This window comes from Asterias rubens, chromosome 6 (genome assembly GCF_902459465.1).
Source record: "Asterias rubens chromosome 6, eAstRub1.3, whole genome shotgun sequence".
In the NCBI taxonomy this organism is placed as follows: domain Eukaryota; kingdom Metazoa; phylum Echinodermata; class Asteroidea; order Forcipulatida; family Asteriidae; genus Asterias; species Asterias rubens.
This window is the reverse complement of record NC_047067.1, coordinates 10,306,826-10,378,914: the sequence shown is the minus strand read 5'-3', so window position 1 is coordinate 10,378,914 and position 72,089 is coordinate 10,306,826. Positions and strand designations below refer to the sequence as shown.

The 72,089-nt window shown below is 38.8% G+C and overlaps 2 protein-coding genes across 3 annotated transcripts in view; one reads left to right on the top strand and one right to left on the bottom strand.

The window, feature by feature from the left end:
- Nucleotides 1-22,306: 22,306 nt before the first annotated feature.
- On the bottom strand, nt 22,307-52,297 carry LOC117291574 (peptide-N(4)-(N-acetyl-beta-glucosaminyl)asparagine amidase-like). 2 transcript variants are annotated; one of them, XM_033773378.1, is made up of 12 exons: nt 52,185-52,297; nt 49,886-50,000; nt 49,003-49,134; nt 48,466-48,628; nt 46,470-46,704; nt 39,597-39,718; nt 38,854-38,999; nt 37,855-37,965; nt 35,745-35,966; nt 28,136-28,315; nt 25,636-25,822; nt 22,307-22,626 (listed from the first exon to the last, which is right to left on the bottom strand). In XM_033773378.1, the coding sequence occupies exons 1-12, from the start codon at nt 52,295-52,297 to the stop codon at nt 22,448-22,450; spliced, it is 1,905 nt and encodes a 634-aa protein (XP_033629269.1). In that variant the 3' UTR covers nt 22,307-22,447. The 2 variants fall into 2 exon arrangements, with proteins under 2 accessions (XP_033629269.1, XP_033629270.1); XM_033773379.1 differs by having other exon boundaries at nt 46,470-46,698.
- Nucleotides 52,298-54,905: 2,608 nt separating this feature from the next.
- Nucleotides 54,906-72,089, top strand: part of LOC117291949 — a 32,385-nt gene continuing 15,201 nt past the window's right edge. Inside the window, exon 1 of the mRNA XM_033773970.1 lies at nt 54,906-55,557. Coding sequence (XP_033629861.1) covers nt 55,488-55,557 — 70 coding nt within the window. The 5' untranslated portion in view covers nt 54,906-55,487. The remainder of the gene's footprint in view (nt 55,558-72,089) is intronic.

Here is a 72,089-nt window from a genome sequence, read left to right as displayed (position 1 = left end):
TTCAAACTTTCAGAAAGATAGGTTATTGCAGTGATGAATTCTGAGACCCAATTATTTAGCACCTTATAAGGGTTTACAAGGTGCTACGGCGCATTAAGCTGCCACAACCAGGAACACCGGGGCGAACCCCTTCTCTTTTCGATAAGTGCACTGGGTTCTTTTACATGCGTTACACAACACATGGGACCAACGGCTTTACGTCCCATCCGAAGGAAACCAGAATGGGGTTATGCGTCTCCAAGTTGATATCAATGAGAAATGGTATTGGTACCAGTCAATATACCGATCAACTATATATATTTCATTATATCCTAATTTTGATTTTTCCTTTCTTCTGGAACAGATGAAAAATGTTATGAGAATTTACAGGCTTTTTTAACGTGTTGATGATCGACTTTCGAGTCATTACAAAAAGACTATTTCACTGTTATGCTATACTGACCACAGTCATCAACTGTGGGTGATTGTGGTTTGTTTAATGGCATTGGACACAATGAGTAATTACTCAAAATAATTATATATTACCGTAAAACCGTACTTGGTATAACGAGCAACGGGACTTCGGGTATTAAGCCTTTCTTACATCAGGCATCTGAAAGCACACAAATTTAGACAACAAGGTTTTTTTTCTTTCAATATTTTTTTGAAACTTCGATGACCAATTGAGCCCAAATTTTCACAGATTTTCTATTTTGTGCATGTGTTGGGGTAACCCAAAAGGGGAATCTGGTTTTTGACAATTACCAAAAGTGTCAGGTGTTTTGAAACTAAAATTGAGATTAGTATAGATCAACATTCCTATAGTAATTGCAAAATTCATTCCAGCCCCAAAACAAAAAAAAACAAAATCAGCCTGAGACAGAAGTAGAATTTGAGTAATTGTGGAATTTCTTCTCGAAGTGGTCTGCATGAAGCTGATCAGCAAAGACCGCTACTAATTAATTATTTAAAACATACAAACATTTGCATATATGATGCAAAAAAATATCAAACTAGAGCAGATTTTGTCTTGCATCAGCAACCACTCCCTCTCCCCGGTTGAAGCGATCGTTTCAACCTGTCTTTGATTAGCAGGAACCGTTGCGTTCCCGTGAGAAATATACAAACATTTGCATATGATGCAAAAAAATATCAAACTAGAGCAGATTTTGTCTTGCATCAGCAACCACTCCCTCTCACCGGTTGAAGCGATCGTTTCAACCTGTCTTTGATTAGCAGGAACCGTTGCGTTCCCGTGAGAAATATCATTCAAGATTAAACAAGAAAAGGCTGTGGTTCTCACTCCCTATATGAGGCACTTATTGAGTTATTTGATTGTCAGTCTTGAGGGCTGACAAACTCATCACAAGTAAAATGGGAACAACACATTCATTATGTTGTTGAAGAACATGATTAAGACGCCATCATCATCGGACAAACCCCATTGACTTCGAGAAAGAAATTAGATGCAGATGGTCGTGGTTAAAATATTACGACAACGGTTCAAAACAACGCAGTAACCTGATCTGGTCGTAACCAAATTTCATGGAAGTTCTGCTATTTTCAGCTTAGGGAACCAGTAACAAATACATATTCAGCACGGTTATTTAGCTGTTAAGCCGGTTCTGCCAAGCAAGATGTTTCAGTGCACAGAGATTTTCTGCTAATATTTTTGAAACAGGGCCCGCTTCATGGCGACCATGGGCCCAATATTACAGAGCTGCTTAAGACAATAAAGTGGTTGCAAACAACCACAAGAAAATACTACACAGAAAAGGCTTACCTGTTGAATCACCATTTTGCATGTACAAAGTGTAACTGGTATAATGATAAAGTTTGCTTAGAAGAAAAATGTTGACCAATATTTTCTACTTATGATGCAGTTCATATAAATTGGGTCCAACTCTGAAGTACCGGTTAGTTCATTTGGGTCTACGTACAAGACATTGAGAAAGAATAAAACCAAATCGTGGTATCACCTTTTTGGAGTGGGGGAGGTCTTGAAATAAAACGTCATCAAACCTAAGAAACTGGAATTCGTCACTAGTAGACCCACTTACAATTATGGCAGTAAAGTTAGTTTGATATTGAAATTGGATATCCAATGTTTAGTATCGAAGTACATAGACATCCACTGTACAATCCTATGTGAACGTCCTATATCGATGTGGAAGGTAGACATTCACTGTACAAATCTATGTGAATGTCCATTGTCCAATACCGAAAACTGCATTTCGCTTTAAAAACATTTTGTGAATGCCCAGCCTCAAACTATAGGACAATGGAGCCAATAAGTTGAATGCGCGTCTCAACAGAGAGTTGGTAGCAAAAAATAAGTACCAAAATGATGAATTTGTTTCCAGTCTGGTTTGTCTACGGTAATAGGCTAAGTGATCGAAAATCAGAATAGTAAACTTTGCAGTTGGTGTGTGTCAAGTTATTTGCTTTGGTGCACCGTGCACTGCCCAAAGTTAGCCGCATATCATACCCTATACTCTTACTCATTATTGGTTCAATGTGTAAAGACACCTTCTTGCCGCTAACGGGGTTGGAAAGCAAATGCTATGCTACTTGAACTTAATTGATCCCCCAAACCACGTAAATGACTATATACACAATGACAAATACCTCAATATGGGCGGAGGTTCGATTGGGCGACCTACTCCTTTCAACCCACCCCCGAAGAACCGCTCCAAGCAAGCCACGAAACACTCCACTGCTATATACCGTGACGTATTGAGTCTACACCACTCTGGTCTCGACCGAGTGGTGCGCAAATAGCGAAACAGTCTCAGCTAAACTTCTTGAGAGAGGAAATCAGGGGGAAGAAATCACACACAAAATGTGTCAAAGAAAACAACGACTAATGGGTGGCTCGGCTGGCTCATAATCTGTGGACATGTCAAGCTCCATGCTTTTAGAATCCCCACGCCATGAGATGTAATGTTTGTACTTCGAAAGTGTGGAGTAGCATAACATAGAAATTATCAAAGATAACACAATTGTAGATATGTTTTAATGTATAGCTAATGCTATTTTAATTGGAGTTCAATAAAGTCAATAGCTGAAGTCACTCCCTGTTATTGACTATACTGAAACATAAGTATAGAAGTATGTAGCGTGAGGAGCGAGTTGGGAGAAGGTTGTTAAAACAATAAAGTAGTCCGTCCTTCCGTTGTTGAATATCTGCAAATATTGCAAACAATTTGATCTTCAAGTGTGGCGCTATGATGTGCTATTTGAAATGAGGTCGAGTAAAATCAATGGATGAAGTTACTTCTTTGGTACCATGTCAGCCATTAAAGGGAAGGTACACTATTGACAATTGTCAAAGACCAGTGTTCTCACTTGGTGCATCTCAACATATGCATTAAATAACAAACCTGTGAAAATTTGAGCTCAATTGGTCATCAGAGTTGGGAGAAAATTATGAAAGAAAACACACCCTTGATGGACGAATTTGTGTGCTTTCAGATAGGAATAAAAGACTTCTAGCTAGAAGTCTGTTATTATTTTAGTGCAAAAATTAACTCTATTTCAAAATGTATGCTACTTCAGAAGAGCCGTTTCCCACAATGTTTTATACTATCAACAGCTCTCCAATGCTCTTTACAAAGTCAGTTTTAAAGTTAATATTTATTTTGAGTAATTACCAAACGTGTATATACCTTCCCTTTAAACAGAAACACACAAAATGTGGGTTGAGGAGGGGATAGGATAGGTTGTAAAAACATCTAGCTTGCCCTTGGTTCTTTGAATATATATCGAATACACAACAAGCAATGACAACAGATTTGACCTTCTGTGCTATCTCAAATGAGGTTGAGTAAAAATCAAGGAGTTAAGTCACTTATCTGGTGCCCAGTCTGCCATTATACAGAAACACAGATCTGCGTTGTAGCATTGGGAGGGGGTGGGACAGGTGGTTTTTAAAATAATCAGGTTATCCTTTCCTTCCGTCTTTGGGTATAGAATAATATTGCATACATGGCAAAAATGTTGACCATGTGCTATTTTAAATAAGGTTGAGTAAAATCAATGGGTTTAAGTCACCCAGTCAGCCGTTATACAGAAACACACTTTTTGGTTGTAGCTTTTGGAGAGGGTGGGACAGGTGGCCGTTAAAACAATTAGGCTAGCCTGTACTTTTACGTCTCTCGATATAAAATAATACAGCTACACATTATTACAACAGTCTTGACCTTCTGTGCTGTTACGAATTGAGGTTGAGTAAAATCAATGGGTTGAGTCTCTCCTTTGGTGCCATTTAAAGGCAGTGGACACTATTGGTAATTGTCAAAGACTAGCCTCCACAGTTGGTGTATCTCAACATATGCATAAAATAACAAACCTGTGAAAAATTGAGCTCAATCGGTCATCGAACTTGCGAGATAACAATGAAAGAAAAAAACACCCTTGTCACACGAAGTTGTGTGCGTTTAGATGGTTGATTTCGAGACCTCAAGTTCTAAATCTGAGGTCTCGAAATCAAATTCATGGAAAATAACTTCTTTCTCGAAAACTATGGCACTTCAGAGGGAGCTGTTTCTCACAATGTTTTATACCATCAATCTCTCCCCATTACCCATCACCAAAAAAGATTTTATGTTAACAATTACTTTGAGTAATTACCAATAGTGTCCACTGCCTTTTGGTAATTACTCAAAATAATTATTAGCATAAAACCTTACTTGGTAACGAGTAAGGGGGAGCGGTTGGTAGTATAAAACACTCTGAGAAAGGCTCCCTCTGAAGGGGAGTATTTTTCGAGAAAGAAGTAATTTTCCACGAATTTCGTTTCGAGACCTCAGATTTAGAACTTGAGGTCTCTAAATCAAGCATCTGAAAGCACACAATTTCGTGTGACAATGGGTGTTTTTTCTTTCATTATCTCGCAACTTTGATGACCGATTGAGCTCAAATTTTCACAGGTTTGTTATTTTATGCATATGTTAAGATACAGCAAGTGAGAAGACTGGTCTTTGACAATTACCAATAGTTTCCAGTGTCTTTAACAGAAACGTACTGTGAGTTACGGAATGATAAGGGTCGGTTATATAGGCTGTTGTTAAAATAATCAGGTCAGCCTGTTCTCCAGACTTTGAATATTTAATAATAGTGCAAATTATGGCAACATGTGTGCTACTTCACTGAGTGAGGTTGAGTAAAATGGGTTAAGTCAATTCTTTGGTGCCCAATCAGGCATACAGAAACACACATTGTTGGCTGTAGGAGGGGGTGGGAAAGATTGTTGTTCAAAAATAATCTTCCCGTCTTTAAATATTTAATAATACTGCAAATATGGCAACAATTTTGACCTGTGCTATTTGAATTGAGGTTGCGTAAAATCAATGGGTGAAGTCACTTATTTGTCGATCAGCCATTAAATAGAAACACACATGTGGGTTGGAGGAGGGGGTGGGACAGGTTGCTGAGATAATAATCCAGCAGCGTGTCCGTGGTTCTCTGAACAAGATATAGATTAAAATTCAGTCCGTTTCTTCAACCGCCCTTTCGTCTTTCATCCTGTCCCCCTCTCAATTTCTCACTCGTTTGGCTCTTATTTGCTCTTTTTGTGCAAAGATGACCAAGGTCCCTTATATTTATTATATTCAACACCCGGCCACACGTCTATGGAAAAGCAATGTGTACTATGGTTAATTCAAAAATAACAAAAACCAATTTGTATTTTGTGTCGACCCTATACGCAATGCAAATCAATCGATTAGAGAAGTTCCTTGTTATCGAATAAGGAGGTAGGAAGTGATGCGCAAGAGCGTAAGGGGATACCATCTACACGACGATGGGGACCAGCTTATATACTATACGTATTAAAGATGAAATATAAGAAGTCAAAGGTGTTTAGCTTCATCAAAGATGGTTGTACAACAGAAGTTAGTTTCCGATAGTGCGTTGTCGTGGTGTTATCATAGCTTTTTTTCTGTGTGTTATGATAAGGTGTCCGTTGTGACTACCCCCTGAGATGTTCTTATTATTTTTTAGATTCTAAATAGTTTTGCAGATAACTATGTTCAATGTAGTCCTTAAACGACAACCTGAATGAAACAATTCCAGTTTAGAAACCATATCCAACTCTAAAGCCAACCCAGCTCTACACACTCTAAAACTGCACATAGAAGTTTTCCAAATGTAAGACTCTTTGACATGGGTGTAACCCAGAGAAGACGTAGTTCTGAAGAACAACATTATGTTAGAAAACCACTGAAAACAGTTCCTCTCTGTAAACCATACCTAACTCTATAAGCTAACTAGCTCTATTATAACCAACTCTAATACTACAAATGGAAGGTTTCCTAATGTAATGATGCAACTTAAACACTCTTTGACATGGATGCAAACCAGAGAAAGACGTGATTCTGAAGAACAATATATGTTAAACATAACCTCTTAACAGAACAATTTCCTTCTGTAAACCATACCTAACTCTATAAGCCAAGCTCTATTAAACCCACTCTAATACTGCAAACAAGTTTCCCTAATGTAAAATTTATGACTCTTTGACATGACAAACCCGAGGAAGACGTAGTCCTGACGAACAATATATGTTTAAAACATAACCATATAACGGACCAATTCCATTTTGTAAACCACACAACTCTATAAGCAAACACAATTATATTATTACCCACTCTATAGTTATACTGTATAAAGGTAAATTGTTGGTTTCCTAATGCAATGATGCAAATTGAAGACTCTTTGACATAGAAACCATAGGCGGACGTAAATCTAAAGAACAACTTATTTATAATTGAGTCATCGCATAAGGCTTCCGATTAATAATGACTTTACGAAATCAACAATCAGTGTTACAAATTCGATTCCAAGTGAAAACTTTTCCCTGCACAATGTCTGCTTGAAGATGATACCACATTGTAAACCGTGGTATACGCGTTTATTTCGGAGTGTGATACACCCATGCAATGTCCACGTGTGTAGATAAATATAAATGACCCATTAACTCAAACGCGGACCTAATCATTCGTCCCCGAGGACGAGCGAGCCGAACCACCTCACCTGTCATCTCGCAATTGTGTTAATAATCGGTCGATGGTGGAACGTGGGAAAGAGGGTGGAGGTGTGATTCACTTTTTAATTATTTCACAAATTGGGGTTATGAGGCCACTATATTGTCAACACGCGCTAGCTTACATGTACTTTAAGTGCATTACATGGTACAAGTGCCTTACATGCATGGTAAGTGCATTACATGGTGGAGTGTATGTATATCAGAGGATACGCAATTGCCATTTTAGGAAGAGTCTTTTCTCACCAATGCTTGGTTCATACAACGCGATGAAATGAGCGGTCGCTAGGTCGGCCTGAGATGGGATCTAAAATAACACCAGATCAATTAATTATTTTCCATAATCTGAAATATATTTTCACGCAATCTAGGGCTTGTGCCATCAAAAATTATTCAAACGTTTGGGCAAGTTTTGTGGAGCAACATACACAAAACGCACACAAATTGTGCCTGTAACAGAACAGCAAAATGTTGCCTAAAATTATCGAGGGAACCAGCAAAAGGGAAAAACACAGTGTTACCGGTTGTCTATACAACAGCAAATTACCGGCGGGTCAATTGATTTGTTTTTCTGTCATTTCCAACCTGTGTGACAATCAACACGAATTACCCATTGGTCAAGATAGCGCGATATTCACATTACTTATTGTGCTGTGGATGGGGCTTTTAATATCTTACGTCCAATCAAGTCAACAAAATGAAGATGAGTATATAGGAGCAGAGATAAAATGTAAATTTCTAGCTATAGTCAATCAGAGATGCAGTTCATGAACACGTGGATAACATTACGGTGTGATGTACAATAGTTAAAGCCTATATATAAAGCCGCCCGCCAATAGAAACCCGACTGAAGCTACACGTCACAAAGAGGAAATGAACGTGATTGGTGCAATAGCTGCTCGCTTGTTTCCGATTGGACAATGTCAGTGTGGCGGTGATTGCATGATAATCAGCAACTCTCGCGATTACAAAAGTGGTATAAACTGTATTCCCAGTCACAAGTTGATTGTCAAATTTCTTTTTCTTCAGAGCTCACAGCATCATCAGACCACCCACAACCACCAACACAATGTGCCACAAATTACTCGCCACTGCCGCCCTGCTCCTGGTTTTTACCGTATGGACGTGCAACGCAGTCAACTACTACAAACAGAGCAAGGACGCTGATACCTTTAGTCCGCCGTCAAGAAACGCTAGGCCCCCGACCCGTAACCAGGATCTCAGCAATGCTCTCTGGATACGGACGCGAGATGCACCGGTAGGGTCAGTCCGCTACAGGTCGCCGATGGACAGAAGGATGGTACCGGCATCGATGCTGTTCGACGATAAACAAGACAAGAGGGACTTTGCCACCGACTTATTTCAATCAAACGAAAGGTGAGTTATTATTTGAAGCTTTACATGTGTGGAGAATTAGAAATATAGGAAGAAACTATAAATAAATAGTAAACTTACTCTCATATTCGGTACCTTCTAGAGACCAAGGACCAAACAAACAAGGGAGAATAAAAGGACTCCGTAGGGAAATTCTAAAGACCGGGGTGCTCCACAAGAAATTTTGCGTTCAAAGTCTATTGGAAAATCTTAAGCACAGGGACAATTGAAAGAAAGAGGGATGCATAATTTCAGAATGCGTAAATCTCTTCTTTTGTGTGAGTGTTGGCGAGAAGAGCCGGTGTCGCATGCAATTATGTCCTCTATGCAATACTATCCGGAGGACATTATTGCATATGCAATAATGTTCGCCGAATGGTTTTGCATATGCAATCGTGTCCGCCCGGACGCTGCTGCATAATGCAATTGTGTCCGCCCGGACACATTTGCATATGCAGTTGTGTCCGCCCCGGGCAAAACCGTCCTTGCAGTAAATTAAACGCCCTTGGTTGACGGAACATGTTCGCCATTTTTTTTTACAAGCTATAAAGTGCATGTCATGAATGACAATAATATTCATGTTGCCAATACGTAGGTTCAGTGAGTGCTTGCACGCTCGCTTACGCGTGCACATACATGTACATGTCCACCGGACGTTTTTTGCATAGCCCCGGACACAATTGCATATGCAAAAGTGTCCGGAGCGGACAGTATTGCATGGCGGACACAATTGCATCTGACACCGGTTTGGTCTCGACGTTTCGACGCTCGTCTTCAGGAGAAAGGCGAGTTTACGAGATACCAGAATCTGCATGATCAGATAACATAGGGTAACCTAAACATTTTGATCGCGTTACTTGGCTCACTGAAGATCATCCATCCCGGGGATATTTTCAAGTCTTAAGGGGATTAATATTCGCTGACGTCTGTTGGTGTCATGGGTTTTAGGGATGAGCCACGGGGATTTCGCACTCCTTCCCTGGCTTTGCTTTGCTTACTGAGCTCAAATCATTGTGATTTCGATTATGGTTGAGTATCGGCAATTATCAAAAAAACTAAGGGATCTTAAAATGTTCTATTTTTGGGACTGGCACTACAATTCTGATGAGCAATATAATCTTTTAAATTCTGCCATTCGAACGGTCAAAAACAATCAGTACTTTTCTCAATAACCACAAAAAAGTTACACAATTAAGACATATGTTGGAGGCTTGCACAGACACCTTTTTAAAAATCTCATAAGGTTTTACCAAATTTCTGTCTTTTTGTGCTTTCACAACATTGGTTTGCGGTACGCCATTCACAGGAAAACCCTTTTTGTTCCTGTGGTTATAACTTCCACTGTTGTTAATTTTTTTTTTATATGGTGTGGTGGTTTATTGCATGGCCTATATAAAATTTCAATTTGTTTGTTGTGGATTAACTGTATTCTATTAGTGGTGGTTTGAGGTATTAAACAACAAGTAGGCATACCTTTTTGATTGTTAGTAAACCACTGTTGTTGTGGTTGTGGTTAACTCTATTCTTGGTTTGCGGTATTAAAAACAAAGTAGTAAAAATGTTTTTATCACACAACGTTGATTGCCAATTTTATGGTTGTGGTTAATTTACCGTACTCAAAGAGTGAGGTAATGTAAAAAAAAAAAAAAAAAGGGTTTCGCAAACGCTACTATAGATTGTATCCCACCATTTTAAATCCATCTTTCTTAGCAAGTTTAAAGATTTAAAAATCCCCAATCAACACTTCGTAGTAGACAATAAAAAGTTGTGTTTGTCCTACATCTTACCTATTTATAAAAACTTATACCGGGAAAATAATTGAGAAAATAAAACTAAATATATACATAGGGGGCCTAGTACCTATATAGGCCCTAAAAATAAGTCAAAATATTAATATTGTTCAATCCCAAAATTATTTGAAAAAACATTTACCAAGTCGGTTTCCCTTGGGGTTTAAAACTTGATACTGTAATAGTATTCATCATCATCACAATTGGTGCTAGTCGGGATTTATCCCCTCTCCCCATGGGACACGTACTATCACCTATGCAATACCAATAACTATCGGTCGCAATCGATGTGACCCTGAACACTGACACCTAGGACCTTTACTGCCGCTTAAACAATGCTACTGCGTTGAATATTTTCCAACCCCCCAAAACAAGTGCCCGAAATACAATGCAACTTTCAGAATGAATTTGAGACCATGTTACAGCTTTGATCTATCAGCATTGTTCAACTGGAATGTTGTGCTTTTCTTCTGCAGGATGAACAGATTTCGCAGGATCGCTGCTTTGCTACAAGAACAGGAGGACTTTTAAACAGCTGGTAGGTTGACCTTCTATTGTTATATTGAATGCTCTTTCTTTTGTGATGTTATACATACTGAGGTGCACAATTTTCGTGCTCGATAATGTGCCCCCAACCAATGTGTCTTTGTAATGCTATGTGAATCTCGGGAATTCTTAAAGGCAGTGGACACTACTGGTAATTACTCAAAATAATTATTAGTATAAATCCTCAGTACTTGGTAACGAGTAATGGGGAGAGGTTGATAGTATAAAACATTGTGAGAAATGGCTCCCTCTGAAGTAACGTAGTTTTCGAGAAAGAAATAATTTTCTACGAGTTTGATTTAGATACCTCAGAATTATATTTTGATTTGAGGTCTCGAAATCAAGCATCTTAAGGGTGTTTTTTTTCTGTCATTATTATCTCGCAACTTCGACGACCAAATGAGCTCAATTTTTCACAGGTTTGTTATTTTATGCATATGTTCAGATACACTAAAGTGAGAAGACTGGTCTTTGAAAATTACCAATAGTGTCCATGTCTTTAAGATAATTTGATGGTACCAGAGGCAAGGAGTGTGTTGAAGTATGGAAACATTTATTTCTCTGACACACATTTTTTTCTGGAATAGTATAAGGTTGCATAATGTCTGACCTGAGATACACCAACAGTTTAACAATGAGTTGAATACCATTGACAATTTGTCTCATCTTCGATATAAATCAAACACTGCGATAAAAATGCATGTCGGTCACTCTTAAAAGAGGGGATTGGAGCACTTTTATATCAGTTTTAAAGCAGCAATCATGGAGTGTGACAAAGCGAGAGTGACATTGTTTTTTTAAGATTTGCAAATAGTTCTGTGCACGCCCATGTTAGACTCCCCTTAGCAGTAGAACGGACACTGACGTCCTACCACATAAACACCAGGGCTCTTGCCGTGGAAAAGTTTCCGTATGGCGCCACCACTTTTTTATTCGATATGAACTAATATAGTATCTTATTTACCTCAATTAGATAACCCTTTTTGTAAAAATTTGTGAACAAGTGGTGGCGTCATACGGAAAGTTATCCGTGTGTTGTTTTACCGAATTAATTCCATCTACAACAGCACACAGAATGCCTATATTTGTATCTGTTTAGGTCCACCTGCGTCCTTGTTGTTAATACATTACATTTACAAAAACAAGCAATGAACGCACGCCGTAAATAATTTCATTTCACAATGTGCAATATTTACCGCGCTGTCAATGTCATTTAACACCTCCCACGTTCAAGTGCTCTTTGACAGCGGCAAAAAAAACCAGTGTTTTTGCTAGAATTGACAGAAATGTTTAAGGACTTACCTCGCGAGAGAAGGTGTTTCTGTTGGAACGACAATTCTTCACACATGTCCGGTCCGTGTGTAACAACATGGCGGAAAAACTGCTGTCTGGTAGAAGTACACACGCAGCCAACTCCTAAGAGTCGGACGCGCTGATTGGTTGATTCTAACCGTGCCAACTTTTCTCTCCTTTTTCTTATTCTTCACTTTGCAGACGACGTTTGGGCGTTTCGTTGTGATGCGTTCTCGGTGTAAAATTTCATCAAAGTTTTAGAAGAATCTTATTCAGTTTTCTCGGTTCATCGGTCATCAAAACAAGAACAATGGTGTACTATTCAAATATTTCAGATTTTTATGGTTTAGATGTCAGTAGTGATTATGTGCATTTCCTAAACAAGTTCTGTAAAGACACGGATCAGCATTCTGTTAAATTCATCCCAATTTCTGACAATCATCTTGTATTTTGGTGGGATGATATTAACCCAAAATCGGCATGCCTTAAATTATTATAAGTACGAGTCTTAAATTATTTTGTTATATATATATATGCGCTGAATCATCATCACTGTGGTTGAAAGATGTATATTTTAATTCAAGGTATAGCAAATCAGAGTATGTTAACATATTGAAGCTAATGCTGTTCCATGCCTTTATTGAGTAATATTGATATGTGGAATATAAAAGTAAAAATTAATGTTCTATGACAAAAAGGTTAAGTTTACCCTGTGGGGCACGGCTGTTAATATGAAACCTCCACACAACAAACTTTTAATAAGCACAACAAAATATTACTAAGCCGATATTCCTAAAAAGTGTATTGTTGCAAATAGTGATGTTTTTTGCTTGGCAAACAACTTTGCATAGCAGTATTTCTGGTAAATTGCTTTATGAAATTGGGCCACGGTCTCACGTCAACCAGCAGCTAGATTTTGCCATTGGTTGAATAGAATAACAATGGTTTGGACTATGTTCGGAAAGTTTAAATATCAACTCGGCCCAATTTCATAAAGCCTGTGTAAGCAAAGAAAAAAAAAATCAGCATTGAGCACTGAAAAATCTTGCTTAACAGAAACAGGTTAGAAGCTAAAGCTCCACGAAGTTTACATTGTTGCAACTGGTGCCCAATTATATTTTGCTATTAAGCAAAACAAAATTGCTAAGACTTGTTTTCTGCCGAACAGCTTTATGAAATTTGGCCCTGGAAGGAAGGTTTACTATATATACGCACTTTAAATAACAATAATTATTAGCATAAAAAAACAACTTGGTAACGAGAAATTGGGAGCTGTATTATAAAACATAGTGAAAAACGGCTCCCTCTGAAGTACATAGTTTTTGAGAAATTAATTACTAAAATAAGATTTGAATTGAATTCGATACCTCAGCTGAGGTCTCGAATTCAAGGCATCTGAAAGCACACAACTTCGTGTGGCATGGGTGTTTTTCTTTCATTATTAAATTTTCACAGGTTTGCGAAAGTGAGAAGACTGGTCTTTGACAATTACCTAACAGTGTCCAGTGTATTTAAGTGTTATTTCAGAATGTTCGAATACCCGCAGGGTGTTAATAAAGTCATTTCGTGTAATATAATAACCCACCTGGTGTGACTTTGCCATTTTTGTGAAAGCTCTCTCGTCCAAGGTATATATTTTGATTGGGATGGATATTTTCTGTGTGTTAAAGACAAAACTTGTAGGTGATAAATAAATGACTTGTTTGAAATAAAATATATAAAAAATTCCCCAAATTAACTGGAAACGGAAAGCCATTTGCAGCTTGTGGTTTGTTTTTAACACAGCCTTCAAAAACAGTCTGTGGCACGACTTGGGAAGTTCCCTAACGAAAAGCGTGTTTTTAGCCAAGTCCCGGATTTGTCAAGAGTGTAGATGCGGAAAATAAATATTAAACAATGTATTTTTATTAACAGCATCGAAGTCTCGATAATATATCAAAAATTAAACGAAATTCTGTCAACAAATGTCACATACAGGTTATCATTTTTAATTTCTAAATAATAAAATTACATCGTGTAGAAATACCACGAAATAAAATTCTTGATATTTTGTGTAAAGTGCCACATTCTGTCAGTGAATACTTTCAAACCCTGGTTCATTTCGTCGTCTTTATTTTGTTCATTCTGTGTGTATAAAGACTTAGAAAACAAGGGCTTCATTACTTTCGAATGAGTGTCCGAATTGGTGACAACAGCTAGATTTCCGCGTCATCGTGCATTGAGGTATATAGGACATCCTTATAGTAGCAACACCCTTAGGAACGGCCATAGTCGTAGCTGCAGCCGCTAACTCGGATACGGCCATCGGCTAAACGGCAGCAGGATATAGGTTTGCTTCTATGGAGGGTATCTATGCACCCCACCCCCCCCCCCCCCCAACCACACACACAACTATCCCTGGATTCTTCCAGTCTAACAATTCAGCCTCTCGCCATTCTGGTGATATTCAAGATGGCGTCCAAAATGGCTGCCAATAATTAAGGGAAAATCGTCACAATAATTTGTCAAATTGAAGAAAAAGTCAGTGGGATTTGTTTACGTCCAATTGGTATAATTAATTGCCGGTATTTTTTTATTGACAGTATAAAAAATACAAGATGGTGCTTTTTTGTCATTAAATATGGCGGGCAATGGCATCATGCGCAATCCAGCAGTGGTCAGCTGTTTTGACAAGGCCGCAATGGTAACTCGACCTTAATAAACGAGGAACTGCAAGATTTATCCATGCCAGATTCCTTTTCAAGTTGAAACAAAATCATAAAGCAGAATCGTACTACTGCGATTGGGAACGAGGTGGTTTGATGGCCAGTGCTCAATTGCATAGAGGTGCCCAAGCATAACTTATTGCTAGAAGATTTTCTTCATGAGCACAAGTAAAAAGGATGGTAAACTTACTCAGGGCCCGATTTCATGACTCTGCTTACCGCCGAGTTCTGTGCTTACGATCACCATCCCCCGTTTACGTGCAAGCGCCGAATTTTTGCCCTAGCCTTGTAAGCGTAGAATGCCTAGTTTTGCCCTAGCCTTGTAAGCGTAGAATGCCTAGTTTACGTTGAGTACGCAGGCGCAGAAGCCCAAATTCGCCGCTAACCCGTGAAATACGCTTGCCGTATATAAGCACAGAATTCCCTGCTTCCGTAAGCGGCGATTATGTGTTTACGGTAAAGCAGAGCCATGAAATTGGGCCCTGATATGCATTTTACTTTTTTACTGGTTTAGGCTCTGTGAGATTTGGCCCTGCTATAAAAAAGCAGTTTGTTAGTCGTTCCATATTCGTTGTCAATGTAATATGAAAAGTTGTGCCCCGATGGTACCATGGAGGAAGGAAATGATGGTACAAACTACACTTCTTCCCTGCTACCGCTACTGCCTTGCCAGTCCCCCATCAACCTCCCTTATATTGGCCAGTCGTCAAGCCGCCAAGAGCCTCTTAAGACGGTGATAAATTAAAAGCCGCTGAAACCCCTCAAGGAAAACTGTAAACCCCTAGAAAAAAAGTTCTTCTGGACTCCGTATCAACACTTCCCTTTAGTACCCACTCATCTTTCCTGGGGGTTGATTATAAACTAATAATTGAGACATCAAGGGATTGCAGCCTATTGGATTAGCCGCCAATTCGGCACGGTAGCTATTTTCCCGGCTGGAAGATTAGAACAAAATGTTCCCTTTTCAACTTTAGCAGTCACTGTTTAAGGGTTTGTCCTTCCCAAAGTGGTCCCTTCTGATCTTTTATTTGTTTTAAGGGTTGGGAAGATACATTGATAAGAGCGCATTCAACAAGGTTATTTCAACCCATTAAAATAACTTCTTGAAATGAAACTAATCATTTGGATAAATGGGGCAATTTTCGTAAAGAGGTGGAGTTTCATGGTGTGAATTTGTTCATGGCAATGTTTTTCACCTCATTTAGTTTGATGAATGAAATCCCTTGACTTGAGTAGAATCCCTAGCCTAATCTTGGATGGAATAACTCTCAACATATCAAATTCTGATTCAACCTTATACAATAACCAAATACATTTTGTATTGGGGTCCGACCCCAAAGATGTCGTTTTTAAAAGTTTATCGGGGCCGTAGCTATACTCCTGCCCCCTACCGTTCAACAACTCCCACCCGGTTTTATAATTCGCGTATGGTGTTTTATATTCAAAACCATCGCCCCATTTCATAAAGCCTGTAAGCATAAAAATCTGCTAAGCACATGAAAATCTTGCTTAGCAAAAACAAGTTACCAGCCAACATTCCCCAAAATTTACACTGTTTTAATATACAGCTGTTATGTGGTTGTCAAATTTCATAGCGCCTGTAAGCACAGAAACCTTCTAAGCACATGAACAATTTGCTTAACAAAAACAGGTTACCAGCCAACATTCCCCAAGTTTTACACTGTATTAATATACAGCTGTTTTGTGGTTCTGAGAAAATGCCCAATGTTTCAAGCAGTGTGCTTTGTTTGTCCCATTACAAATAGAGTACATTGATGATTGTAGGTATGGTGTTGGTTGAACTCAAAAACTAAAATTGCTTTCGTTAAAGGACTTTTTGTAACACAAAACACAATGTCCACAGGTTTACATCAAACTTACACCGTTTTAAGATGATAGTAGAAAGCGTACCTTTAAATATTAGTTGCTGAGGTGCTGTAGTTTTTGAGATACGAGTCAAACAATGTCATTGAAGTACGTTTTTACATTCTCAAATAAATTTCGTCTCATGATCCCTGAAACGAACATTATATTCATGACATTGTTTTACTCATTTCTTAAAAACTCTATCATCATTATCTTCAAACTGTGTGAGTTTAATGTAAATCTGCTGACACTGTTTTTTTTTTGTCCTACAAAAAGTACATAGACCCTTTAAAATAAAGCCAATGGTGAAGGGGAGGGGAGGGGGGGGGGGGCAAACATTACATTACATTAATGATTGAACATTTTCTTTGACATTGCCGACCGAGCGATACAAAGGCACGTGGCTTTGTCAGATAACTGCTTATTAAATCCGTGGCAGTCAAAACCAAAGTCCCATTTATTAATGGTGTTCCTTTTATAACTTTCCCCTGTATTCACTTAATACAAATCTGTATGAAAGTGTCATGTCAACGATGCATCAAAGAAAGTTAAAGGGAAGAGACGTTTTGCAATCACTCTTAAAAATTAATGGAAATAAAAACTATTTGGATAGAAGCCGATACAGCATGCAGCTATAAATGGTATAGAGCATTTTCAGAGACATTGCACTTCAAACAAATGGGTAATTATGAAATGACCGAAAATTTTTCTGCTTGTTTTTTTCTTTTCTGTTTTTTTTTTTTTTTTTTCGGGGGGGGGGGGTAGACTTATGGCTCATAATCTAAATTTTATTCAATGAATAAATATGATATGCTATTACCTACCGATGATCTTATTTCTCTTTCTTTTCCTGAGGGATGAGAGAGCGAAACATTAGAACTTAGGTAAAATTTCAGACAATTATTTTGTTTAACTAAAAAAGTATAGGCGCGGCGCGCAGGATGAGCCAGAGGAGAGAGAAACCTTTTTTGACCTTTCATCTATTGAAGTGCACCATACAAAAGGGCACTTAAAGCTTTCTGGTTTGAATGATAACATTTAAATTAAAAAATCCCAAAGTCTACCAACTCAAAAGATACACTTGTCTGTGGCAATAACACAAACATTGTATACTGACCTTACATATAGGCCTGTATTCAACAGGGCGCCCTACATAAGAGAACGTTATACCAAGCCTTTTGTTTTCAAAGTCGAAATTTCCCCCCTTTCACCTAAGCCAAGTCAACCAATTCCAAGTAATTAAGTCCCAAAAGATAACATTTATTTGTGGTAATAGGCCAAAACATCAACATCGCACACTAAATTTTACATTTGGGAAGCGTATAATGTGCTCAGAAATCCATTCAAACGGTGCCAGTCTAGGGAATTTGAAGGTGATAAAGCTAACCTGGGGTCTGGTCTGGGGAATCGGGGTTGGAAAACCTCGCCTGCGGGGTCGAACAATAAATAAGTCTCACATTGCAACGGAAGGACAGCAATTGTGGTATCAACTCGGTTTCTCATTCTTTGGACTCGAGGTTATCTCATGACGTCATATAGCCAAGCTTCCTTGCAGTGTAGGAGGATGGGGTGATACCCAATTACAAAAGAGTGGAAACCCACGATGTTTCAAGATAATTACTCACCATTATTGTTAGCATGGTATAAGGAGCAACGGAGAAGTATATAGTTTTTGAGAAAGGGGTAGGTTCTCACTCAAATGTTAAAAGACTTCAGACCTAAAGCCCTTTTTAGGGATCTGGGGTGGATTTCACAAAGAGTTAGGACTAGTCTTATCTCGAGTTAGGACCAGTTACTCGTCCTAACTTAGGACTATCCATGCAATTTGTATATCTCCTAGGACTAGGCTTAAGTTAGGACTAGTCCTAACTCTTTGTGAGATCGACCCCAGAAGGTACACGTGCAGCAATTGCGTTTTTCTTTCATTATTCCCTTGCAGCTTCGACGACCAATTAAATCCAAATGTTCTAAGATTTGGTTTTTGTCTGTATATGTTCAGGTACACCAAGTGACACTACAGGTCTTTGACCATTACCAAATAATGTGCCCAGCAGTTGCTTTGACATAAAAACCACAACATTTCGTGTCATTTATTTTTACTACGAAAGAGTGTATGATGTGGAGAGCGACTGTTTCTTTTGAAATAATCATTAATCATAGTTTAAAAGCCACGCGTCCGGACAAACTCAGATTCAATTTAAATACTGCTAAATACGCTTAGCCTAATTGAATGACTCGCTGATAACATCCATTAACCTAATTTTGAGACCATGTCACATTTTCCCGTAGCCCATCAACCAGTCAGTCAATATTGGTGGTTTTATTTGCACAGTATTCGTCGTTCACTATGGCCACTAATGAAGTATGGTACTGTTCCTATGTTATGTGAGGGTGTGCTTACATGAGGCAATTCACTATTAGGTACTTCACTACTTTGCCTGATGGAAGGATGCTTCCTCCACAATATTTCTTTGTTCTAGCTAGTAAATTACCAATAGAGGATTTCTTCATAAAAGGGAAAAAATAGAACAGCAATTGCGGAAACCAGTAAGGGCTCAGTCACACACGCCCTGATAACGAGAACGAAAACATACACGCCCTGATAATAAGAACGAAAACGAGAACGATGGCGAGAACGATAGCGAGAACGATAGCGAGAACGATTAAAATGAACGCCTTCGATTGGTTCAATAAGCGTGGGCGTATTCTGCGTAAAACAATTTAACCAATCGAGGGCGTGCATTTTTATGTTTCTCGTTTTGTTCTCATTATCGGGGCCTGTGTGCCCGGGTCTTTACTTTCATAAAAAAGGGTCTACTCTCAGGTACCTTACATTGGTGACAGAGGACAACCCAAACTAGGGAAACAATAATGTCTCCATGTGGACATTCTTCAAACACCAGGTTCTTCACAAAACTGTGTGTCAAAGGCTTACAACTTACATGGTATCTTATAACAATGGAACAATGCTACCACAAGGTTTTCTTGGTTCTAGTGAGTAGTGGCACCCCACAGGAGAACAATGGAAGTACCATACTGGAAGAATGGACCCCACAATGAAATGTTGTTGTTCAACCTGGGCCCCACAAGGGAAAACTAAAAAAAAAAGAGAAAAGAAAAGAGGAAATAATGGAACAACAATAGCAGGACTGGATCCATGGTTGTTTGTATGCGCGAGTACATACACATTCAAACTGGGGAGTTAATAACAAAAGGACAAAAGGTTCCACGGTTAGGGAGAGGTCCTAAGATGGAAACGAGTACAAACCTAATGGGAGCAGTTGTATAAATAAAAGAGGGTCTATAGGATGTCCACGGTTGTAGGCGTATACAAGCCTGAGCGTGTGGGTAAGCATACAAAGGGGGACCTGAGAACAAAAGAGGTCCACATGAGGCAGGGTTTTGAAAAACTCTGTGGACTCACCCATGTTCACACAAGGTTTTCATCAGTGATGAAGAATGGGATTTTGCGTTCACATGACCATCACACCACAGCCAAAAGACCTCATTTGGTACACAGCTTCATCTTCGCCGAGAAAAAAAAGCCTGCCAAATTGATTCGAATTGATCATCACTGTCTGTTTTTTACTTGAACGTTCGACCAGCTGACAAATTGTGTACACATTTGACATTGTACTGGTCTACGAGGCATCTTGAGGGAAACTGTGCGATCACATTCACACATCCTGGTAAATAAATGGTAACTCATTTCACAAGGTAAGATTGTCTCATACGAAGATACTACTACGAAAAATCCCGATTCATAAATCATCTACTCTGAGGTAGTTAGATGTTCGATAAGAATTAGCAAGACAAGTTGTTTCAGAAATACAAGACAAATGGTTTCAGAAATGCAGTATCAGAGTCCAGCTTCAGAAGACTATCAGAGCATACTGATCGAAACGTCAAGTTGAAACCAACGGTTCTTTTCAGAACCGCCCCCACCCCCACTCCCCAACTCATTTAGAGATAGTCATAACATGGCGTTACCGCATGGCGCCAACATTTCCATATCATATTCCCACCATGCAAAGTTTCAAATCCAACTCAGAAATAGCCTATCTCACTCACGGGGTGCACCACAGAAAAAGAGAAAACAGAGCATCGTCCTGATTAATAGTTTGTAGGCCCTCAAAATATCATACAGATAAAATATTTGAGAGCCAAATTAAAGGGATACAGTGTAAAAATCATGCTTAATTGTTTACCTGAGGGTTATTGACTTCCAACTGTTCAGGTGACACATGCCCAATGTTGTCCATTCCCTTTAATTTCAAGTAGACCTATTTATACAAATTTTTCAATGAAGGATTTTTCGTGATACAACATCCCAGAAAATAATTGACCGTCAACTGACCGCAGAGACACAGCAATCACAATTCTCAGTCCATGACGACCAATTCACATTAATCATGAACACAAACCACACAGCTTCAATTCCCACTATACAAAGGTCGTTCTGAATTGAAGGAAACAATTGCTGCAAAAAAAAAAATCATTTACAAAAGTTCATGTTAGCTAAAATAATTTGGACTTTCAATAAGAAACAATTTGTGAACTGCTATGGGTATGTGGTTTCATACTGTGTTTTTATTTTATTTGTTTATTTTTTTATTTTAACTTATTGCTATTTTATTGTTTAAACCCCATCCTCTTTTGGATTCTGGAAATGGTAGTTGGTTTTTCTTTGGATGGGAACTAAATATACTTATAAATTTGAAATTAATATATAACTTTATAATAATCATTACCCTCATTTATGAATTTTTAAATAATATACAACTATGATATTATCCTCATTAATATAAAAAAAGAAGGGAAAAAACTTAATTTTTAATTGTAATGAAAATGTTAGCTTCATCTTTGATATGATTTAAACTTGATTTATAATAAAAGCTAAATTTATGTGTTTGTGTTCGGCCAAAGTTTGGAGAAACATACCCTGAAGCCTACCACAGTGGTGTGACAACCTAGAACCAATTGTCCCATGGGTCACTCCTCAACCCCCTACCCCTTATACTGTTCATTCAATAAGTGGGACACAACTTTGAAGACCAATTGATCCTAAATTTGCGTATTAGTTGGTTAGTATGCATCAGAGTCCAGCATTCTCCAGAAGACGATCAGAGCATACTGATCGAAACGTCGAGTTAATCCAACGGTTCTTTTCAGAACCACCCCAACTCATTGAGAGATTGTTATTACATGGTGTTACCGCAAACTTTTCTATATAGTATGCATTTGTTGGTATAAACCAGGGGACTTGGTCCTAACTTAGGACTAGTCCTAGGAGATATAAAAAAGATATACAAAACTTATGGCTAGTCTTAATTTAGGACAGCCTTTCTCGGGATAAGACTAGTCTTAACCCTTTGTGAAATCCACCCCTGGTCTTTGACAAATTACCAACAATATACCCTGCCTTAAAAAATGGCTGCTGAAGAGTCTCTTTTATATTAAAAAAACCCTCAGAATCAAAATTTTGCTTTTCTGGATATGAAAATGACCTTAAAAAATTAACTGTCATTTTCACCACTGTCAAATTTCCTGTGGTTAATCAATGTAAAACATAAACAGGAAAAAGCCAAGAAAAGTCATTGAAAAACAGAAAATTTGAAAGAGTAAAGGCCGAGTCACACTGCAGCAATAACAAAAGCGATAATGATCACGACGCAAAGAGAACACATTCAATTGGTTGAATTGCTCCACACAGAATACGCACACGCTAATTCAACCAATAGAATATGATCTCTTTGCATGGTGATTGTTATCGTTTTCGTTATAGCTGCAGTTTGACTCTGGCTTTAAGCTTAAAACAATTCCATGACTGGCTCATGTATGTACAGCCCCTACTTAGCTTTTAGCCTTATCATAATGTCCAGAGGGTACCTGTCGTAATCTTCCAAGCCAATGCGGAAAATCTGAGCGTGCTGGTAGGCAACATCACCGGTTCCCCCCGTGAGATCGGCACTCAGGTTAACGGTGTCCTCGCCGGAAATCGGAGCGGTAATTGTTGTGAATTGGATTTCTGAGAGAGAGAGGAGAAGAAAAAAAAGGACAATCAGAAATGAAAAAAACAAACTCAGAACCATCAGTCTTCACAAGAGGGAAAAAAAAACAACGAATAAATTGTTAGGTTTTCATAGTGGAAAAGAACGGATAGGAAGTTTTGAGGCGATCTCTTAAGTGATAGGTAAACGTTTGCTTTTTCTGATCATTAGAAAATCAAGAGGGAATACGATGCATTTAAAACTGTCTGCACCCTTAAGGACTTCTTCAATTTGAATGTGGCGCTCCGGCTATATTTTTACATTTTAATATTTTGTATGTTGCTGTACATTTGGAATTTGAAATTCATGTATTTGTTATACTTGATGATTAAAACAATTCAATTCAATTCAACTCAATGGTCCATTAGGCTTGTGAATGAATGAATGAATGAATGGGGAGTTACTTATTCATGTTGTTGTCATTGCCTTTAAAGTAGCTGCCGGGGGTACGTTTTCAATGTGCATGCAAAAAATGACGCTAATACAGAACAGTTAACACTCCTTAGGTATGGCTTCTGACTGGCACCCCCGAACAAAGATATTGACAAAATAGGGACACTGCCAATATAGGGCTAGATAGCTCAGTTGGTTGAGCGCCGGCACGTTAATCCGGAGGTCGTTGGTTCGAATCCCACTCTAGTCAATTCTTTGTTCAACCCCAAAAATCATTTCAAAGTTTACCCAGTCAGTTTCCCTTGTGGTTTATATTGGTATTAACTTTCCCTCAATAAATGATTAAAGTGTAGCGTAGCAACTCTGTCCCTCCCCGATACTCCTCTGTCCCTGTTAAAACTATTTGTGACTTAAACAATCTTCTGCCTTAAAAAGCCAATTTGACTCGAAACTTGACATCAGTACCAAATACCGAGGGAGGTGTCTTAGGTAGTGCCATGTAAGAGCAAATTTTCCAAAGACACTTTAGTTTTTTTCCCCATTCCTCAATAAGAGGGAAGAAAAACCCCAGAAATGTTTGTACAAAACATCCCAGATAATACACAACTGGTATTATTATATAATCCTTGTTTATCTTGCAAACGTGCCCATTGTATTTTATAAAATAAAAAAAAGCTGAGTTATGGATGCCTTAAACTTAATAGGATGTGTAAAAGATCTATGTACTTTTTTTCAAACACTAAACACAATGTCCACAGATTTACACTAAACTTGCACAGTTCCAAGATAATGATAGTAGAAAGCTTTCCTTCAAATATTACTTAATGAGGTGCTGTAGTTTTTGAGAATTGAGTAAAAACATGTCACAAAAATAACTATCGTCTCAGTATGTAGAATGGAACTACCTATAAACCAGTTATCGTATGTTATGGTATAATATCATAACTGGTTAATAGATTTTTTCCTTGCTAAAATAATTTTTGTCTCACTGAAACAAAAATTATTTTGCGACTTGTTTAAGTCATTTCTCAAAACCTTTAGCACTTCAGTAAGTAATATTTGAAGGGAAGCTTTCTACAGTGTCATTATCTTCAAATTCAATCATTATCTTCAACAAGTTTAGAGTAAATCTGTGGACACTTAGAAAAAGTACCTGAATCCTTTAAATGATAGAAGGGCGACTGGTCTACATTCTTACACCACTAAGTTCTAGCAACCCTACATCTATGTTCCGAAATCCCCCCTCGTGATTCACACGCTAGAGTTAGGGTTAGGATTAGGATAAGGAACAGGAAAATACAGTAAAAGGTATCGAAACATATAGTGGTGTCGAAACAAAGGTGTGTAACCGATTAAATACCCAATGACATTTACACCTTTACGGGATAAGTATTTGGATTCTCCATTATGTAACACTTTCTCTTGCTTAAAGGTTGGAGTAAACTTCCCAACTCATACTTTCCATAAATATGTTAGCTTCGGTGGTGAAGTTTCTAATCTTCCTCTTGCTCTAAGTTGCACACACAACCTCAAGATCTTATCACACAGAGCAATTTTACCGACCAAGTGGGAGGCAATAAACTGCGTACCCAGCTTGCTTGTGTGTGGGAGCAAAGCCAATTTATGGTCCCCATTATAAGGTTCAGATTAGAGGTGTTTGAGTTACACTTGTGCTGATAAACCCTTATTTGCAAAAAGCCGTTATGTTGAAAATATCGTTTTCACCGCTAGAGGGAATTCTGATGGTTTTGAGACAGATACGTGTACATAAACCAAACTCGGCCGAGTAACCTTAAAATTAACTTTGTGAAAGTTCAAATTGTGAAGTCCATAGTAAAGTTTCAGAAGTCTTTGAACTTGTGTATGCCCTGACTGCAGCCATTGCTTCTAGACTTTTCATTTGCAGTTTCTAAAGACAATAGTGCCTTAAAAGCAAAACTGAATGACATTACGTGTCTTTTTAACCAGCGTACTGTGAGGGTCTAAGACATTCAAAATCACTCTGGTCAATTCAATGGCAATTTGTTTACACCGAATCACTTTTTTTGTTCAATTTATAAGGAAGTATTATACCTCATTGTGTAATATCTTGTTTTTTAATGTGGACTTTGAGTCTGATGAAAATGAGTAATGAAGATGTGCAAAATACAAATGAGTTTAAATCTGCGCTTAAAGGAACATTTCAGAATTGAGTTTTGCAAACGAAACAGTTGCTGGCAGTGTAAGCACTTTATGTAAACCACCATATACATAAACTGACAAACCTGTTGAAGTTTGAGATCGATCGGCCATCTAGGTCACAGGAGAATAGTGAAAAATCAATTACACAAATTTTGCATTGCATCGATGCCAAAATAAAAATGAATAAAGCGCTCACTGAGCGATAAACTCCAAACGCGAAGTTAGATTATTTATTTCTCATGAAATATCACATTTCAGACAGAAATATTTCAAGAGACGCTTTCTACTATCATCATCATTAGACCGTGTAAACTTTACAAAAATCTGTGATCTTCACGATTTTTGTTTCTTACCAATTCTGTAACATTCCTTTAAACCTATTGAAGCACTAAATGAATTTCTTCCCTACTCACCTTCATTGACTGGCAGCTCCTTTGGAGGTCTACCATCGGCAAACACCTTCCAGACGACTTTCCCATTTTGGTAAGTTTTGGCGGCAACAGCGATAGTGATACTCTCTACAACAAGTCCCGACTCCTTGAGGTCAAAACGCCAGGCAATGTGCCCAGGTGTATCCCCACTGTCTCGAGCAACATAAACCTGAGAAAGAATAAGAGCGAATTCAAGTTGAACTCTTGGTCCTTAAATCTTACAGCTACATGTGTGGTAAGATCAAGCAAAACATTTGTTGACTCAGATCATTTGCAATTTTCTTATTCATTTGAAAAATGGCATAATCTATGCTTTTCGCTGATAAAACCTCAAAAGTTGTGTAAGTAGAAACACCAAGAGATGTGAGAGAATGAAACAAAGATAAAGGGGTTTAAACGTGAATTGTTACATTTTAAATTTTCTTTCACTACTAATTTTAAACTCTGTATGCACTCACTTTCGTGTGAAGTGTAAATCAGGCTTTAATCAACCACAGCACGGAGCTATCCATGATCACAGTTATGGCAATCTTTAGCACCACAAATTGATAACATCATTGATAATATAAGACTATAGCACCATCACACAGCTGCACAATCTCTCTTGAACAATATCTTGTTTATGCTACGATTAATTGCTTACTGATGCTACGTCTGTTGAATCAATTTTTGCATCATCACCTTGTTTACACCCACTCATAGTCTCATAAATTTTAGAGGCGGTAAAATGCATCAGAGCATGACCCTTGATTCTCCATCACATTACACTTGTAACTGAGTCACCCGTAGCCGTTGTATTTCTTCCTCATTTCCTCCAAGCGACAGTCCGAAATGAATAAGTGGGCGAAATTTAGGCATGAAAACTAAATTTTTAAATCGGAAAGCTATGAGTTATTCCTAGGCTATGAAACATGTATAGGGCTAGGGGAAGTTCAATATCGTTTCATATTGACTATTATATCAATTTCTTCTTCGTCACCTTGCAATCACTGAATTCTGGTAAGTCGCATCTGGTCATCACCCCCCCCCCCCCCCCCCCCCCCTGCACAGGCTGCCATTGCAAAGGTCAAACGATAGAAACGTGACCATGCATACACGCCCAGTCCTGGGCCCAATTTCATAGTGCTGCTTAACTGTAGCAGAAAAATTTGCTTAAGCCTTAGCGTATTTCACAGGTTAGCAGAAAAATTGGGCGGCCAAATTGTGTGTTACCATGGATTTGCATTGTGACGTCATTTATTTTCATGCGATAAGCACCAGAAGGCTAGCATGCTTACGGTTAGCAGCGCTATGAAATAGAAATTGCACAGTAAGCACAAAATCGGCTGCTAAGCAGCGCTATGAAATTGGGCCCTGATACTTCATCGAGGCAACTGATGCGATTGCCTCCATGATCCCGTTATCATCTAGATGGTGCCTTTGGAATGCTACATTAAAAACTTACAATTTCCTCACAGGGTGCCTTTTACCGAGGAGAAAATGCCTTGGTGCCCTTGCCCTTTCAAAGACGAGGCATACAGGCCTGCACGCCATATAAACTACTGACCAATGGGAGATCTTCAGTTGACCTCAGAAAGAGTTCTGTTTGAGTTTCTAACATCTTAGGCAAAGCATATATTGATAATTTTATTGCTATATCAATTACCCCAGCATCAATCGCCCAAACTTACATTACTAAAATCCTACTCCTTGTTGTTGTTGTACAATTAGCATATAATAACAACTTTATTGCTACCTTTGCAGCAGCATCACCCATCCAAACTCACCTTAATCCAGTTCTCTTGGTTGTAGTACAAATATTGATAACTTTGTCGCTGTAATCATTACACCAGCATCAACCACCCAAACTTAAGTTACTCAAATCCTACTCCTTCTTGTTGTTGTACAATTAGCATATTTTTAATAACTTTATTGCTGCCTTTGCAGCAGCATCACCCACCCAAACTCACCTTAATCCAGTTCTCTTGGTTGTAGTACAAATATTGATAACTTTGTCGCTGTAATCATTACACCAGCATCAACCACCCAAACTTAAGTTACTCAAATCCTACTCCTTCTTGTTGTTGTACAATTAGCATATTTTTAATAACTTTATTGCTGCCTTTGCAGCAGCATCACCCACCCAAACTCACCTTAATCCAGTTCTCTTGGTTGTAGTACAAATATTGATAACTTTATTGCTGTATTAATTACACCACCATCAACTGGCCAACCATACATTACTCAAATCCTCCCATTCTTTGTGGCTCAAAATCAAAAATCATAATAAACATTGATAACTTTATTACCATACTTGCACCATCACCCGCTAAAGTTACTGTATAATAATCCTCCTCTTCTATAGTACAAAAACGCAAACATTGAAAGTGTTGTATCAATTGCTCCAGCAGTGCCACACGCCCACAATCACCTAATATTCAAACCCCGTATAGCATATCGACAACTTTTATTTTGAGTAAAATAATCAGTCGCCCACACTCACCATATTCCAGTCGTACTCCTCTTTGCGATAGATATTTTGGCTTTGATAAACACAAGTCCGATAATCCTTTGTCTGCTGGCTGTCACTGGATATGCGGATGTACTTATCGGAGGCGGGACAGTACTTGAGATGCAAGCACTTCTGGGACGTCTCCCCTGGAGTCAACTTGAAGACATAACCCTAGTGTTAAGAGAGAACGAGAGAGAGAGAGAGTAACAGGTTAAAGGTGCGACACTACATCAGTCATGATTTCCTTATGCATTGATGTCATCAAGCCACCATCATGGAGGTAAAACGATGATTTAACAATCACAATGCACAGGTTTGTATGCGCAGCGCCTGGTTAGGCAACCTTCTTTTTACCTCTATTTTAGGGCGCCCTGCTCTGAGATCTTGTGCATTACTGTCTATAGAACAAAGTGCCCTTTGTTTCAGAGTCATGGCCTTACTTTTGCAACGTCACAACCCGAGTTTTTGCCAACCGCGATTTGCAAACTATGGAAAGCCATAAATGCAAAACAAAAATGGATGGCCAGAGTTTGTAACAATGTCATACAACTATTCAAAAATATTTTGGAATTTGTTGGATACAAAGCAAAATCAGCATAGGAGGTATTTTTTTCATGGAAAGTTTGCAAATAAAATATTTAAATTTGGTTAACATGATGTTTTGCCAACATTCGGTTGTCCATGCCAACCAGCACGGCATTGTTTATCAACACTGGGAAGTTTAAAAAAAATGAGACTTAAGACAATCTGTGATATAACTCTGTTTGTGTCCATACCAGCCACCGCTGCTTACTCGCTGACAGTTAGTTTTGCGCATGTGGGAAATTGTTGACGAGCGCCCTCTTGAGTCAAAATCGTAAACAAAACATAGCCTTTCAACCGTTGAAAACGATCTGGGGTCATCGCGATTTTTGACCAATTAAAAGCCAAGATGGAAAACTAAACATGAATATGCAATGAAGTTAGTTGCGATGGTCGGATTTTGAGTCGAATTGATCCTTCAAAATCTACGTAATGTGAATTTTCTTGTTGAGAAATAGACCTCACACGTAAGAAATATATAACAACTGATGTTTTCCACTCAAAATTGAGAAAGCAAACCCTTTGAAAACAATTCCCTGTTTATTTTTGTAACACATGACGACGTTCTGGTGAAGAATTTTTATCAAGGGTAATGTACACAAGCATTGGGCAATTGCGCTTTTTGTGACGTGTGCACATTGTATAAACATTGTGCAGTGTATGCGTTTGTTAAGTTTGTATGTGAAACATGTAGGCCGCGTCAGAAAAACGTCGGTGGAATCCCACTGATTTTGATAATTCCAGAGAGGGTTTGCTGCTATATAAACGGAATAATTTGATAAAATAATAATTTTCCTCTACAACAAACATTGTTTTAATATCAGGGAAATTCAATTTTACTCACAACAGTCTAACAAAACTCATCGTTGACGTCATTCGGTCTCGCTGTTAAAGTCATAGAAACATGCACAAAACAGCGATGGGGTCACTGCTATGAATAATTCATCTCATGTTGGACTTTCTGAAAATCTCGCGCATGCGCAAAACTAATTGGCACTCGATGTAGAGCTCTGAACAGCGGTGCAGCGGTAATGTTAAAACTAATAAAGGTTTGATACAAGGTGAAAAAACTCAACAGAATTGATTACAAAAACCTACATTCAATTAAGGTTTTATTTTGTTATCCTTTTTAAAAGATCTTGAGACTGGTCTCGATCTCAGATGGACAGTGTTGGTCTCATTCATTGGTCTAAACTACATCACTCTTTTAAGAAAACGCTGACAATTTTAACTCCCACACAAAAACCCTGGAAAAAAATCCAGAAACTGTTGTGGTGTGTTTTTTGGAAGCTTAACCCACAATGGGTATTTTTGTGTGTAGGCTTGGAATAGAGTTGCCCTTCCATAACCTTTAAACATGAAGAATGTACACTAACCATGTTTGCATCACGACCTTTAGCAACCAAATGTTGATGCATCACTCACATCAATGTTTGAAGGGAGAATTATTCATTTTTATTTCAACCACTTGCAAAGTCATACCTCGTTATTTACTTATCGCAGCAACTATCGTTGTACAAACATCATTGATATTTATATAAACAAAAACCGGATCCCATTCAAGGATAACTGAAGTGCACGGTAAGATCTGTTGGGACTATTTTAAGAGATAATGTGACATCTTGGCGGAGACAAGTCCAGTTGGATCCACCCCTATGGCGTGTCATGGCCTAGCAGTAAAGAGCACCGAATTCAAGCTCTGGTGTTTCAGCAGAGTGTGGGTTCGAGTCCTGGTCGTGACACTTGTGTCCTTAAGCAAGACACATAACGATGATGGCTAATATAAAAGTTGGGGAGTTAGTGATTTCTGCTCAACCAGCCACGCTTCTGATGGATGATATCCAAGTCTACATCCAAATTTAAAGGGGGGTAACACTGTTTCAGCCCCAGGAGTTGGTGGCAATTACGGCCCCTGAAAGAATAGCCCACACCTTGAAGTGGCCTTCAGCAAGCCTTGTGTGTCTGGTGACTTGCATAAAACAAAATTTAAAAAATTAAATAAAAATAAAAAATATAATAAAAACCCTGCACCCACTAATTTCAATAGTTTCTGAATTAGCAATAGAGAAGCAAACTTTGTTACAATGCTGGTCAATATTTCACAAAAGGCAAGTTTCAATATGGGAGCTCAGTGATTATACAATTTTTAGCAAGATATCAATCTTTCAGAGAATTATGGAGTATAAAGTGTTGTGTGCTATGAACTAAGCATGCAGTATGTCACTATTTCCCACCAATCAGAAATCTATACACTATTAATATTTTACTCTGACTAGCAGACTAGAATACTTAATGGATGTTCACTTTAAAGGTGTTCCCTTTAAAGACACTGGACACTATTGGTAAGTGTCAAAATCCAGTCTTCTCACTTGGTGTATCTCAACCTATGCATGAATAACAAACCAGAAAATTTAAGGCTCAATCGGTCAACAAACTTGCAAGATAATAATAACCCCCCAAAAAAAAAACCTTGTCACATGAAGTTGTGTGCTTTCAGATGCTTGATTTCAGGACCTCAAAATCTAATTCTGAGGTTTCGAAATCAAATTCATTGAAAATTAATGTACTTCTTTCTCGAAAACTACATTTCTTCAGAAGGAGCCGTTTCTAACAATGTTTTATACTACCAACAGCTCTCCGTTACTCGTTACCATGTAAGGTTTCATGCTAATAATTATTTTTAGTAATTACCAATAGTGTCCAGTGCCTTTAGAGATGTTCCCTTTAAGAAACAGCCCCAGCTTGCAAGGATCTGAACACTATGGACAGGCGTTAAATTTTAGAAGGACATTTAGAAGGACACTGTGTACTGGACAGGCGATAGAAGGACATCGGTACTGACTGCTAACACCTTCAACTAACAAATGTTTCACTCGCAAGAGAGAAACATGTCATCTCTGAACGCCTCTAGCCACGTCAGGCCCACACAATTTTTTCCCCATTTATTTTTACTTTTTTTATGAATATTATTATTATATTATTTTATTTTATTTTTTACGAGGAGGGGCATACCAGGGCAAAAGAAATTCAAAGGCGGTGAGGGCTTGCTATTGAATTTCAGATATAAATTAATCAAAAACATGAAAGGCTATGCTGATATAAAAATGGTCAGGGTAATTGTTTGTATTATAAAAAGAACCAATTTATCTCTACTCTAAACTCAGTTTTGGTGTGGCTGTATCTGAGGTGTTCGAGTTTAACAAATATTGACACCAATCCGAAGCGATTATGTCCACGCAATAAGAATAATCCGTAATTTGAATAATTAATCTGGGAACTGACAGTAACAATCCTCATAGCTTACTTTACTTTACTTTATAGCAAAATGATGCTCAAAATGCTTTATACTATCTAATACTTTGTTCTAAGTTTTTATTTTCCATCAATTTAAAGAGTGATTACCAAAAGTACACCTTCCCTTTAAAGACCTCGGTTCCAACAGGTAGACATGCTCACATGCTTACAGGGATTTTCTTATTGCAAGGTACATATGTAGCCGACTGATGCACATTATTTGGCAATATGACACCACTGCTAAAAAGGTTATAAGAACATTTCAGAGCCTGTAATTTTCATCCAGCTTTCAAGAGATTTGAAGGTGACTTTTTAAGGTCCAACCTAAGTTCTGGTTTAGGCACCCCCCCCCTTTGGGTTAAAGTTAGGGATAGGCTTAAGGATGGGGTCAAGGTAAGGGTTAGGGTTTTGATACAGAAAAATACATTGGGGGTGTCAGAACATAGGTGTGTTAGAACTTGGTGTAACTGGTTCATCAAGGACCATGTATGTTATGATACATAGCCCCCACCCCCCCCCCCCCCCAACCCCTTGTGATTTACACACTATACTAGCTGGGTAAGGGTTAGGGGTGGGGTCAGGGTTAGGGTTGGGGTCGGGGTTCTGGTTTTGATACAAGAAAATACATTAGCAGTGTCAGAGCGAGCATAGGGGTGTTAAAACATGGTCTAACTGTGTCATCTATGGTTTCATCAAGCAAAGGCTGAAGCATGCATTAAAGGACACCCTCTACAGTTTGTGTTTGGAGGGCGTAATAACATTGCACTACCTCTGTGACATTTCTCAGCTCAAACCCAGACACTGCAGATTCGCCCATGTAGCTCCCTCGCTCAACAGTCTGATCATTCTGACGAAAACTGCGACTTTTCTTCACCCCTCCTGGTTGCTTGGTGGGCACTGCAATTGGACCGGTGTGCTGGTTCCCAGTAAATCGCCTCCTTTTTCCATAGAAAAGCTTAGATTTGGGCATTTTGTTGTTGTTGCTAAGAATTTGCTAAAATCGTGAGGACTTGGGTGAATTCCACTCAATTTCTACTCCAACAAAAGGCTACACACAGTGTCACCATAGAAAAAAGCACTATAACATTGGCACACTACCACTACTGCATGGGGTACACACACCATGGCTTCAGGCACATACACACCACATCAAACATAATATAACAGCAATGTGTGCATGACTGCATTGTTGTCATATACAGGAACCCACTGCACTGGGGTGGAGAGTGAGTTTCTTTGTTTACTGAACTTTGACACGAGGGCCAATGTAGGAAGTGAGAACCCCCTCTATTGACTCGAGTTATCATGAATAAATGGGCTTCTACCCACTAGCAATGAATGAGTTCAGGTAAAACTTTGTTTTCTTTCTGACTTTCATAAATCTTTTTCAGACTTTTTTCTCTAAATGAATTTTGACAGATGATACTATTTTAAAATGCAAAACACATACACACTTTCACAATAAGCCAGTGGTGCACAAAATACACACATGCAAAATTGTTTGTAAAAACCAAAATGAATATTGCTTTAATCCCAGATGTAAATTTAACATCTTCAAATCGTTTGCAGTACCCACTGCTAAAACATAGGATTCGAACTGCATCTAGCCACCGGGCAATCTCGATGGTCTAGGTGGTATGACACTGCTCTAGAATTGCAACGGTCATGGGTTCGAATCCCACCCGAGTAATATGCCTGTGATTTGTTTTTCACAGAACTCGGGGAAGTACTTAGTATACAGTGCTAACACACATCGGTGTATGTGGGTAAAAACCATAAATGATAATGCTTTATCCCCAATGCAAATTTAACATCTCTAATTCGTTTGCAGTACCCGCTGCTTTAACATAGCATTTGAACTGCATCTAGCCACCGGGCAATCTCGATGGTCTTGTTGGTTTGACACTGCTCTAGAATTGCAACACCACCTCTCAACTTGCCCCGTGGGCTACTAAAAACTGTGCAACCCACTTATTAAAAATGCTCATATTTCTTTTATTCAGATGTAAAAAATTAATTTTTTAAATGTATTTATAATTTATTTGTTAGTGTTTGAGTGTAACTTTGTTTGCCCATTATACTGGTTGTGATAAGCCACTTCGGAATTGCAGCTGCGCATGTATGTTACTGCTGACAACGCAATTTGTCTATCTCCAGTGACCAATTTGACAATACACTGCTGACAACGCAATTTGTCTATCTCCAGTGACCATTTGACAATACCCGATTGTCAAATGGTCACGGGAGATAGACAAATTGCGTTGTCAGCAGTAACAGACATGCGCAGCTGCAATTCCGAATAGGCTTATTGCTACCATTGTGCCCTAATGCATCAGAAATATTCATTTATGACAATACATGTTTAAAATCAGAATTCGTGTTTAAAATCAGGGCTACTAAAATTTCCCTGGGGGCAAGTTAAACCATAGTGAAACCAAGAGATTACTAGCTCGGTTGGCTACTTAAAAAAAAAAAAACTAAGAGCAAGGTTGATGTAGAGCATCATGATGATGAGTTCTTAATTGCTCTCCCCTTGGCTCTGTCCGAGCCTGTGATGAGATTCTTTCAGTTAATTGGACACCTAGTGAGCATTTATGGCACCACTGATGGGGTCATGAAAGGTGGTTGTACTAGAGTAAACCCAGTCATCTAATCACACTGGCATAGGCCGGATGCCTCGGTCTGGAAAGGGAAAGGGCACCAAGGCGGTTCTCTTCAGTGAAGGGCTTCGACTATGTGGAGATTGTAAAGCTCCATTGGAACATTTAGAGGGGCAGCAGAGGGGCATGGAGGCAATTGCCATGGGGAGATTGTAAAGCTCTATTGGGACATTTAGAGGGGCACCAAGGTAATGACAAGGGCCATGGAGGCAATTGCCCATGTCATCTCTTTGGAGCATTGTGCCTGCTGCCTACCCAATTTTACCTGTGACATCTCATCTTTACAAAAGATGGCCGAAATGGTTTATGACACTGGACACGATTTGAGATTTATTGAGAATTTTGAAAGTTTAGGCTTTTGGTCCCAAAACAAAACAAAATATATCATACCAGCATGGTCAAATTTTAAGATTTGGGGTCAAAAACATTCTGGTGATTTTATGGTTTTAAATGCTGTAGGACGGACTACTGAAGACATTTTAGGAGTGCAGACAGAATATAACAATAAGCAAAAGTTTGAGATGTATTGATAATTTTGAAAGTTTAGGTTTTGGGTCCAAAATAAAATAAATCTGCCATGGCGGCATGGTCAAATTTTCAGAATTGGGGTCAAAACAAATTCAGCGAGATGATGGGCATAAATGGTGTGGGGCGGACTACCGAAGACACTATCGATGCAGACAGGGTAAATAAGTTTGAGATTTATTGAGAATTTTGAAAAGATGGTTTTTGGTAAGCATATTGGGTTGTGCTAAGCTAACTTTTGTGATTAAGCAGCTCTGTGAAATTGGGCCCTGCCTACATGTATAAGAACCAAACTTTGCTAAGCACAAAAAACCTTTGCTAACAAAAAAAGGTTACCAGCCAGAACACCATACAGTTACCCTTGATGCAACTGGTACCACGATAATTCTTTGCTTAGCAAAGAAATTTGCTGAACAGAATTTTCTGCATAACGGCTTATATGAAACTGGGCACAGGAAACTAGCCATATCAGAGAGCCTGGGACACTGAGTGACTAAAAGAAAGATGTTTAGAAAATGCAAAAAAAATTGTTGTCTTACCTCAGATGCTGTTGCAGCCACGCCTTCCTCATTCGTCGGCAGTGTATCACCCCTTGTATCACCCCTTGTCTCTCCCCTGGCCAATCTCCACGCTATAGAGCCAGAGAGTCTACCCTGCTCCTCACCATTCCTGATGACTTTGGGCGAGAGGAACTCGGCTAGCTCTACGGCGGAGCGCTGTTCTAGAACAGCCCTACGAGATTCCATCAGGTTTCTTTGCCTCTGTTGGATGAGGAAAGCAGTTTGTAAATCTAGACCATCAGGAGAGCTATGAGTGATATTTGGCTGGCAGCAGATATGCGGGTGTTATTTGGCCAGACCAGAAGCATATTTGAGCTTCGGTACTCGGTTAAAAAGGTCTCCAAGGTCATATTGAGTTCTATGATGCACTTATTTCCAATAAATAAAGTCCACATGAAAGTGGGGAAAAGAGATAGAAGGTACTGGAAATTATGCTCATAACATCCATTTTGACGCAGGATTATTTTGTAAATCCCGATTCAAGGCGTTGTCAAGATTGAACAGGCTGCCACTTTGTTTATTATTGAATTCAGCTTGACGGGAGTTAAGTCCGAGATTCCAGCATACCATGGGAGGGGGGGGGGCACCCCCTGACAAAGTCACCCTCTTAGTCACCCCCCTGACAAAGTCACCCCCCTGACAAAGTCAACTCCTGACAAAGTTACCCCCTTACAAAGTCACCCCCTGACAAGGTCACCCCCTGAATAAGTCACCCCTTAGAAAGTCACCCCCTTACAAAGTTACCCCCATACAAAGTCCTCCCCTGACAAAGTCACCCCCTGACAAAGTCACCCCCTGACAAAGTCACCCACTTACAAAGTCACCCCCTTACAAATTCATCCCTGGCAAAGTCACCCCCTGACAAAGTCACCCCTTACAAAGTCACCCCCTTACAAAGTTACCCTCTTATTAAGTCACCCCCTTACAATGTCACCCCCTTACAAAGTAACCCCCCTTTCAAAGTCCCCCTCCCCCCACAATGTCCCCCCCCCCGACACAGTGGCCCCTTTACAAAGTCACCCTTTTACAAAGTCACCCCCTTACAAAGTCACCCCCTGACAAGGTCACCCCCTGACAAAGTCACCCCTTACAAAGTTACCCCCTTACCCTATGATGCACTTATTTCCAATAAATAAAGTCCACATGAAAGTGGGGAAAAGAGATAGAAGGTACTGGAAATTATGCTCATAACATCCATTTTGACGCAGGATTATTTTGTAAATCCCGATTCAAGGCGTTGTCAAGATTGAACAGGCTGCCACTTTGTTTATTATTGAATTCAGCTTGATGGGAGTTAAGTCCGAGATTCCAGCATACCATTGGAGGGGGGGGGGGGGGGGGGCACCCCCTGACAAAGTCACCCTCTTAGTCACCCCCCTGACAAAGTCACCCCCCCTGACAAAGTCAACTCCTGACAAAGTTACCCCCTTACAAAGTCACCCCCTGACAAGGTCACCCCCTGACAAAGTCACCCCTTACAAAGTCAACTCCTGACAAAGTTACCCCCTTACAAAGTCACCCCCTGACAAGGTCACCCCCTGACAAAGTCACCCCTTACAAAGTCCTCCCCTCACAAAGTCACCCCCTGACAAAGTCACCCCCTGACAAAGTCACCCCCTTACAAAGTCACCCCATTACAAATTCACCCCCTGGCAAAGTCACCCCCTGACAAAGTCACCCCCTTACAAAGTTACCCTCTTATTAAGTCACCCCCTTACAAAGTCACCCCCTTACAAAGTAACCCCCCTTACAAAGTCCCCCCTCCCCCCACAATGTCCCCCCCTGACACAGTGGCCCCTTTACAAAGTCACCCTTTTACAAAGTCACCCCCTTACAAAGTCACCCTCTCACAAAGTCACCCCCTTCCAAAGTCACCCCATTACAAAGTCACCCACTTACTAAGTCACCCCCTTACAGAGTTGCCCCCTGACAAAGTCACCCCCTGACAAAGTCGCCCCCCCTACAAAGTCACCCCCTTACAGAGTTGCATTACCCACCACCAAGCCAAGCCGGGCAACTCAGAGAAAAAATACCAGTAAAAATGACCAGTGGGATGGTACATGTGTAAGTGTGAATAAATTGTCCGTACCTCTCTGTTCATAGTGGTTATGATGTCCATCAGCCATTCCTCTCGGCACTCTTTCCTTCTTCCCAGGAGGTCTTTCGGATTAGCTGTATATCTCCAGCTCACATCAACAACCTGGACACAGAAATTGGACAGAGGTCGTCAAAGGTCAAGGGCAGGTCACTAGGGGCAATTTTAAAATGCAACTTGAAGGATACCATCAGGGCCTAATATCATGGCTCTGCTTACCATCAGCAAAGAATCAACGCTTACGGAAGCAGGATATTTCCGCACTTACGCCAAGAATATCTCACAGGTCAGCAGGGAATTTTTGCTTGTACTGGTGCGTTTTCCAAAGTACTAGACGTTCTTTGCTCTACACAGCTACATGTAGCACAGAAATTTGGCACTTGCACAGTAAGCTGAGAATGGTGATCGTAAGCAGAGCCATACAACTTGGCCCTGCACTGCGTGCACAAAGAGTACTTTAGCAACTCACGTTCTCTAAGGAAATAGTGAGAAAACTGAAATGCGAATAAATTTCTTTCTTTGGGATTGCTTGGGATTGGTTTTGTGTAAGTATTTCTACTTACATTTTGTCAATAATTCAAATCCGCGATGGCCCTATAAGCCAGGAAAATAGTGAGAAAACTGAAATGTGAATGAACTTCTTTCTTGGGTATTGTTTGCAACTGTTTGCCTGTTAGTGATTCTACTCATATTTCGTCAATAATTCAAATCTGCGATGGCCCTATAGCCGAAAGTCTACATACTTAAGCCTGGTTCATACTTCCTGCATATACAATTGCGACGTCACAACTCTGTTTTCGCAGTGATGTTTGCAAGAGAGTTGAGCACAACTGAACTGCTGCGAATGATTCATTGTGAACATATGACGGCAACATTTGAATCACATTTGCATTCGCAGGAAGTATGAACCGGGCTTTAGACTGCATGCCAAATCCTCCCCTATCTTTTGCACTACCAGACTTCTGTGCAAAATAATGTGCAAGGATGTTGTACCTCTTCATTGGAGAAAGCAATCAGGTAGGACAACTTCTTGGACCAGCCACGTTCATACAGTAGAGGCTTATCACAGACGTTCTCACACGGATCACAATGAAGCCATCTCTGCTGGGATTGAGAATATACCTCTGTCCAGACGTGATCTGAGATTTGAGTCAATACAAAGTACAGCAGTTGTAATTATCAACAATAACAAACAAATAAATGATTGATTTCAATCGATTGAGTTTGAGTTGCCTGTGTCCTTTAAGACACTGGACAATATTGGTAATTATTCAAAATAATTATTAGCATACAACCTTAATGGTAATGAATAATGGAGAGCTTTTAAAATGTGATTTTGAGACCTCAGAATTACATTTTGAGGTCTCGAAATCAAGCATCTGAAAGCATACAACTTGTGCATTTTTTCTTTCATTATTCTCTCGCAACTTCGACGACCAATTAAGCTAAAATTTTGTTGTTTTATGCATCTGTTGAGATACACCAACAGTGTCCAGTGTCTTTAAAAGCAAGAAACTTATAGAGCATTAGCATTTGGCCTACTGCTTCTCCCTTCAGATGGGACATAAAGCCGTGAGACCAGTTTGTTGTGTAATGCATGTAAAATAACCCAGTACTAGACGACTTCTTCTAGGTGAAATCATGATTTAAACCCAAAACCAATGATTGCAGGTCCTGCGGTCTAACCATTTGACCACTTGTCTTTGTTCAACCCCAACATTATTATTACCACGTACCTGTCCAGTCAACAATGTGCCTAGCCTCAAATCCAGCTGCTCGACAGCACAATGTGAAACAATTGGCCCATTCACCGCATCGTCCTTTCCTGGTCTCTAAAAGCTTGCCTGGATGGTTGTACCTATGGCGTGGAAAGTGAATAAAAACAGTTTTTAGAAAAGCATACGACTAAATCTTAATACTTTCCCGAGGTCTGTGAAAAAAATCCTTAGGCAATTTACTCGAACCCATGACCTTTTATACGTATACACTGCTTAAAGACACTGGACACTGTTGGTAATTGTCAAAGACCAGTCTTCTCACTTGGTGTATCTCAACATATGCATTAAATAACAAACCTGTGGAAATTTGAGCTCAATCGGTCATCGAAGTTGCGAGACAATAATGAAAGAAAAAACACCCTTGTCACACGAAGCTGTGTGCTTTCAGATGCTTGATTTCGATACCTCAAATTCTAAAGTCTCGAAATCAAATTCGTTGAAAACTACTTCTTTCTCAAAAACTACTCCACTTCTGAGGGAGCCGTTTCTCACAATGTTTTATACTACCAACCGCTCCCCCATTACCTGTACCAAGTAAGGTTTTATGCTAATGACTATTTTGAGTAATAAACAGTAGTGTCCAGTGCCTTTAATACACATCAATTTATACTACTGAAGACATTGTATCAGTGCAGACTGGGTAAATCAGCAAAAGTTTCAGAATTTTGTGAGTTTGCGTTTTTGGTCAAAAAAAAAAGAAAGTCTGTGATGCCAGCATGGGTCGATTTTTCAGATTTCGGGAGAATTTTTGTTGTTGTGATTTTATGCTTTCAAAAGATACAAAAGATACTACTGAAGACATGTTATCAGTGCAGACTGGGTATATAAGCGAAAGTTTGAGATTTTGATGAATTTTGTGTGTTTTGGTCAAAAATCCAAAAACATCTGTAATGCCGGCATGGGTCGATTTTTCAAAATTGGGGTAAACAAATTTTCGGTGATTTTATGCTTTCAAAAGATACAGAAGATACTACTGAAGACATTTTATCAGTGCGGACTGGGTAAATTAGCGAAAGTTTGAGATTTGTACAGAATTTTGTGAGTTTGTGTTTTTGGTCAAAAATCCCAAAAAAATCTGTGATGCCGGCATGGGTCGATTTTTTAGATTTGGGGAGAATTTTTGTTGTTGTGATTTTATGCTTTCGTAAGATACAGAAGATACTATTGAAGACTATTAATCAGTTCGGACTGGGTATATAAGTTTGAGATTTATTAAGAATTTTGTGAGTTTGTGTTTTTGGTCAAAAATCCAAAAAAATCTGTGATGCCGGCATGGGTCAATTTGTCAGATTTGGGGAAAACAAAAATCCGTTGATTTTATGCTTCCAAATGATACAGAAGATACTACTGAAGACATTTTATCAGTGCGGACTGCGTATATTAGCAAAAGTTTGAGATTTGTACAGAATTTTGTGAGTTTGTGTTTTTTGTCAAAAACCCCAAAAAAATCTGTGATGCCGGCATGGGTCGATTTTTCAGATTTGGGGTAAAAAAAATTTGTTGATTTTATGCTCCCAAAAGATACAGAAGGTACTACTGAAGACATTTTATCAGAGCAGACTGGGTATATTAGCAAAAGTTTGAGATCTTTAAAGAATTTTGTGAGTCTGTGTTTTTGGTCAAAAATCCAAACAAATCTGTGATCCCGGTATGGGTCGATTTTTCAGATTTAGGGTAAAAAAAATCATTGATTTTATGCTTTCAAAAGATACAGAAGGTGCTTCTGAAGACATTTTATCAGTGCGGACTGGGTAAATTAGCGAAAGTTTGAGATTTGTACAGAATTTTGTGAGTTTGTGTTTTTGGTCAAAAATCCCAAAAAAATCTGTGATGCCGGCATGGGTCGATTTTTTAGATTTGGGGAGAATTTTTGTTGTTGTGATTTAATGCTTTCGTAAGATACAGAAGATACTATTGAAGACTATTAATCAGTTCGGACTGGGTATATAAGTTTGAGATTTATTAAGAATTTTGTGAGTTTGTGTTTTTGGTCAAAAATCCAAAAAAATCTGTGATGCCGGCATGGGTCAATTTGTCAGATTTGGGGAAAACAAAAATCCGTTGATTTTATGCTTCCAAATGATACAGAAGATACTACTGAAGACATTTAATCAGTGCGGACTGGGTATATTAGCAAAAGTTTGAGATTTGTACAGAATTTTGTGAGTTTGTGTTTTTTGTCAAAAACCCCCAAAAAATCTGTGATGCCGGCATGGGTCGATTTTTCAGATTTGGGGTAAAAAAAATTTGTTGATTTTATGCTCCCAAAAGATACAGAAGGTACTACTGAAGACATTTTATCAGAGCAGACTGGGTATATTAGCAAAAGTTTGAGATCTTTAAAGAATTTTGTGAGTCTGTGTTTTTGGTCAAAAATCCAAACAAATCTGTGATCCCGGTATGGGTCGATTTTTGAGATTTAGGGTAAAAAAAATCATTGATTTTATGCTTTCAAAAGATACAGAAGGTGCTTCTGAAGACATTTTATCAGTGCGAACTGGGTATATTAGCGAAAATTTGAGATTTGTACAGAATTTTGTGAGTTTGTGTTTTTGGTCAAAAATCCCCAAAAATCTGTGATGCCGGCATGGGTCGATTTTTCAGATTTGGGGTGAAAAACAATGCTGTGATTTTATACTTCCCAATGATACAGAAGATACTACTGAAGACATTTTATCAGTGCGAACTGGGTATATTAGCGAAAGTTTGAGATTTGTACAGAATTTTGTGAGTTTATTGTCGATTTTTTGGGTCGATTTTTCAGATTTGGGGTAAAAATAAATTTGTTGATTTTATACTTCCAAATGATACAGAAGATACTACTGAAGACATTTTATCAGTTCAAACTATGTATATTAGCGAAAGTTTGAGATTTGTAAAGAATTTTGTGAGTTTGTGTTTTTGGTAAAAAAATCCCCAAAAATCTGTGATGCCGGCATGGGTTGATTTTTCAGATTTGGGGTGAAAAACAATTCTGTGATTTTATACTTCCCAATGATACAGACGATACTACTGAGACATTTTATCAGTGTGGACTGGGTATATTAGCGAAAGTTTGAGATTTGTACAGAATTTTGTAAGTTTGTGTTTTTGGTCAAAAATCCAAAAAAATCTGTGATGCCGGCATGGGTCGATTTTTCAGATTTGGGGTAATAAAAAAAATTGTGATTTTATACGTCCAAATGATACAGAAGATACTACTGAAGACATTTTATCAGTGCGAACTATGTATATTAGCGAAAGTTTGAGATTTGTACAGAATTTTGTGAGTTTGTGTTTTTGGTCAAATTTCCCAAAAAATCTGTGATGCCGGCATGGGTTGATTTTTCAGATTTGGGGTGAAAAAAAGTTTGGTGATTTTATACTTCCAAATGATACAGAAGATACTACTGAAGACATTTTATCAGTGCGAACTATGTATATTTGCGAAAGTTTGAGATTTGTTAAGAATTTTGTGAGTTTGTGTTTTTGGTCAAAAATCCAAAAAAAAATGTGATGCCGGCATGGGTTGATTTTTCAGATTTGGGGTAAAAAAAGAATTTGTTGATTTTATACTTCCAAATGATACAGAAGATACTAATGAAGACATTTTATCAGTGCGAACTATGTATATTAGCGAAAGTTTGAGATTTGTTAAGAATTTTGTGAGTTTGTTTTTTTGGTCAAAAATCCCCAAAAATCTGTGATGCCGGCATGGGTCGATTTTTCAGATTTGTGTTTTAAAAAAAATTCATTGATTTTATGCTTTCAAAAGATACAGAACTTACTACTGAAGACATTTTATCAGTGCAGACTGGGTATATTAGCGAAAGTTTGAGATTTGTACAAAATTTTGTCAGTTTGTGTTTTTGGTAAAAAATCCAAAAAATCTGTGATGCCGGCATGGGTAAATTTTTCAGATTTTGGGGTAAAAAAAAAATTGTTGATTTTATACTTCCAAATGAAACAGAAGATACTACTGAAGACATTTTATCAGTGCGAACTATGTATACTAGCGAAAGTTTGAGATTTGTTAAGAATTTTGTGAGTTTGTGCTTTTGGTCAAAAATCCAAAAAAATCTGTGATGCCGGCATGGGTCGATTTTTCAGATTTGGGGTAAAAAAAAATTTGTTGATTTTATACTTCCAAATGATACAGAAGGTACTACTGGAGACATTTTATCAGTGCGAACTATGTATACAATGTATTAGCGAAAGTTTGAGATTTGTACAGAATTTTGTGAGTCTGTGTTTTTGGTCAAAAATCCCAAAAAATCTGTGATGCCGGCATGGGTCGATTTTTCAGATTTGGGGTAAAAAAAATTTGTTGATTTTATGCTCCCAAAAGATACAGAAGGTACTACTGAAGACATTTTATCAGAGCAGACTGGGTATATTAGCAAAAGTTTGAGATCTTTAAAGAATTTTGTGAGTCTGTGTTTTTGGTCAAAAATCCCCAAAAATCTGTGATGCCGGCATGGGTCGATTTTTCAGATTTGGGGTAAAAAAAAATCGTTGATTTTATGCTTCCAGAAGATACAGAAGGTACTACTGAAGACATTTTATCAGTGCAGACTGGGTATATTAGCGAAAGTTTGAGATCTTTAAAGAATTTTGTGAGTTTGTGTTTTTGGTCAAAAATCCAAAAAAATCTGTGATGCCGGTGTGGCGGTTTCAGTCTTCCGCCGTGTTCAGTTTTCCGGGTGACGTAGTCGGTCATATCAGCACGTGTTCGAACGGTTTAAGCTTTCCGGCGTGTTCAGTTTTCCGGGTGACTTGTCAGATACCTCCGCGAGTACCCTGGCGAGTACTGTAGTTCTCGCAGCAGTGAACCCACATCGTTTATATTACGATTCTTTTCTGTGTAGTCACATAATCTCTTGCCCCATCTTTACATGTATTCATGGGTACAACTTCAGGCAGGTCACACTCTGCTTGCGTAAAAAAACAACTCATACGATCCACGCGTTTGCCGCTAGTTGTACTCGACTCGTGGACGCCGCCATGTTAGCTACCGGAGGGTAACGGATGACTCAATACGGCACTAAAATTGGACTACTTTCGCTTGCTGTGCGCAGGCATCGCATGACGTAATGCTACCGTATTTGGTCATTCGGAAAACTGAACACAGCGGAAAGTTGAAACCGCCACACCGGTATGGGTCGATTTTTCAGATTTGGGGTGAAAAAAAATTCTGTGATTTTATACTTCCAAATGATACAGAAGATACTACTGCAGATATTTGATCAGTGCGAACTATGTATAATCAAATGCATTTTTACACGGCATACCATCACAGTGAAATTACAAATGAATGATTTCTTTGGTTTAAATGACAAAAGGGGAGAGCAGGAACTGGGGGGCAACAACCAAGGAGGCAGCAACAGGGGTGGGGGGGGGCAACAACTCGAGTGGCAACAACCAGGGACGCAGCAACATGGGAGGCAGCAACTTGGGAGGCAACAACTTGGGAGGCAACAAAAGTGGAGGCATCAACAGGGGATGCAACAACTGGGGAGGTGTTTGCCTCCCCAGTTGTTGCCTCCACTGTTGTTGCCTCACCAGGCACGACTGGGGAGGCACCAGGTGAGGAGGTACATGAACCAGCGGTGGAGGCTACAATCAGGGAGGCAGCAACAGGGGTGTCGGGGCACCAACTTGGGTGGCAACAACCGGGGAGGTCAGAAACATGGGAGGCAACATCTGGGGCGGCAACAACTGACGTTATCAGGCATCGCATCAAATAGTGTGTCAAACGCCTGTTCTTCAACGTTTGCCATGGACACAGAGACAAACATACCGACATATAATCAACACATACATCAGCATCATGAAACCAGAATAATGTGCAAACCTTTTGCAGTCAATCTTCAGCCAAAGTCAGAATAAACCTTGATTTGCCACTTAACATGGCGGCAAAGAGTCACAAGAGTAGCGCAATCGAATGACCACACTCAACAGCTGATGATGCTTCAAAGTAACACGCATACAGGGTATACTTGCAGGCCCAAGTTTGGAACAGCAATGTAGAAATGCAACCTAATGGTCGGGGGGGGGGGGGGGGGGGGAGGGCAGTGTGAAACTTTGCTTGCTACCAGAGAAAATGTACAACAATCCAGCCCCAGAGGATTATTAATACCATGATGTTCGTGTAAAATAAATGGGTTCAATTTGCACCTACTCGCTTGGGAAATGACTAAAAGAAGGCATTTGCACCACGATTCCATCGGATGAATTTGATTATTAATTTCTTTGATTTTATTGAATGTCATCAATAGAGGTCATTTGGGACAGGGTTGAATTATTCATCCCAAATAATTCATTCATTATTAATTTCACTGTAATGGGAAGTCATGTAATGATGCATTTGAGTGGAGAAAACCAATTTCACGTATGTTTGACCCCTTGACCTTTGACCTAATTGTTTGGGACAGGGTCCTTTGAGTATACAAATATGTACTTCAGATTCCCAAGGTCAGGTTTCTATTCACCACTAACACAACATTTGTCCTAAAAGTGGATAGTTTTAGAGATAATTGACCTTAAAGTTTGATAATTAGGACCTAATTTAAATATGCAAACTAGGTCACTTCTGGGTTGAAACTCTTGTCCCATTTTGGATATGTCATCACTAACTACCCAATAAACAAGAGTCTATAATAAAACAAACTTTTGCAATTTGTTTGACTCAAAAGTTTAAATCTGGTCCTCTATTATGTAAATTATATTCTTTACCCCCAATGCAAAACTAACATCCTTGGAATGAATCCCGTTGCATGTAACAATCGCACTAAACACATACAGATCTTTCTGCACTCTGCAAATGTACGAACCAGTGAACCAGTTATTTACCTTGGAAATCGCTCCGGTCTATTGCACCTTGTACATGTGTACCCCTCCACCCTGCCAGCGCCCCATCGGCGGTCCTCAGCATTGGGCTCTACCAGGCCAACGCTCCTCATACGGATATTGCACGTCTCGCAGGTCGGGCTGTCCATCCACTTGAAGAAACTTGTCTTGAACCATTTGAGGAGCTCAAGGAGCAGTAAGTCACGTTGGTCCAGAGGGTTTGTGATGTCATCTGTGCCTTGTGGATCCGAGAAGACAAGAATGTGGATGAACAAGTAGTTTCAAACACACCAGGGGTGAGTTTTGACCAATGTGGAAATTCCTTAAAAAATAATGGCCAAGCATTCTAGCCTAATTCTAGAGCAGTGCCTAACCACTAGACCGCTGAGATTTCCTGGTGACAAGAGGCAAGTTTTAAAATTTAGCAGAGGCTACCTCAACCACTTTTAATATTTTATTTTTTTTTTTGATTTTCTTGCTTTTTTTCATTACAAATCCAACAGCAAAAATACCAGTCACAAGCAATGTATATGTCATGATATTTTGGCCAGTAGCATATGTGTAAAATAAGCAAGCTATTTTCGTGCTTAAGCAATTTTTTTGCTTAAGCAGCTCTATGAAATTGGCCCCTGGGTGGGATTCGAACCAGGGTCCACAGAGGTGAAAGGCAGGGAAAGAAACCACTTAGCCAACCTGATCCTCATTGTATTTTAATAGTGATAGTGTAATACCTTGCATTGTGAATAAAGAATAATAATTTCTTCTTTTAGCCTACACCGTTCTGCGATAACACCAAGATTTTCCTAGACCCTAATTTTAGAAGTTCAGCCAAAGCACACTGAACTGAATCAAAATCCGCAGAAAGTTTCTTAATTGCATTGGTTTTAAAAGCCCCACTGTGCAGTCTGAAGCATTCTAAACTTTGAGTTTGATCTGAAGCCAAACAAAATTCAAAATTACTATTATTTTTACACGGGGAAAAAAATCTTCTGAAATTTATTTAATGAATATTGTGTGCCTTTTAGTTCGAATCTCAAGAGTCTAAAAAAGGTCCATGACTTAAACATCAAACATCAAATGACGCCATTCGTCGAGGTTAACTCTCTTCAGTACACCTTTGCTCTACTTAAATGAAGAGTCAAGTGAACTACTCTACAATAACCCTTGGGCCATTGAACATGGGATGAACGACCTTTCCAGTGAAATATGTAAATTGCATATCGTACGTGGGCACTAACACTACTCAGTGGCAAAATAAAGGAATATTGTATGGGGCTGATCTGTTTCAGTCTCTTTCTCTCCCTCTTTTTCGAAGGCAATGGACATTATTGGTAATTACTCAAATAATTATTAGCATAAAAACTTACTTGGTATTGAGCAATGGAGAGCTGTTGATAGTATAAAACATTGCTAGAAACGGCTCCCTCTGAAGTAACGTAGTTTTTGAGAAAGAGGTAATTTCTTACTCAAATATTAAAAGGCTACAGGCCTGAAGTCTTTTAATGTTTTCTTTTGGCATCTGAAAGGACAAACACTTGTGCAACATATGTGTTTTTTCTTTCATAATTCTCTTGCAACTTTGATTACCGAGTGAGTCAAAATTTTCACAGGTTTGTTATTTTATGCATATGTTGAGATACATCAAGTGAGAAGACTGGTCTTTGACAATTACCAATAGTGTCCAGTGCCTTTAACACTAATCTTTGGCAAAATGAGGGAACATCGTGCCTTATTATATGGAGCTGATCTGTTTTAGCCTTTCTCTGCCTCCCTTTTTAAATTCATTGCAATTTGTTTGGTCAGGTTGTCATACATGTGTAACTATATTCTACTTTTTTTTTAATAACCATTTTTAATGAACCACTGTTAATTGTCTGGCATATTTTTCTTGTTTTTTTCTACAGTTAATTGTTCGAACTGCACTCTTGTAAATTTCAAACTTGCCCAGTCAGTTCCCCTTGCATTAATAATAATGATAATCATCAGTATCATATCTTACCGGTTGTGTTAGCAGCCTGTTGTTGAAGACTCTCAGCAGCCTTCCGTAGTAGTTTCGGTAGGGCCATACAGTCTCTGGCTTTCTGCTGTAGGATTGGGTCTTCGTAGATTAGCACATGTTCAGCGCTGCTACGTAACCGCTGATGAAAAGTCAACTCTGAGGCCTGTGTTAAAAAAAGAAAATCGGTTTAGAAGGAAGTACACCTTGAATTGACACTTGGCACCCACAGCAATTGTCATGGTGTCCTATGCTTTTGCTTTGGTGCCCTTTGCAAAGTTCCAGGTACAAATACATATTTACCTCATGTCAGAAGTACTCCTTACCAGGTACGATCATCCCTTTGCGACCTGATCATTTTGAAACCTTGGCGTTTTAGACATGGTAAGGGGATGGGCTGTAATGACGGCTATAATAAGACTGATGTTAAGAGAGAGTCATTTTAGTCCAACAAGGGCTTTTCTTAGTGGTTCTTTTTTATAGTTAACAGGTTAAACATGCCAACATTACTGAGTAAACCAATGAGTATTATTTCCGTACCTGTATATTCCATGTACTGGAAGCGGATATTTGTTTTGCCATGAGTTTCAGTCGTTCTCTGGCTAATCTCTCCTGCATCTTAATCATATCCTTCTGCACAGCGTTCTCTGGAAAGACTAAGTGATCATCATTCTGACGATTGAACAAGATACATGAAGAAAACATTATTGAGTTGGTTTAAATCATAACCTCAATCTAAAGCCCAGTTCATACTCCCTGCGAATGCGAAGCGCGTTTTAAGTTCACATGTGTTTTTTTGCAAACAAGGTTTCGCAGGAGTTGAACACATTTCAACTGTTGCAAACTATTCATTGCGAATTTGTGACGTCAAAATTTGTACCGCATTCATATTCACAGGAAGTATGAACTTGACCAAGAAATTTGAGTCAGAAGACAGAAGCTGGTTGAGAGTTAGGGTTTAAACGTTGTCATAAAATAATGTCCTATACTATTCCTTCCACACAAACTAATGCTTCTTAAATTGCAGCGTACAGTACTCTTCTATCATACTGGGTTTTTATCCAGTACAGAGGGGCAGGCCCGATTCTTCATGGAGGCAGTATACCTTTTTATGCATATGACGGCACCCGTAGGGCGCCCTCGCCATGAGGATTAAAAGGAGGCTGTTCATTGGCCGTGCGTACACTTCATCGGTTAACAGTTTTAAAATTCATTATAATTTGTTTGTTTCAGATATTTACATCTTTGATGCCATTTCCTTTTTTCCACGTTTGTCCTACCATGAACATTCTTAAATGTACTCAATCATCTGTTCAGATTAAAAATAAATATACAAATAAAAATAAAACAAACTTTACAAAGTTGTTTTCAAAGCAAAATGTTTTGCGATTACATACATCTCAATGTAAAAAGATTTTTGTACCTCTTCAAACCCCATCAGGAATAAACACTCCACAGCACCAGACACCGGTAGGATCCGTTTCTCAAAGATCTTGTTCCCAAGACGTATAGAGCGGAACTTGGAGACATTTGGGCTTCTGCATAGTAAAAAGAAAAAGAATGAAAAGGAAATTGTAAGGGGTTCACTTTGTAATACAGTAGAATGCATTGCAACTATTAACCTAACTTTACTATTTGAACATCAAATCTCATCATGAGGCCCCCCTCCCCCTAAAAAAAAATGAAAAATGAAAAATTTGTAAAATACATAATTAAAAAAATATATCTATAAAAATGAAGCATTAAAATTGACCTTGATATTTTTTTGGCACAAATCGCCCGGATGTGGATGTTGCAGTGAAATCATACCTGTCACTGTGTGATAGGCCTATATAAACCCTAATCATCATTCACAACGTAAGCTTTCTTGCTAGGTCACGCCTATGGTTTGGACTTGTCTAAAAAGCTACGTTTAATGTGTCTGGGTACTTTTTGTAGGACAAAAAACACAATGTCCACAGATTTACATTAAATTACACGGTTTGAAGATAATGATGGAAGAAAGCTTCCCTTAAAATATTACTTGCTGAGGTGCTGAACTTTTTGAGAAATGAGTAAAACAATGTCTTGGAAATAATTTTCGTCTCAGTGATCGTGAGACAACAATTATTTTAGCCTGTATAAATGTATTTTCATATCATTATTTCTCAAAAACTACAGCACCTTAGCAACTAATATTTTAAGGATTGCTTCTACTATCATTATCTCAAAACGGTGTAAGTATATTGTAAATCTGTGACATTGTGTTTTGTGTTACAGAAAGTACCCATATCCTTTAAGTTGATAACTCGGCTTGATCCTTAAATGAGGCAATTAGCCAAGGGTGCTTGATTGTTGGTGGTGTGCAGATCGGACACAAATGTGCTATCAGAAAAACAAAACTCAAGGAAACGAAGGTACATACGTACAAGACAACTGGAACTCAATCTCAATTGGTGCTAGACAAAGTGCAAACTGCAAGTAAAAATTGGCTGCTCTGCTTATAAAGCTTGATGCAACGCTTCCCCTGAACTTTTTAAAGGCCTTTAAAGTTATGACGTTCAACACCACAACTGGGAGCATGTTCCAAAAAGACCAAAGTTTGACAGTTCTGTCTGGGGATTGGGGAAGAAGGAACTTCCACATATCTGGGTGTGGCTAGTGATCGTCAGGAGATTACAAGAGTGGCATTAATTGATGGCAACAAGGTTGTAAGCTCGGACAACTCATCCGTTCGGACAACTCGACGGTTCAGACAACTCAACGGTTTTGACAACTCGACGGTTCAGACAACTCGACTTTGAGACAACTCGACGGATGGCCAAGACAAGTCGACAGTTGAGTGGCTGACCTCCGTTACTGTCATGTTTACACAAACTTTCTTGTGTAATTCTTGCGATTCTATAATTTGTCATTATTATTTATCAATTATTATTTATCACAATGAAGTGCGGTGTCCCAGTGAAGCCATACTTCTGTTAGTGACTATCTCGAGACTTTGTGTAAAAACAGACTATGATCTCTAGTGTAGCCAGCTAGCAGTTGTCTTCAATTTATTCAAAATAACAGGTTTTAAAAAACAATTTAAACATTAAATAATTAAAACATAATAAAAAAAACGCATCAATTATCCGTTTGCCTGGATATTAAACCCACCCACCATAATATACCCCCACCCCCCCGGGAACGCCCATGCATCATTGTCAAGTCACTAGTCAGTACATCATTCCACCCCCAGGCCGCTATTTACCCCTCCCGCGCCCTGCGCTGGGCCCCCGTCACGGCCATCCGTCGACTTGTCTTGATCCCAAGTTGAGTTGTCTGACTTTTAAATAAATCATCCGTCCAGTTATCTGAACCGTCGAGTTGTCTGAACTGTCGAGTTGTCCGAACGGACGAGTTGTCCGACGGACGAGTTGTCTGGTCTCCCATACGGAAAGTTATCCGATTTTTCAGTCAAGCGACTGCCACTAAAAAAATCAAGTGACTTCCACTCTCTTTATTTAGTTAGTCTGTAGTGATCGTTAGAGGAGAGGACTTCATGGACTGAGTTTGGTTTGCTTATATAATTAATAGTTGAGTCAGTGGGCGTGGCCTAACTTCTTAAAGTAAACCGATAGACCGGCAATCGGCATGATCTTGAGACCGCTTCACATTCACAACGAAGCGGAAGCGCGGCTAGGTTATTTCCGTCACCAATGAAAATTGCTGATGAAGCACAAAGTTAAGAATATCAGCTTTACCTTATAATGTTGTTAGCAAATCTCAGAAGAATCTCAGAGGCGTCAAGAAAAACTGACGGACCGTTTTCTAACAGCTGATTCGTCACCACAGCAAGTTCCTCATTCGACGCCATGTTGTCAAAAACAGTAAACAAGGACTAAACTATGGAGGGCGCTATTTACCAATCGCTGTCCGAATCATTCATTTTCGGCTCGTTCAATGACAGTTCGAAAAGTTATCATTTCGATAAAAGATAAAAGCAATGTTATTCTTACAACGAACGAAATAAATAAATGTCATGGATTATTTATCAGAATTATGTTGGGGATAGGGCGTCATAGGTGTATTGGAGTTGAAAACAATTTGTATGCCACTTCCTGCCTGTTGGAGGAAGGAGTCAGCCACAGGCCTCTACTAGCTCCATAGCCCGCGCTGCCAATCTGCCTCATTAGTCAGAACTTTCAAAAGTTACATTTTGACATGCCTTGCCACGATCCCTTTATTATTTTTGGTGTGATGTTTCCTGAAAGGATGCTTTGCCGATTCAGATTCAGATTCAGATTTTTTAATTTAGTGTTTCTCCATTTTTTTTCCATTTTTTTTTTTTTACAATTAAAGTGTCTATCTATGTAGACCTACTTGTTTTAAAGGGTTTATGTACACAATGTACACAGATTTACACTCTGAGCCTCCCCACAGTTTGGGGATGGTGATCGTGGGTGACAAGAAGGACAAGGCCTCCCCAATCCACTTGTGTTTACTGCACGCCCTATGGATGAGCAAAGGACTTAAACTTAGAGGAGCACCCTTTCCGTCACACGAGGGAATTTACAGCTAACCAGTTCAAGGCAATCCCAAAGAAGAAAAGCCATTCACATTTTGAAGGTTCAAATTATTTGTTTTTTGGGGGATCGTAAGACAATGTTTGAAAAATTACTCACGTGCTCACCTCAAGCTACAAGTAATTGGTTGCCTGTAAAAGTGGCCTCTTGTGACAAAGAAAGATATGCACAACAACTTGCTAAGCACAGACTGCTTAGCAGAAACAGGTTACCATCCAAAATAACACTAAGTTTACATTGCTGTGGCTAGTGCCCACTCCATTTTTCGCACAGCAAAAGAAATGTGTCAAGCATTATGCTTGCTGAAATTAGGCCAAGGCCTTTTAAGATCACCATGGTACGGTCGATCCTTGATCTTGATGAACGTCACGCCATCATCTCCACTCATGGCTGCACTGGCGCTGTGAAGGCGTAACCCCGTGTACCAATGTTAATTGCATGGATACCCTTGACTCACTGACTTGAATGTAGACTATATTATTATCTTTAACAAAATATTGGCCTGCCTACTCCGTATTGTTAGAAAGTGTCTTTATTTCATTTTGCTTCTTAAGTTTTCGTGGAATGTGTGCCGAACACCTCTTGTTTATTTATATTTGATTTATTGAGTTTATTGGTTTGTTACTTTTATTTAATACAAAGTATAACGAACTGAAGGTCATTCCGAGGTGTGATTTGGTAATGACCACACCAAAATATTTTGTATAAACTCTAAAATATTCCGGGTCAGAAACTGACCCGGATCCCGGATCACATTGTGAGGCATATCCATTTCGGGGTAAGGATGTGATCCGAAATAATTATGTCAAAAAAGAAGATTTTTATAACCACTCTAAAAACTTTCGGGTCAGAAATTGACCCGATCTCATTTTAAGGCCTAATCCATCAGGGTTAGGATGTGACCCGGAATATGTCCCAAAATGATTTTATATACGTCAGAAAGTGACCCGTCTCCGCAACTCACTGTGAGGCCTAATCCATTTCGGAGTTGACACGGAGTTTGTCTCAAAATGGCAGAGAATGGTCAAACTGACCCGAATGGGTAATATTCCTTGGATCCGGAATCCGGGTCAATAATTATCCCGTTTTTTTTAAACAGTGTATTGGGGGGGGGGGGGGGGCTATTTGAATCATTTCGATTTTAACAGTGCAACACTCCTTCATGAGTTTCTCAGTTTGATTCGAGGTCCGAACCCCACCTAGAGACTCGAGATGTCCAACGAGCGTGCCACGTGACTGTAAAGTCCAGTTTAAAAACAAACTTGTTTTTCTCCTTTCTGGGGGGGGGGGGGGCGGTGGGACGATTTACTGAAAAGGGAAATAACTGCAGTCGTGATGTGGAGATCGTATGAAGCTCACGTCTTGTTAATAAAATGAGGGAATGTCAGCGCCATGTTTAAACAACCTCTACTGATCAGCGCGGTTCAGACGGAACAAACTCAGGTTATAGATGAATCGCTGTTGTCATGACGATTCAATTACTTCAATTAAATGTCAAAATAGTCCCGCCAAAAAACACACACACGGAGGCGCCAACAAAACCCGACCAATGGCCGTGACATCACGAGTATAGCCCATGGTTTCGTGGCCGTACATAACCACCATGTGGAAATTCAAAGAAAATGTTATTTTTAGTCCACGTCCGCTTTTACAGTGTCAATGTTGACCGTTCCCTTGTAAATATTCACGGCGTGGATATCACGGGGAAAACGGTAATTGAACCTTTGCAAGTAGACACCTTACTAAAGAATACACTACGAGAATGCTAAAACACATTAAAAAAACCAGCATGCTGTGTTGTTTTAACGAGACTTCGTGTTGAATGTTGTACTGCTCTATACTCGTGTACTCGTGTCGTGTCGATGCGCGCCAAGCTCCCCCACCGCGAGCCATCAAAAGCACCGCCTTTACTTTGGGGTTAGATTGCGTTGATGAAGGAGACACCATCCTGCATAATATTAACACACAGTCATTCCACACATCTGCGTACGGCACGTACGGTTCGTCGGCACGCAAGATCACCAAGGATTCCCCGTCATTAGTGACATCCTTCCGTAACTTGTGCGTGGTTTCATCTCTCTGTACGACGACCGAAGTATATCTTGCATCTGGGAAAATATGGTTGGTCGCTTGGAGAATAAAGAGTGCATCACATGGCAACAATCAGCTTAGTGTTAAAAAATACTAACACCTACAACTCCTTGATGATGGTATAGTTGCAGTGTGCACCTGTGTAACGGCTCATTTGTTTTCATCACACATTGCTGGTCGAAGGTGGTCGAAGCATAGCAAGTCATCTCGAACTTGTGATAGCGGTTGAAGCCTTTTCCAAGGCTCAACACACTGTCTCCTCAATGACTAATAACACAGCGAACCTATCACTCGGGAAGCTAAGCTGACGAGTCTTCTTGTAAAATTGAGATTTTGTTTTGTTTTGGTAACTCCAAACTCCACCAACACCTGGGCGCCCCGCGAGTCGCAATGCAGATGGATGCAGCCGGCATCTTGCAGGCGGGTCTCGCCATCATCTTGCTCAGGCTGATGTCATGCGGTAAGAGCCAATACAACATTGCTCGTTCTTGATAGTAGTCAGGGGCAATTTAATCCACTTACTTTACCTCCAACTCTCGAGCTCTATGTATACATTGTGTGTGTCTGTGGCAAAGCTTCTTCCTGCATAATCCACTTCATGTTTCGTGCTACACGCTGCAGCTTCTCTCTGCATTTATTTCCTCCCTATAGATTTATACCTGTAGTGTGTGACAACACATTTGCCTGTTATGTTTGCATAACCCAGATTACTCCTGTTTTAGGTCAAACCACCGAGCGAATCACACACATTAATATAGGGGGTTTCTCACCCATTAACGGCAGATATTTTTTTTATTTTGTTTTATTAATAACAGACAGCGGTTAACCGCCACTAACAGGTATCATCATTAATAAGAAAAATGATGTGAGATGTGAGGCATTGCATGGTGAGCTGAGAACATAATCTACCTGACCGGTCACCGCATGTTGTTTAACCGCAAACCAAATACGTATAAATATTTGTGAAAATCATACAAGTTAGAATATATAACGGCGTACAAACTATGCACAGTTAAAATTTATAACAAATAAATAAACATGTAAGTCATTCAATACAATGAAAATACAATATCCAAGGAAAATCGTAAAATATTTTCGTATGCACTTTAAAATGGACAATAATAGCCCTCAGCCTGCGATCAAATAATATATAAAGGCGTACAAATTAGATAAAATTAAAATGAATAAAATATAAATGAACATTTAAATCATTCAATATAATAATATCCACAAGAAATTATACAAATATTTCCGTATGCACTTTTAAAAGGACAATAATAACAACCCCAAAGCCTGCGATCATGGCTAGGAGGAAAAAAATTGTCATGGGTGATTTGTGAATTATGATTTTTATTACGTTGGGCACGGCCGGGGAACATTGGAGCAGGTGCGAATCGATCGGCAAGAAGCAAATTATTCCAATCCCAAGAAAAGGCTTGGAAGCTCACAAAGGATGCGAAAATATCAAACATGGCTTGACTTTTCCATCAGTCGGGAGATGAAGATGTGAATTTTCAGGCTTTCATGTTTAATAACGTGCTCCAAATGTCACTTTCGTCATGGTGTTATCAAAACATTGGGTATAGGCATAGTCTAGTCTAATCATAGAGCAAGGAGTTGTCAAATACGGTCTATATATGAAACCTTGTAGTTATAACCAAAAAGTATTAGCATTTGTTTTGTTAAACTATGACCAGTGATGCTGCTTGATATCATGGCTTGACTTTTCATCAGTCGGGAATTGAGGCTCGTTTATTTTGACGATTTATTTTAATAATGTGCTACACGGGAGCTTTCAACACAGTGTTTAAAATGTCACTTCAGCCATGGTGTTAAAAAACCATTAGTATAGCACATAGTCTAATACAATCTTTCTATCAATGTGAAACCTTTGCGATTGTTATAATCCACAAAAAAAGCATTAGTATTTGTAAAACCATTACCGGTAATTATGTTTGATAATGGCTTGACTTCTCATCACTCAGGAGTCGAAGCTGTTTAATTTGACGATTCGTTTTAATCATGGTGCTCCACGGGCGTCGAACGGTTGTAGGTCTCCCAACACATTATTTAAATGTCACTTCACTCATTGCGTTTAAACACAACATTGAGTGGGCCTTAGTCTACGGTCTATCAGTATGAAACCTTGTTGTTATTATATGCACATAAATATTAGCATTTGTTTTGTATACCTATAACCGGTAAAGCTATTATGATAACTGTGTTTCATTTTAGTTTTGTATCACTGGGAGTGTGTCTGTATAAATTGTGTCTGTGTCATATTATGGAGATACCACTCATACTAAACATTCTATTCTATATGTACTTATGCATGAATTGTGTAAATTACGCATTGTTATTTCAATGTAATACTGAACTTTGAACAGAAAAATAGCCATATTTCATTTGACATTATTTACAAAGCAAAACACTATTGTATTTTCTGTTGGCACAGTGCATGCAGGAAAACCAATTAAACAGTGTGAATTGTATTCATTAAACCTCGATTTTATTGCCGCCATGTTTTTACAAAACCAATGGTCAAAGTATAGGTACTGTTGTTATTATTTACAGTACGCATGCCTCACTTCAAAAATAAGAGGGAAATGTGTCTCAGCACATTAAGCTAGACAGATGCGAGGAGATGACAATAATATTATCAGCCTTAGTCAGACTCAGAAAGGGATGCATTTGAAAAATGCCGCCAAGGACATTCTTTCTGATGAACACTGGATTAAAGACAGACTCATTAAGTGTCTGCCTCAGTTCTATATCGTAGTTTGGAGTTGTTGTTTATATATGTAAGTTTGCCCCAAAGAAGGCTATAAGCCATTTTTGGTAAGGGGCTAAAGCAGAACACTTTTAAGTGTTCTAAGATGAAAATAACTCAGGTGAACTGAATTTTAGGAAGGAATTGATATTCCCCTTAAAACAGTCTAGATTATAAGATTGACTGGACCAGGCAAGGAGTTCCAAATAATATGATGCAGTGAAATTCAGCTGTTGGAATGGGACTTTTTACACAGAATCTCGTAATAGGCCCAAAACAATATAAGCCATTTTTGGTAAAGGGGCCAAAGCAGGAAAATACTAAGGTGAACATAACTCAGGGTCCTGAAGGTAGGAATTGACATTCCTCTTAAAACAGTCTAGATTGTGGGGTATATGCCCCTCTAGGAAAACGTGAACTAGGCAAGGAGTTCCAAAGAGATGAACAAGGCTATGTGCCACTCTGGACAATATGGAGCTAAAGAATAAAACGTTCGAGATATAAAGAACTCAGGGGAGCTGAACTTATGAATTGAGATTCCTCTTCAAATGGTCTAGTTTTTATGATGGAGGGAAACATGCACCAGGCAAGACTCAGCTAAACTTAGCCATTGAAATGGCGCTTTGTAAACAGAATCTGTACGTGGTTACAGAATCTACGTGATTACATATTCTATCGTGATTCAAAGCCAATCAGGTTATGATGTGAATTTACCTCAATCCATCGGTTATCTTCAACCGCACTTAGGCCTATTATTGAACCACGGTGTGTGCGAGTAATTAATTCCAAAAGGAATTGAGTGTAACCTTGCTCTATATTATGGTTTAACCGAGTAACAAATTCAGTATGTCATCAAGTGTGCATTAATTGCTGGAAAACCATGTCATTATTATAAAACATTTCCGACAAATGGCCCTTGAAAAACTTGTTATTTTATAAAAGTAAAAGCATAATTGGGAAGATAAACTTGGTGTCAGTGCCCCCATCCCTTATCGAAACCGGGTTCGCCCCGGTGTTCCTGCTGTGGCTGCTGTGTGCGCCGTAGCACCTAGTAAACCCAAAGGTGCTACTTATTGGGTCTCAGAATTCATCTCTGCAATAACCCACTTTCTGTAAATTTGTATATACTCAGCGCCTTGAGAGTACCTTGTTTTGTAGATACGTGCGCTATATTATATTCCTGCCTGAGCTACTATAATTAACAAAGTTGTCCCCGAACTCTCCGTTGGCCCTAATTACTCAATTTGCCTCACATATAATTTTCACAATGCTGTAGAGTGCCCGATGAGGGGTTCGATACCGCCGGCGAACTTCAAGTGCGCAGCGCGGAAGATTTTCGGGGAAACTGCAACCGCCTTTGGAGGCAATATATGCACATGATGTGAACTTGTACAAATCCCGTCAAATAAATATTCAACCTAGTAGGTTACTTGCAAACGTGACAACCTAATTTGTTGAAATTTTAACCAGTCGGTTGATGATTTTGTTTATTGAAAACTAGAGAATGTTATGGATTAAAATAATTATCACAACCAATTTTCTGCACAACTGGTTAAAGAGCTACTCAATCAACACCGATTATGCTTTAATATTCAAAGATATATTTTTCCCGGACACTTTATCTATCATGGTTATAACGTTATACTGTGAATTCAGTTTCAGCCCTATTACGCCAGTAGAGTAATTTATTGTTTGGGCTCACTAAAAACCACGAGTTTATTTTCAAAACACATTCAAAGAAATGAATCGTTGATGCCAACAACACAAATAATCAAAGACTCACAGTGCTCATAATATTGTGAAATAGTGTTCTTATTTTTAAAATGTGGTCATCGTTTTCTTGCACATGGCAAGCAGATGTTTAAAGCGTTGAGACCACACCGGTTCTTTTCAGAGCCAACACTTCTCACAAAATATTTGTATACATGGTTGTATATATATATAATATACATAGTTTACGACTATGGTTTTTCTAGTCCAAGCATATTATCGGATATGCCTATTATCTTGTTGAGGTATGATTGACACTTTATATAGGAGTTCACTGTATGGTTTGGGTGTATACAGCCGAATTTACCCAATCTGTTTTTATAGAGTCATAATTTATAGTGTCCATCATATTCCCGGAAATAAGATGTATTTTTTCACGCATTGATTTCAAGACTCTTTGAAACTACTTGTTTTTCTCTCCAACACCCCAACCTTGCATCATCGTGTGAGATGCTGTATAGCTCTTATAAAGTAATGACCTCTCCATTTGATTTACAATCGTTCGACACTGAACCTATAACATGGTCCAATAAATTGTGTTTGGTATTAATTATAATGGTATAAATCTTTTATTTTATTTTTTTTTATAATTGAACCGTGAACAACGTGTCAGTAATTGGTCTTATGACCTTAGCTCATTGAATACAGCTGTTCCGGCTGTTGAAATGAAATGTCGGGTAATTCAATGTGACAGAATAAGAAACCATTTCCTGCACCGAACTATTTTTTTGACGAATGAATGAAACGGGTAGGAATGTGTAATTGTTCACAGTGTCCCATATGTGGATAATTTAATCGTAATTCAATCAGGGTTATACAATTGTTCAAACGGCAATGCCACATTTTTTTATTGAATGGTGATGAACACTAAACATTTTACCAGTGAAGGTGAATTCAATTAAATCAAATTAAATTCAACATTTTTCTGCTTTTCTCAAAACATAATGCGTAGGTAAGCAAACTAATAAGCATATACGATAAAGGGAAAATAGATAATCTATGAAGAACAAAATAAAGAAAGTATGAGGCTGTAATTTTAAGGTCACCTGGAAGTGGTATTTTTTCAAAATAAAGCTTTTGTCACTAATATATGTGTTTTAATGAGTGGCATGTGAGTAAACAGTTAACTAAGGTTTTAAAAAATCAGTTCTTATGTTATTTACAAATTTAAGAGTAGACCCCGATCCGAGAGGGCGCTGTTCGTGACGTCAATCGAGGCAGACTTTGCCTGTAATGCGTAGAGTAAACACAATTGCAAAGTACATGTACGGACCAAGTCGTGAGTTTGTACGTTTCAAAACAAATTTTTTTGTGTGTTTTTTTTTTCCGGCAATGCCGACCAGGTGTATTGCTGCTGAATGCAGAAAAACACTTTTTGAGATGTACCAACTCACGACTTGGACGTACATGTACTTTGCACGTGTGTTTACTATACGCATTGCAGGCAAAGTCTGCCTCGATTGACGTCACAAAAGGGGTAGGCGGAGTCAGCCCCCCAAACAACTTTATATATTTTTTAATCATATAAATCGTGACAAACAATTACTAAAAAAATTGTTTTATTGTTCGTAAGCATATACTCTTATGTTTGAAAGAAAAGAAAAAAAATCTATTTTCAGGTGACTTTAAGCCAATGCTTGTATAGAAGACAGCCAAAATAGACAAACTACAAACAAAGAGACATAAACTAGCAGTGCTAAAGCAAATGGCTGATGACAAAGGAGCTGAACAAACTATAAAAGAGAGATATGTCACACAAATGGTAATGAATGAAGATTCCATACACTTCAATACGAACATGCGAGAGTTCCAGTTAATAGATTTCAGTGTCATTTGTATTGCCATTGATTTTTTTTTCGTAATAATTGTTTTCATTATCTGAACTGGGGTATAATTGTTTTCGTCACTCTCCTTATTAAAATCTTTCATGCGAGCCATACTGACCTGTTTATGGTAAACGTATGGTTTATACAATAGTTTCCCCCACCGATGTCGCACCGTATTATTTTGGGGACTTTAGGTGACCGTTTCAAGCATAGATCCATTATTTAGCAATAGCCTAAAATAGTTATGACGTCCACTACTTTGGTTTAAAAGGATATAGGCCTACCTAATACAAGAATGCTGTAAAATTGTTAATTTTTGAAGCCTTCTTATGCCTTAGTAAGCACTTACGTGTTACTAGTTCGTTCTTAGCGAGTTGCGTCATATTCACGAAGCACTCGTAACTTCAATCGAGTGCGTAAGTCCTTACTAGTGCTACGTGGGGTGTTTTCGGCTTCGTAGCGTTTTCTTAAACCCTTTTCAACATTCCTGGCCAATATTTACTTTATGTCTATTACAACAACTTTTAATATGTTCTACAATCCTTGCGACTTTTTCTCAAACTTTCTCAAAATTTTTGAGAATTTACTAACCTATTTTTTCTCACTTTTTAGTAAATTTTTCGTGATTTTGTTATTTTAATTATTTATGTTTATTTATTTAGTTAATAGTAATAATAATAGTGGCCATGTATAATGCGCGGGTATCCATCTAAATATGCTCATCGCGCAGTGACACAGTAAACGGGAAAAAACGGTTATGAAGTCCTCATCAGATGAGGCTTTAGGGAAGTTTTGAACAAAGCTATTGATGGAGAAAGTTCCAGCAAGTCGTTCCATAATGAAGGAGCAGCAGAAGTAATTGATCTCTTACCCCATGATGTTTTGGCCAGGGGTTTCCTTAAAAGATGTTTGTTGTTAGATCGCATATAGACTGGCGGTTGGAAGTATGGGGTTGGAGTCCTTCTGAGAGAAATGGTGATAAAGTGCCTTTTGATATGAGCGATAGACATACACAAGGATCTTGAAGATGATTCTATCCTTAATGGGTAGCCAATGTAGATCTTGTAGGATAGGTGTGATATGTGACTCTAGTGTTGGACCGGGTTACAATTCTGACGGCAATATTTTGAAGGCGAGACAAGCGGTAAATTTATTATGCAGTCCATAGAGGAGATAGTTTCCCATGTCAAGTCGGGAGGTTACAAAGGTGCGAACGAGTTGCTCTGTAGTATTTACTTCGTTTACTTTATTTACTTCGTTTATTTACTTCGTTTATTTATTTATTTTATAATTTTAGTTTAGGGGTAACCAACTACATTTTGTATTGCATGTTTGCGTCGTGTGAAAGCTTGCGAAATCTCTGAATGTCATCACATTCGTGATGAACCAATTTGGTAGTTCTGAGGACTTTTCTGAGGACTTTTCTCCGCGATTTGCCCAGGTGTCGGCCTTTCTCTTCAGCGTTACAACATCTGAAATTTGTTATTAAGCACCTACCAATTCAATGCAACAAGGTCAACTATCTTCACTGTCTCAGCAGGCGAGAAACTTCGCCTTCCAATGATTCCCCTTTGCCTCCTCGCGTTGCGGGACAACGGTCTTCCTCCTTACTTTAGTCTGGCTCTCCATGTTTGCAGGGTGACAAATGTCTTCTAAATGACCGTAGCCAGTCCAGTCACAGTATAAATACTCGTTCTGGACAATGAGATCACGCTCCAGTGAATTACATAACAAATCCATGACTGTTCAGCTTAAAGCGCGTTCCCGCTTAAAAAGGCGTTACGAGGTTTAGTAAGTAACGCGGTAGTAAAGCGATACGAATGCTTCCTAAATAACACGTAAGGGCTTACTAAAGTCTTACTAACGTCTTACTTAGAGCCACGTAAGTGACCGATTTACGAGGGCTTCATGAATAAGGCCCCTGAATCTTAATATATATTCTCAACGCTCTTATCATTCAACTTTAAATGTTGGAGGAAAACATAAGAGAATTATTCCAGGAAAAAAACACAGTCAAGTAGGGACTAAAAAAAAAACCCAATCCATATAGTGTCCCAGTGAGATTCGAACCGGGTCCCAGGGGTGGAAGGCAAGGAAAGACATCACTACACCAACCTGACCTTTAAGTGTGTCAGGAGAAACTACCACAACCAATTCGTTTTATTGCCGGGGGGTGGATATGTTGGTAACCACTCCTAAAATTAATGGCAATAACAAATTACTTACTTGGTTAGTGGTACAGCAGCTTTCGATAGTATCAAGCATTTTAAGATTAATTTCACGTCGAAGTAGTGTGCTTATATGGGAGGAAATGTCTCCCTTTTTTTATTTTACGAAAGTTGGAAATTCACAAACGTTTCACAGGTTGTGTATTCCAATTACGAATTATTCTCACCCTGCGTGGTAAAAATTCGCTCTAGATTTTTGGCGATATCTCAGAAACGCCAACACCTTTTGGATTGAAACTTTCATAGTTTAGTATTTATGTGTAGGCCGATATATAACACATTTATATAGGACTCTTAAAACAATTGAACGGTTCCCAAAACCAAAGACGTTCGTCTCCTTTAAACGTTCACAGCGTGGAGTCTATTTAATCGTATGCATTCAGTTTAAATAAACAGCGAACAAGAAGGCAATACGCCAAACGAAATTAGGAGATTTAAGACTGAATAGGGGCTTTCATTTTGACGCATGTGGTGGCGCATGGACAACGGTGTTTTAAAGGTGTTCCCACACGTGAGAGGCTGATTGTCATGTGCAGGTACTTGATGTGTGTGGCAGATAATCCTGTTTGAAAAGCTCGCCTTCTCCGTGAACATGAATAACATACCGGGATGAAACATTACAGTATACCCCCCCCCCCCCCAAGGTCCCATCTCAGATGGAGGGAAAACTCACAAAAGACCCCCACTGCATTCTCGCAACATCCACTCTAGCAAATTCTTTCTCCGGGGTAACTTGAGAACAGCTTTAGCTGTAATGAGAATAGACTTGGATCGTTTCGCATCTCATGTAAGATGACCAAGATTTTGGCCCAGTAGAAGCATCCCAGGCTCGGGATCTCTCAAGGGTGCTTGTGATGTACGCTGATTGAGAGAGAAGGAGAGAGGAAGAGAGATTCCGCTTGTCAATCTCTTTCGTCTCCATGACAACTGTTAGAGACGAGAGCTCCTTAGCAACATGGGGGTCACAGGTCAAGAAAGGCCTTCAGGTGTGTTTTGGTTGTCAATATATTTTCGTCTCAAATGACAGTTATTAGTGAGATGAAGTTGCTTGGCAGGCTCCACGGTGGATGTTCTCAGTATTAAAGGGGAGTATACAATGAAGTGTTTCTTTTTTTAGGAAAATGTATTCATTTAAACATCTTCAGTTAATACTCATTGCCTTATGAAATTTGAAATAGTTGCTCACATGAGTAACTACGCTGTTATATTTCTTGCACTGCACCATAAACAATTTGATACAAAGAATATTTGTGTATACTGTCATCCAAACTACTATAGTAGTTTTGCACTCTGGGGGCACTGGACACCTTTGGTAATTGTCAAAGACCAGTATTCTCACTTGGTATATCCCGATATGCATTTAAAAAAAAATCTGCGGGCTCAACTGTTCATAGAAGTCGCAAGAAAATAATGAAAGAAAAAACACCCTTGTTGCCCAAATTTGTGTGCTTTCAGATGCCTAAAAAGGCTTCAAGCCTGAAGGTTTTTAATATTTTATGAGAAAAACCTTTCTCGAAAACTACGTTACTTCAGAGGGAGCCGTTTCTCACAATGTTTTATACTATCAACAGCTCTCCATTGCTTGTTAATACCAAGTTTAATAGTTATTATGATAACAATTATTTTGAGTAATTACCAATAGTGTCCAGTGCCTTTAAAGCTGCTGTAAATTTTGTACCGTTTCCATGGCGACCGGAGACGAGTGCTCCGCAAGGCATACAAAACACAGAAGAGGCCTAAAACTGCTGCGGGATGCGCATCGTGAGTTTTACTATTTCAACCATGAAATTATTTCTGCAGAGAGCACGATTCTGAAAAAAAGAAGGCGATTTTGCCCTACTGGGCGAAACATTATATTCGTCTAGGAGCTAGCATATGTGATGTTTTATTTTAAGTTTATTTTACAGTTCTTCGGGGGTTTGGTTTGGTGGACAGTGTGGATTTAATTTAAAGGACATAAAAGTACAGGAATGCAACGGTGCAGCCTGTATTAGTTCACAAAGTAAAATCAAACTCCACAATTTTGAACAGTTTATTGGTGTGGATCATTATGTTCTACTTTCAAAGCACCCAAATCTGAATGTTATACACTGTAAAAATCACGACAGATAGTTAAGTTTCGGCTTAAATTTGTACCAAATGCGTTTTGTTTTATTTGTTACTTTTTTTCATTTCCGTCCAAATCAGACTGTGATAAAAATGATGCAAGTAAATAGACACGGTGTAAACCGTCGGTATGCAAGGGATTACTAGGTGTGGAGATATAAACCTGTTTTCTGGTTACGGAAAGTATTCCATCTGCGTTTTCAATCCCCAAAGGCTCAATAACAAAATCTTCCGCTTATAGTGTGCGGTGATTGAGTAAATGTTTTTGGAAGTACGGAAAGTCTAATATATGGCTGGCACAGGCCCACGTAGTGGACGATATGTGAGATGTGTATTTACACGCTGTGAACACACTAGGTCTGACACATTAGCTGCAGCGTAATGTACAGTACGATACCCTAAATGTATAACCCTGTGTAGTCCACACCTCTAGTAGCCCGATACCTAAGTGAAGCCATGTATCTAAATGTAGTCGCCCCCCCCCCAATTACCTAATGTAGCCCAGGCCTTAACTTAGCACTATTTAGCCCCAGCCTAAAAGTGATTTTAACTCTGTATATAAACGTAGTCTATGGGCTATGTTTATGTATACTGGGCTAGGGTTACATTTAGGCCCGAGCTACACATGGTTACATTGTATGGTATAGGAACGGTCTCTGTGGGGTGCTGCAGAGAATTTGCTTTTGATTTTATTCACCCTCCTTGCAGGGATTTTATTATGGAAGACTGTTGACCCAACTACATTAATGGCAAATGTCATACTTGAATATTTCAACCGGATGAACATCACTTTTTCGATGTGATGAGTTTTTGTTTGCATTTTGAAGAGGTTGACTTAAAGGCACTGGGCACTATTGGTAGTTACTGAAAGAAACTGTTAGCATGAAAACTTACTTGGTAACAAGCAATGGAGAGCTGTTGACAGTATACAACTTTGTGAGAAACGGCCCCCTCTGAAGTAACGAAGTTTTTGAGAAAGAAGTAATTTTCCACTAAAATAGTTGAATTTGATTTCTAGACCTCAGAATTAAGCATTTAAAAGCACACAACTTCGTGTAACAATCTTTCCTTATCATCTCGCAATTACCACTAGTGTCCATGGTCTTTAATGGTAAATGTCATACTCAAACATTTCAACCGGATGAACATCACTTTTTCCATGCGAGGAATTTTTGTTTGCATTTTTGTTTGCATAAACCAGTGTTTAAAACATCAATGGCAATTCCATTTAATTATCGTTTGGCTTGAATAAAAAACAGTCCCGAGACAAAAACACAATTATTTGTTCTTGCCCTATTTGTTGTAGTCCTTCAGATAAAAAACCTGACCTGATTTCACAAATAAATCAAGTTTGTCTAATGGTGAGTTTCACAATCTGTTGTGACGTCAGCATTTCACTTTGCATTAAAGATTCATTGCCTAGCTCTTTATTGTGATCTTTAATAGCTCTTTGTGAAATCAGCTCCATGAATTACTCAGGTATACTGGCAGTAAAACCAAGGGTCGAGTTCCATCTCAAATTTACAAGACCATACACTGCAAAATAATTTGAACACAACACGCAGACAGTTGGCCAGACGCTCTCGCACAATAACGTCTGTAACAAACCTCTCGACAAAATAACTTGATTTGCATTCGGTGAATGTCTTCTTCGCAGGGGCATGACATCCTTAAAGACACTGGACACGTTTGGTAGTAATGTCAAATAACAATATGCTCACTTGGTGTAGGCCCTGCATACAATAACAAGCCCGTGAAAATTTAGGCTCAAGTGGTTATCGAACTTGCAAGAAAGATGAAAGAAAAACACACCCTTTTTGCATTACTTTGTGTGATTTCAGATGCATAATAAAAGGCTTTGCCCAGCTGAAGTCTTTAAATATTTGAGTGAGAAATAATAACCTCTTTCTCCAATACTATGCTTCTACAGTGGAAGCCGTTTCTCTTGCTCGTTACCTCGTAAGTTGTTATGCTAACAAATATTTTGAGTATACCAATAGTGTCCAGTGCCTTTAAATGAATTCATACACATAAGCTGCTTTCCATTCCACACTTGCATGTTCTTATACATGAAACCGCGTGGCAGATGTTCAGAAATATGATCTTCCTAAAGTCCTCAAGAAAAAGCTTAACTCGTCTCGGCCATGAAATTTTAAACCCAATACCTCTCCAGAAAATCGAATTTACAACATGGCATGTACTTATTTATATTTAGAATTAAACGTCTGCGATTATCAAAGCATAAATTAAATTCTGTCAACTTTGCTAATGTACTTTACGTGTCTATGATAGACTCTGTAAAAGGTGTGGGGGAGTAGAGATTCCCCAAGCATGCAATTTCAAGGTCATCGTATAAGATTAGATTTGCCGCGCCGTGCCGTAATTGGCGCGCTATGACTGGGTTCTTAAAGGCACACGTTGCCTCGAAGTAACACGGTTATTCTCATACGTCGTGAACTAACACGGCACGCCATTTTATGGAGTCAAATTTTTGACTCCAACAAATTGGCCGACCGAGATAGATCGTAAAATAAAAGGAAAACAACGCAAGTTCGAGGCGTATTTTATATGGATTACTGTGTTCTACTTTTAAAACATCTTTCTAACCAGATTGAATTCGTAACAAACTGTTTCAAATGCTTTTCGTGGACCAACTCGACCGATCTAAGGCGATCCCTTTAACGTTCAGGGTTGATTTCGGTTGGAAGTGTTGGGGAGGCTTTGACTGGCTTTCAAAACGTGTTTAATTGTGTGTGCCAGTAGTTTCGTGGTCGATGACGTTTTTAACCGTAATTTTATTGGCAGTGCGGGGGAAAGTCTTTTAGAGAAATTTAATTAGAGAAATACATCATTTGGCAGATGCATAAAGTACGGTCATATTTTCGGGAAAGATTTGACACAAAAATTTGACCAGTTCATTTTGTTCGACCCCGCAGCGTCTTTCTCTAAGGCTTAAAACAAAAACACATTGTCAATATTAAGATAAACGTATCCAGGCATGTGATTTCGTTGGATTTTTCTTTTTACCGATTTTCCTCTTAAATTCTCCTTGAGCCATTTATTTTTGTTTTGAAAGAAGCAAAGCAATCACCCAAAATAAAAGTCCATCGTGTCCAAACCTCGTTTCGTATTTCTGATGATCACATAATCTCTAAACCTCCTGAATTGTAACACAATCCATTTTTTTCCAGGACTATTTACTCACATTCGTAAATTCTCATCCCTGCACATAAACCAACCATCACGCCAACGTTTTTACTTTCAAGGCATTCGGTACACATCCTACTTATTTTATTTTGGCAAAACAAACCAATCAACTCGACTATAAACCTAAAGGTGTACGACTGACTACACCCTTTGATTCTGCACGGCTTCAATTTCAGAGCAATTGCTTGCCACGGTATCAAGTTTCCACAGAAAGTAAGCTCTCAAGATTACAAATAATTCAGATGCAGATGTTTTTAATAATTTGCAGATTTTCTTTCACCACACACAGCCCATGTTTTCATTTTAGTTGGCACGACTTGAACAAAAATGACCCGTGCGGACGTGAACATGTTTTGTCATGCAGAACTAATACGTCAGAGTTTAATAACAGCACACTGTTCTCAGCCGGTGATCTTTTTCATATTTTTTTTCATTATTTAAAAGGAACGGAAAAAATCCCTTCGCACTGGCAAAATAGTCTGATCCCCTTTGTGATTAAGTATTCATTCTCGATGTTTGCACATAGGGTGAGTGACAATATTGGGGTGGAGGTTTGTTTGCATTACAAGAATATTTACCAAATTTTAAAGGTCGGGTTTTTTGAGAAATCGCCGGAACTCTGGAGCGCCGGAAGAATACTCCGTAATAATTGGAAAACACATTCTAAGAAACGTTATGACATAAACGTTTGTCAGATTCGAATTTGGGGAGACACAAACTGATACCGTGTACATTTCCCATAACCACTTTACTTCGAAGTGAAAAGGTTCAAAGAAATCTTTAAAAAGCTACTGTACTTGTTAACCAATATTAATAAGGTTTTATTGTCACCAATAAAAAACGTTTCCAAAATGTATATTAAGAGGCGGCATATGGAGTCTGGTCTTATGGACATTTTAACATGGTGTTGCCATCTTGATTTCTCCCCAGTCGAATAATGTAACTATTAAATGAGGCTGAACGAGCAGATAGTCTGGTTCCTTTTTTTTTTAAACCGGGAACAGCGCCGCTCTGTGGCTGCACGAGAGCCTGTTTTTATTGGGTCTTACTTTCTAAATCAATTGAAAATCCCTACATTGATAACCCAATTAAAGAATATTTGTATTCAAAGATGTTGCGAATGCAATGCAGTCTCAGTGCAAAACGAACCGCTGAAGCCACACAAGTATAAACCAGTCAGCCTTCTTGAAAGACTGCATTTGACCTAAGTTAAGGACCTTAAAGTTAGATATTAAAATTTAATTGATACCACTTTTACCGGTCTTATCAGAATGAAGTTGTTAAAAGGTTGTAGGTTTGGTGTGACCTTCTGTGTAATTCATGATGCACATTCTGTTTCAAATGCAAACAAATTTGTGATTTTGAACCTCGAGTGTGTATTAATATTGTATAGGACAGCGGCAGAGTCGAGGGCACTTAAACACATGTGAATATTGAGGCTTAAGTACGTTATGCGTCAGAGTTTATACAACGTGCCGAAGTCGAAGCCACTCAAACCGTCAACTGCTTTAATATAATAATATTACTGTCCGTGTATCACCCCCAACACACAGGAAAGATAATTACAAAATACCTTCAGCTGAATGCTGTAAGAATCTAATCTCCAGCCCACACATACCAGACACACACACACAGAGGGAGAAATGTTGTCTTAGTGTAGGTAGGAAACGTCGGTGAAAACCGTCTTGAAAATGCGGGCTTTTTTTCTTCGAAAAATCGAAGAACCGAACGATATCGCCCGCAGCGAAATCAGAGGCGCCTGCATAATGGCGGGCAGCATTAATACACGCTTGCATCCGTCCAATTTAACTGGTATATTGATTGTGTGTATGTGAAACGATTCGGCATAGGCAAAGTGCTACGACCTAAACTACCACGGTAAAACGCCATGATTTTCCAGGCAGTTGAGTATTACTCTCACGGCGAATTCCCTCCTTCCCCTCCTTCTTTTTGTTCGTTTTCAAATAATTTCTATTTTTTTTCTCGTAAAAAATGTAGACCTCGGTTGGTTTAACGGGTCTTGCCATGTTAAGTTTGTAATTGATTCATAAACAGTTAAGTGAAGACTCTGCCTGTAAAAGAAAAACTTACAGGAATTTGAGATTGTTTTGAGCGTGGTGTGTGCCAAATGAGCTGGACGAGTCGCCAGTAAAGCGTGCAATGAAGTCCAAATTGACTGGAAACGCAAGTCGAGATGTCTTAAACATGCGTTGCATTGATGAGTCAATTATTATACCGTAACAAATCAGTCAAAGACGGCAAGGTGCTGCGTTGCGCCTAATGGTGGCTACATTGCTTGATAAATGCACAACTAAATCAATACATTTCGAGTCAGTCACTAGACGACAATACTTATTCTAGTCATTGTAAAATCAGTTGTCAGTTTGGCCGGGTTCGAACCCACAACCTTGTGATTGCAAGTCTTACCACTGGAACACGGTGACATTTGAATACTGGCATATAGGGTTGTAACTTGGGAAAAATATGACAACATGGCTATTGCATTTACTGGAAACACAGTCATGGTGGTAAACTATTGAGAGTCATAGGTTTGTAAGTCTCAAAAAAATCAATGACCATAAAAACGTTCTTGGTGAGAAGACTGCAGCTGTCGATGGTAAACAAAATTGAAAAGGGATTCTATTTAAAGTGATATGGTTTGGATAATTTGTCACCTTAAACCGTTTCTCAGATTTCTTTGGGTTGGTGTCCATTCGAGAATGCTTCGACCAGCAATTGTAGTTGGTACCCGCTGTCACATTCCTATTATGTGGATGGACTCGATGTTTTTGTGAAAATACCATGACAATGTTTTGCTGTTTTCAAGTAAACACTGTATTCAGCTGAAAACTGCAAATGGGACTTTATTGTACCTTCCAGTTGATCATGTTGCTTTAACTAACATTATACTTTGACAAACATATTCATGTCCCTATCTTTAAAGGTTACTGATTCACAATTATAGCCCTCTATTGATGTTGTCTCAAAAAGAAGAAAAAAAAAATCATCAAGAACCGAGCTCCAAAATAATGGCAGAAAAGATTTCCTTGTGCCTTATTGTGTTTATTGATGGTCGATACTTTGA

Bases quoted from the DNA above. Each gene is read 5' to 3' on its own strand.
- LOC117291574 (XM_033773378.1), bottom strand. From the start codon at position 52,297: ATGGCGTCGAATGAGGAACTTGCTGTGGTGACGAATCAGCTGTTAGAA. The intron at 37,966-38,853 runs GTACAACATCCT...TTCTGTGTCCAG, and splicing joins TTGCTTTCTCCAATGAAGAG to GTTGTTGATGTGAGCTGGAG. The intron at 25,823-28,135 runs GTGAGTGTGGGC...ATTCTTTCTCAG, and splicing joins AGGAGTACGACTGGAATATG to GTTTATGTTGCTCGAGACAG.